Source organism: Dipodomys ordii, unplaced genomic scaffold (genome assembly GCF_000151885.1).
Source record: "Dipodomys ordii isolate 6190 unplaced genomic scaffold, Dord_2.0 Scaffold5, whole genome shotgun sequence".
Classification (NCBI taxonomy): Eukaryota; Metazoa; Chordata; class Mammalia; order Rodentia; family Heteromyidae; genus Dipodomys; species Dipodomys ordii.
The window spans coordinates 8782513-8854601 of record NW_012267221.1 but is presented as its reverse complement, the minus strand read 5'-3'; the positions used below and the strand labels follow the sequence as shown (position 1 = coordinate 8854601).

General features: G+C 39.6%; 1 protein-coding gene and 2 non-coding genes across 4 annotated transcripts in view; 1 reads left to right on the top strand and 2 right to left on the bottom strand.

The window, feature by feature from the left end:
* Gpd2 (glycerol-3-phosphate dehydrogenase 2 (mitochondrial)) overlaps positions 1 to 4112 on the bottom strand; it is a 161169-nt gene extending 157057 nt beyond the window's left edge. For both annotated transcript variants that reach the window (XM_013030067.1, XM_013030063.1), the window contains exon 1: positions 4006 to 4112. The gene's annotated coding sequence lies outside the window, so the exon portion shown is untranslated. The remainder of the gene's footprint in view (positions 1 to 4005) is intronic.
* Positions 4113 to 37201: 33089 nt separating this feature from the next.
* Positions 37202 to 37272, top strand: Trnag-gcc. Its single transcript has one exon. It is a non-coding gene; the product is annotated as a tRNA-Gly (tRNA).
* A 290-nt stretch (positions 37273 to 37562) lies between these two features.
* Positions 37563 to 37634, bottom strand: Trnaa-cgc. Its single transcript has one exon. It is a non-coding gene; the product is annotated as a tRNA-Ala (tRNA).
* Between the last annotated feature and the right edge of the window lie 34455 nt (positions 37635 to 72089).

Below are 72089 nucleotides of genomic sequence, written 5' to 3'. Positions count from 1 at the left end.
TGGAAATCAATCCCTGGTTACATATTATAGGAAGTGGTCTATTCTAAATTTGTTAGAAATGTCCTGGCTTGCAACCATGATGGCCCTAGTCTTTGTCACTGGGACTAGAATCTGGTCACTGGTCTCTCATAATTTTTGTTATTCATCCTGTCAACAATTATAAAACAAGAAAGTTTTACAAGTTTCTTATGGTGACAAACCACTTACAGTTTTTCTTCTTACCTCAAAGGTAACAAGACATAAAGGAATTATCCAAATATTTTGATGAGCAATTAAAACCTACAACTATATACTTTTCTTTCATTTCATTCAGTCCTTCCTTATCTCCCCAAATAGCAATCATGAACACAGTTGTGAAGAGTCCCAACTCTGATAACCAGTAATTTTCTCTCTCATAGTTCAGACAGAAAATGTACACCACTGACAAAACAGGACAGAGTAAAAGGCAGGCCATGTGACACAGTTTTCTAAGTGACAAGAATGAAGCGTTACAATTTTTAAGCAGTAATCCTGTCCTCATAAGAGACCTCGTGGAAAGTATTCATTCATGCACATACAGAATGGTACTAAAAGTTTCTTCATCTTCCACAGAAAAAGAAACTTCTGAAAACAACCTGGTTGTATTTGCTTTTGCATTCACTGACATAAAAAATAACAAATTTTCTCTTTTCTTTTCCGGGGTATTTATTTTTTATTGTTGAAAATACGGTTTCACTATGTAGCCTCAAATTCACAATCCTCCTTCCGCAGATTCCTGAGGTGCCAGTATTTTAGTCATGTACCAAACCCATCACGTGGTGGATATTATTGAAACTATGAACTTTTGTTGTAATCAGAAGGTCACTGTAAATAACTGTTATGGAAATATTATCTTTAATGCAAATGATATTATCTCCAACTACTTAAGCCTATGTTAAACCCTGTCTTCCACAACCACAATAGTTACAGCCAATATCCTGTTTGGCAACACATCACATTGGTTTGTCTCTACTTGTTTCATCTGTATAATCATATGTAGGACAGAGATCCATTCTGAGAAAGCCTTCATTAGGAGATCCATTGTGGAGATACCATACAGTGTACTTACTTATACAAACTAAGATGGCTTCCACCTCACTAGGTAATATAATGCTACACAACCAACTTCATATCTATGGTGCATTGTAGACCAAGATGACTTAAGGTGGCACATGACATACCTTGTTAAAATAATCATCTCGAAAGATGATAACTATTCTTTACCTAACCCTAATTACTATATGATGATACACAAGGCTACATAAACTTCATTTGAGAAACCAATGTAAACCAGGAGCTGGTATAATTTAGGTTACATGCTTGTAACTTTACTCAGGATGCTGAAATCCAAGGATCACAGCTGGGCAGAAAAGTCTCTTACCTCCAAATAACAGGGAAAATCCAGCAGTGAAGCTGGGAATCAGTGGCTCACACCTTTAATCCTAGCTATTCAGGAGGCTGACATCTGAGGCAGGAAATCCAGTGATACTCGTAGGTCCAATTAACCACCAGAAATAGAGCTATGGCTCAAGTGGTATAGTGCTAGTCTTGAGCACAAAAGCTCAAGAATAGAGCCCAGACCCTAAGTTCAAACCCCATGATCAGCGCGCGTGCACACACACACACACACACACACACACACACACACACACACACACACAATCCAGCATTGGAGGTATGGCTCAAGTTGTAAGCACCAGCCTGAAGTGAAAAGGCAAGAAAGAGATCAAGGCCCCAAAATTTAAATTCTATCACAAAACAAACAAACAAGAAAACAAAAACCAGTGTAACACACACATGATTTCCAGGGCTTTCTGAAGAGTTTCTGTACTTAGGTCAACCCTGTGAATCCAAATATTGACAACAAAAAAGAAGTTTGGGGAAACTCTAAATGAAAACATCACCAAATTCCAAAAATAAATCAAAGGAATTAAATAATAATCTGGAAATTGTTTCCTTTATTCTAATTATTGTAACTGCCACTAATCCTCCTCCATCCCATCACCTCCTCTTTCTGCGCAGCACACACACTACCAAATTAAATGGTGAAAAAGAAAAGGATAATTCATTCATTCACAACATTGTAAGAGATAAATTATATCAATGTGCACTTTGCCCAGATTTTCCCTTTAAAGTATTAAAAGAAAGGATAAGAAGGGAGAACATGAGTGTATTAAAGATTATTGCCTACCAGTGACAGTTACATACTAGCAACTTTTGTCCTATATTATTATTACACATACTTTACGCATGAAGCAATCAAAGCTTAATGAATTTAAATATTAGAGCCAAAGTCTAAGTTTCTTTTTTAGACTCAGGTAATTTGTTCCACAGTTTAGTAATTCATTTAGAAAACATTGAATCCAGCCATGGCAGCATTCATCTATAATCCCAACACTTGGAAGGCTGAAACAGGCAGGTGTTCCTGTTCCAGGCCAACTTGAGCTACATAACCAGACCCTCTGAAAGGGGGTGGCAGGAGGAGAGATAAGATATGCAGGAGAGGGTGGGTGGAAGGGAAGGAGTGTTCATTTTAAGACAGACACTACTAAATAGTGTTAAGTAGACCAAGAAGCTCTCTTCCACAAACCTTACATTCCTGAGATGGAAGACAGAAAACAAATAACCAGACAGACTGTAACAGTTTGCCCATGATGTACAATGATAATCAAATCTCTAATTATAAGATTAAATAGTTGCAAAAACTAAATAGGGGTGTAAGACTCATTGAAAACTGGTAACACTGTGTCCCTCATATTAATTAATTACTAAAGTAAGCAACTAAATCTTTCATCAAACCAGAGAGAGGGAAAAGGAAAAACTCCTATGCTAGTTAGAATTTCTTTGTAATGTAATCTGAAGGTTCAGCTCCAACCATCCAGATTCTCAACTCTCCCAAACCATTATTCACTAAGGTACAACTGTAACTTTGCGGAGTTGGATTGTTCAAATGAAGGGAGTGTGCTGACTTGACATCATGCCTCTTTCATGAGAAACGCAAGTTTCAACATCCACTCGGTAAGGTTTCTACACACTGCTCATAGTACCCACTGGGCAATGGTCTCTGGCTCACACGTGATGGCCACATGAGCGGTGGGTTTCACCCACAAGAGTGGTCAGTGAAAGTCCCAGTGTGACCATAACCAGCCATGACCCACCTTCCACATTCCAGAAAGTCACCCCACATCCCTTCTACTCGGAAGTACGCAAAACCCTGCTTTAAGCTGTTAAGATGGTGCTTAACCAACTTCCTTCCCTCACCTATTTGCATACATGGACTAGATTAGCGTTTGGCTGTTGCTATGGCTTCCTGTGTGGTTCTGCCATGTGTGATGTGTAGCTGGTGTTGCCCCAGTCTCCGATCCTTTGTGAAACTCGGTGTCTGTAAGTTCCTTTGGGACTGGTGGGGAGGGCGGCTGCAGGAGGGAACACGGCACAAGGTGGGAGATGCCCACAGACGCGGCTGCTAAGAATGGCACCTTCCTGCCAAAGCACTCGGCAAATCTATCCTAGCTGGAGAGCCGAGGCCGTGTTCAACTCCCCAGCGTACTTCGTCGCACCCCTCCGAGTTTCTCCGAGAAGCCTCCGTCCCCTTCCAGAATGGCTCCCACCCCAGCCTGGCGCGCGAGCGAAGATCCTTCACCTCCCACGAGCCACATGCACAAGCTAAAAGTTTGCATCCAGTTTCACTGGCGTCCACTTTTCGAAGTCTTCATCAAATGGATTTTGCTCTACTTCCCACCCAACTGTAATGCTCAACCCTAAACACGAACTAGTCCATCTTCGGCTGAAGACGGGGCGGGGTGGGGGGACCAAAAAACCCAACCACCTCCGAATCTCGGCCCATTTTCCCGCCACCACCTCGGCAAGACCCTAGCTCCACCGATCGCGGGGTTCAGGAAAGGACCACTCTTCTCCCCAGCCCCCCCGGGACCCCAAGGGCGAAGAAGCGGGGGTGGGGTGGGGGGGTACCCAGCAAGCACACACCTCAGCTCAATCCTCACGCGCGAGTGGACGGCGGCAGGAGCCCCAGGTTCCTCCAGCCAGGGCGCAGTGGCCTCCCCTCCCCGGAATCAGAGACTCGGCCTGGGGCTGGCGGCGAGGCGAGCCGGGTTGTCACTCGGGTCAGGCGGGGCCAGAGTAACCCGACACGCCCGGCGCGGCGCGCCCGCCCCCCGGGCGACTTCCTCCTCCCCCTCGAGTCCCTCCTCCCTCTTCCCCCCCCCCCACCTTCTCGTCCCCTCTCCCGAGGCCAGACCTGCAGGCCCGGCTGCCGCGTCCCGCCGGGAGATCTGGGGCCTGGCCAGGCTCCACCGGCCTGGAACAAGCACGCGGATGTGGAGACTGGAATTGGGGCACAAGGGTGGGGTTTGGGAGATGCTGAAAATGGGGGGGGGGGAAGGGGACTATTACAACGGTGCGGCGGACGGGCGAGCCAAACAAGGCTCGCCCCAGAAACCTAACTACGCCGGGACCCGGCGACACAGGTCCCGCCTCGTAGGGCCGCGCCAAGGCCTGCGTCCCAAGGCTGCTGTTCCGGTTTTGCGCCCCGGACTCCAGACCCTCGCCCCGCCCGCCTTGCCAGTTGGCCAGCAGATGGGAAAGCCCGGGCTGAGCTAGGCCAGAGAAGCCGGGGTGGAGGAGGCCGATTTGCTGCGCCCTCCCCCTGCGGGCTGCCCACGCCATCTGCCCGGGAGACCGTGGAGACGCTCTTCCACCTGCGTGCCGGTGACACGGGCTTACCTGGTTTTCGTCGCCCCGCCGCAGATCTGGCTTTTGCTACTCGCACCTCCCGGTAGGCCGGCGTCCCTGGGCCTAGAAACGCTTCTAGGAGGAGGATGAAGCCCCCCAGGGACCAGGCCTGCGGAACCCAAAGCCTTCACCCGGGCTCCCCACCCCACCCCACTCCCGCGCGCGCTCCCAGGGCGCGCCAGGCCTCCTGACCCCGGACTTGAATGTCAGCACGGGGACCCGCAGAGAAGACCAAGCTCAGTCACCAGGGGTTGGGATGCTGAGCATGGACTCCTAGGGCCCAGCCTCCTACAGGTGGGGGGGGGGGGAGAGGTAGAAAGCCCCAACAGCTGAACTGCAGGCTTTACCCCAAAACCGACCCTGCCCACTGAGCATGCCCAGCTAACTACAGGGGCAAGGCGAGCCTGGGGGGGGGAGCAAGAAAGGGATTCTAATGGGACCCACAACCTTAAGACTTTTTTTTTTCTTGGTAATACTAGTACTACCAAAGTCTAGGGAAATATATAGAAAATGGTCCCAACGAAGTTCAGAATAAGAGAGCCAAAAGAGTTGGAAGGAAAATAAAAGTAATTTGAAATCGCTCCTTATTAAGTCGTTGTTAGAATGTTCTTAAGCATTACAGAATTCCCACAGTTGACCCATAGGAATGTGTTCATGAACTTTCAAATGGTAATTTATAAGGCCTAAGTATAGGGTATCCAGAGAAACAACTGCTCTTAGCCTTGGGCCCGAGATAAAAAGTGAGCAGCTAAAATGACCAATCCCTAATTTTCATCCCTGAATCCACGGAATGAATCTGGCATTGGTATCTGGGAATCTTTATATAACGCTGCATAGAATAATAATCTGTGACTCACCCTGTATAAATGCAACGTGACCACTGAGCCCACTGGGGGCTCAGCCTCAGCAGCATCTGATAGAAATACAAATTCTCATCTGCACTCCAGACTCATCAACGGCAGCAGTTAAGGCTCCCAGGTTTAATAAACCTTAAGGTGAATCTGATAAAATACTAAAATTCCTCTAGGTATTCTAGTGGAGAAGAACCCTTGTAATAAACACTACTTTTTTTTTAATTTATTTAACCACAAACATTTACCTAGCAGTTAGGTTTGTTTCTCCAAAAACAAATAATCTGGTCCAATCAAGTGCCAGTCCTGTACTTGCTAATTCTCATGGGGCAGTTCAGTTCTTGGAACATGGGGACCATCTGTCATTCACCTTTGACTCTGGTGCCTATAATAGATGTTTGTTTATTGACTTGATATCAGTGCTTAGGTGAACAAAATTTGTCTTAGGATTTATTGTGATTGCTATTCACTAGCCACTAATAAGTCTTGGCCTCCTCTCACATTCTAGAGCTGACTTGGACCTGGGAGGAGGAGAGGAAAGTCAAAAGCACTGGACAATACCTCATTTGACAAAGTTGGACCCTACAGTAACAGAAGAAAGCAGAACAGTAAACATCCAAAATGATTCAGCAATAGCACACCTGAACAGCCCATAATTTACTCTGACTCCTTTTCCCAAAACCACTTGTCTCTGCTCTATACTTACCCACATTCTGTATATACATCCCATCTCAATGTATTGTCCAGCAAAAAATGAAGAAGAAATTGTTATACAGGAGCTTTTTTTCATTTCCTAGATAAAATATTGCTGACTTATAACTACTTGGCACAACTTATTGAGAACACATCCAAATTTGATTTAAAAAATTTTTAACTTTCAAAATTCAGAGTTTTATGATAGCTATACTTCAAATTCCCATAAAATCTTAGAAAATCAAAAGCTATTCTTTATTCCACAAGTATTTTCCAAAGGGAATAAAATATAAAAACACATTTCTTTTAACTGACTACATAATACTTTGAGATGTTTTTAATACTTTCTAGGAGTACAGATAGAGCTTTCTGCACCATATCTCTGCCCCTGTCTTGAAAGACTTGAAGGAGTGAAATATCCAAGAGGTGCCTACTTTCCCATATGTCAAAGCAATTTCCTATCATTATTAAAATAATTTCACAGGGAGAAGGAGCATTATTAATTTAGGATTTGATCTTCTGAGCTATTACCTTCAATCCACAAACAATATTTTTTAGGAAAAACAACACATCTTTTTGACACAGGCATTTGCTACTGCTGCTTTTTGCTCATGGAATTAAAAGCAAGTGAAAACAGGTTTATGGATAAAAAGGAAAAAATTGAGTGAAGTCAGGAAGGGAAGGTAAATGCCAAAACATTAACAGTTATTTCAACCCAGGCAGTCTTGAAGACTAAGCCCCGAGGGAAGTAAGAGCCTGAAGTGTTTCTCCTTGTCATGGGGCGCATGACTAAGCATTTGGAAAGCAGCTATGTTTACTGTCTTTCAGACTGCCAGACTCAAATATCTTAGGTGCCACTTAATCTTTTTCTGTGTGCTTAAGAAACCATCAGGGCAGGGTTTTTTTCCCCCTGACTACAATAATCTGCAAGGTTTCACCCTTCACATTTATGTCCTCTCTTACTAAAACCTAAGTTTGGCCACTGCTCATGTATGTGGCTTTTGTGGCATTATCAGGTGAATTTAAGCCATTGCCTGTAGTCCAGTGTGACAAAATGAGTGAGTTCCTCTCTTCTCAGGCCTAAAGAACAAGCCAGGCTATGGTCATCTTAAACCACCCAGTAAGGTTACTAAACCAGGACCATTTTTCCCACTTACACACTATTTCAATCACTGAAACACTGAGTTTTGCACAAAGTTTTCTTATGCCCAGATAAGGATCCCCAAAGACCACCAACAGCTGATTCCAATGCAAGTACCTCATATCCTCTGATATGATTTACTGCAGAAAAATGATAAAATAATTCTAAAAGATGATTAGTGTAACCAGTGGCGGGAACTGACCAGGTACTGGGGATTGGCTGGTTCATGGGAGATTCTTCGAAATGATTGGCTTAAGGTTGGAGCCGCAACAGTAGTCTTTCACTTGCAGGAACACCTGGAACTTTCTGTTTTCCCTGTTATCTGCTGATTAGCTGTAGTTAGTGGAATTTACCATAGAGGGTTGTTCCTGGAATTTGAGCCCAAGGGAATCAAGGGGAGTTGCTGACACATTTCCCGGACAAAATGGAATCCAAACCTAAAATTGCTCTATTTTGTTCAGGCTTCACAGTTGATTCACAAGGTAGCTGTGCATGGAGGGCAAAGACCACCGCAAGAATATAGAGTTTGGGGAAATCTATTATATGAAAAAAGCAGAATCATCTGAATCATGGAGAAAGGTGACTGCAGGTGAAGTAATCAGGTCTGCATGGCTCTTCATGAGGCATATGCTCAGAAAATAGCTGCTTCCGTATGATTTCAATTTTTGGTGCTCACGTGTCAAAATAATCCATCAGGGCTAGATACGTAACACACAGGTGTAATTCCAGTGCTGCAGAAGGTGAGGCAGGAGGATTTTGAATTTGAGGACAGGCTGAGCTGTAGTAAGACCCTATCCCCAAAAATGTCAAAAAATGTCACCTAGGAGATAGCTTCCAAGGTGCAAATGAAGTCTGTTTTAAACAAGTTCCAGAGAAGTAATCTAGCAGTGATTATCATGCTAAACAGTAGTGCTGTCTACAGTAGAAATAGTGGAGGACTAACAATGTATTGCTCAGTTGTATGCTGAGTTATTAGTGATGTGTGTGTGTGTGTGTGTGTGTGTGTGTGTGTGTGTGTGTGTGTGTGTAAGTTCATCTGTCACCAAAGCTCATAACATATTTTATGGAACATTAGTATATAAATGTCATTAGATACCTCACATTTATTTTATAAATTTTGAAACCAAGACTTAAAGCTATTCAGTGATATATTCAGGGTTACAGATAATCATAGAACCAAGACTAAAAAGAGGAACTGCTTGGAATAAAGAACTGGAGTGAGTTACAAATGTGTCCTCTTAATATGGTTCTCTAGCCTACAAGAACCTTGATATCCTCATGGGTGGTAGATGCTACAGCAAATATTCACAAGGTACTTACGTTATGCTAGGCAATAGTTTTATTTTCCTTTTTTCTTACTGTAGCCCAGGCTGGACTCAAATCCCTCTTTGCAAAGTGCATGTAACCTTTAAACATAAGAATAGCTGGAGATTTTTACTTTGGATTGGGTTTGGCAGATATAAGAATCTGCCAAGGGCGGGGAAGGTGGCTCAGTGATAGAGCACTTGCCTTGCATGCTTGAGGCCCTGATTCCTCAGCACCACATAACAGGAGGAAAAAAAGCTGGAAGTGGTGCTGTGGCTCAAGTGGTAGAGTGCTAGCCTTGAGCTGAAGAGCTGAGGGACAGTACCCAGGCCGAGTTCAGGCCCTACGACTGGACACCCCTCCCCCCCCAAAAAAAAAGAATCTGTCGAATGATACAAACTGTCAAGTAACATGCCCAAGGTAACACATAGCCAAAGTGGAATGGAATGTTCTGATAAATGTAAAACACCTGGCAAGTAACTAGTTGCTCCATTCTGTAACCTACAGAGATCCTTACTCTTGGCCAGGTACCCTGCCAAGACTGTCCTAATCCATGAATGTTCACACCTTCTTTTTCCATATGTCCTTTACTTTTCGTGCATTTTAAGTCATTAGAGGAATTAAGAAGTAGTGTACACTCTTACAATCTTATACATTGTTAATAGTAGTTGAAGTATTTAGAACCTAAACTAAACAAAGAAAGCTGGATACTAGGGGTTCACACTTGTAATCCTAGCTACTCAGAAGACTGAGATTGTAGAATTACAGTCCCAAACTAGCCGTGGCAGGAAAGTCTATAAGACTCTTTCTCCAGTTAACCACTTTTAAAAAGCTGGAAATGGAGTTGTGGCTCAAGTGATAGAATACTAACCTTTAGCAAAAAATCTAAGAGAGCATTCAGATCTTAAATTCACACCCCAAGACAAAAAAAGCTAAGAGAGCATTCAGATCCTAAATTCACACCCCAAGACAAGCACACACACACACACACACACACACACACACACACCAAAGACTACAAGTTTACAACTTACACAATAGTAATATAGAAATTCTAGCAGATTAAATCTGGGCATGGTGGCACGTGTCTGTGATCTCAGCATTCAAGAGGCTAAGGTAGGTGGATCCTGACTTTGAGGTACTGGGATAGAGAGCAAGAACCTGCCTCAAAAAAAAAAAAAAATCACAACAAAACTAATCGAGATTAACAATGCTAAAAGATTAACAATGCTATCCAAGAAAATCTTAAATCCTTGGACGGATTGTTCCCCTTACTTGAGGACTTTAGGATTAGAACAGCTCAGTCAGTCAATCTCCACTTACTTGTTACATGAATTCATAACAGAAGAGTTATAGACATCTAAAAATATCTAGCAGAGAATCTCCCCAAGTCAATGAGTCTCAAAGAGTCAGGATCAAGAATGAGGTGAAAAATATATGATCCTTGAAAAGATGAAATAAAAATACCAAATATATTTTTAAATGGGTACTTTAGGTTTTATTCTTACTTCATAAGAATCTGGGAAAGTATTCTTAAAATAAATGTTTAAAGCATCAATATAAAGTGGCACCAAGAAACTCACTTAGATTTAAAGGTCTTGAGGGTAAAGGAAATGAGTTCTCCTTTCCCAGACCAACATCCACTTTGTTCAGAGGTCAGAGCAGCACTGAAAACAAGCTTTTGCAAATGGTGATGGTGTAAACTGAATCATGTTGTCTCTGGAACAGAGCCTCTTATTTAATAACAGCAGGAAGGTCGAGGGTAAACTCATGCAGAGAGCATGAATAAGTATTAGGCTCTGATGTGGGAGCTCAAACCTTAGGTTCAGAGAAAAGTTACCATCCACATGTAGTAACTGAGAAGTAACTGAGCCCAGAGCAAGCGGCCCAAAAAACAGGAGATTTATTCACTTCGGTGCTGGACTGCCTGTTATCTAACCTGGAGATTGTTTAAGTGTCAGCTATGAATGCTTAAACTTAACCATTGATTGTAATGTATAAAGTGATTTTAAAAAATAATAAGTGGGAAAAGCAAAACTAGAGAGACAACAGTTGTGGACAGGATTTATAAATAAAGTTTTTGTCATTTATAGTTAGCTTTATAATTTATGATTAGTTTTAAAATGGGGATGTTGTATCTTAATTCATCTGCCTTAGATCATATAAGGAATTGATCTAATTTCTGCAGGCCAAGAGAGAGGAAGGCAGTTTACACACAGTGAGGAGGAGCCAACATGTAATGCATGCCCGTTCTCTCAGTAAAATACCTTGGCCTACAAACCACATCCTTTATTCCTCTTCTATTAGAAAAATCATTCAGAGTTTACCCAGGAAAGACAGAAGCCTAGAGAAACTCTGTTCTTCATCCTTTGTTCTATTGTCATTGGGTTTCAAATTGAAGTTCATTTTATGGAAGGGCTAAGAAGAGGAGAATTTAATGGGAAAATATGCAACTTAATGGAAAATTCTCCAGACCACACTAAATAATAATCCTGCTCTGGCCAAGTTTCGGAGATGAAACAATTGACTCTATGATAAGAAGATAAAGCTGGTGTCCTAGCAAGTTTAGAGAAATGTATATTCTAACATTCAGCAATACAGTTCTATCAAACTGGTCCTCTTGCATTCGTGAAATGGAGCCAAAGTTCTACTTCAAGGTGACTGACGCTGAGCCACTGGAGTCCATCTCACAATGTGTTTTAATTGAATCTCAGTTTGAAATAAAAATGAATACAAGGGCTGGGAAGGTGGCTCAGTGGTAGAGCGCTTGCCTTGCATGCCTGAGGCCCTGGGTTCGATTCCTCAGCACCACATAAGCAAAAAGAAAAAAGCCAGAAGTGGCGATGTGGCTCAAGTGGTAGAGTGCTAGCCTTGAGCTGAAGAGCTGAGGGACAGCGCCCAGGCCCAGAGTTCAGGCCCCACGACCCGACCCCCCCAAAAAAAAATGAATACAAAAAGTACTTAGGCCAGATGCCAGTGGCTCATGCCTGTAATCCTTTTTGCCAATTAATCACCAGGAAACTGGAGGTGGTGCTGTGGCTCAAAGTGATAGAGTGCGAGCCTTGAGCAGAAAAGCTCAGGGACTGCACCCAGGTCCTGAGTTCAAGCTCCATGATTGACAAAAAAAGAAAAAGAAAACAAAAGGATACTTAGGGGACTGATATGGTTTAGATATGGTTTTCCCCCCAAGGTATTGGTAGCTTAGTCTCACAGGTATTATTGTGAGTGAGTGCAGTTTCAAGGGTAGCATTTAACTTGAGATCTTTTGCTCAATCTAGGATGTATTTTCCAAAGGAGTGAAGATATTTCTCCTGGGATCTTCGTTAGTTCTGAAGATGAGGCTCATTAAAATCCCGAGCCTGACGCCACAGATGTGACCTCTCTCATAAGCAGTACTATCATCATCCACCGAGCAGTGACACAGTTACTATGTGGCCCTCACTATGACTGCACCAGGCTATTTGGACTCAGAGCATTTAAAACAATGAGCGAAAGTAAACTCTTGTTTGTAAAATTTTCTTGCAGCGTGTGTCATTATAGAAAAGAAACATGGATTACACCAGTTGGGAGGCTGTGGCAGGAGGATGGTGAGTTGAAGATTGTATACAAGTTCCCTGCTTGTTCCATGAGCAAGACCTCATCTCCAAACATAAAGTAAAACAAACAACAGGAGGAGGGTACCAAAAAGGAAGCAAGGAAAGAGGAAGGAAGGAAGGAAGGAAGGAAGGAAGGAAGGAAGGAAGGAAGGAGAGAGGGAGGGAGGGAGAAGAATTGGGAAATTCAAGTATAGACTGAGTAAAGCCAGAATTTGGAGCTGCAAATGATTTTTTTTCAGTGTAATATGATTATTGCCATTCTATAGCAGACAGTAATTAATTGTGGTTTTTTTGTTGTTATTGTTGTTTTTCTTGTTCTTTTTCCAGTCCTAGGGCTTGAACTCATAGCCTGGACACTGTACCTGAGCTTCTTTTGCTCAAGGCTAGCTCTCTACCACTTGAGCCACAGCACCACTTCTGGCCTTTTAGTTTATGTGATACTGAGGAATCGAACCCAGGGCTTCATGCATGCTAGGCAAGCATGCTAACACTAAGCCACATTCCCCACTGATGGTTCTTGGTTTTAGAAAAGAATGAGAAAACACTTAGGGTTGTAGTAACATAGCCACTTTCAGATGGTTCGTTGAAAACATACGTGTGCCCATATTCATATGTAACATTATAATAAATGACAAAACATTAATTGTTGTTGATCTACACATAGCTGGAAACACATTTGCTTTTCTAATTTATATTCAGCTTTAACATTTTCATCAGCAGAATTTTTAGCACACATGGAAGGACCAGCATCTGGAAAGCTCTTGTCCACTGTGCCGTGGGACAATTAGTGTTAATAATAGTGTTAATAGCTTCTCTGAATTCAAAATACACTGGAGATATGGAAATTTTAGATAGAATACTTTCTTTTGCCTTTAAGAAACTATTAGTAGCCAAAGCTTTAAAAGCAACAAAGCCACCAAAAGTGGCACTTCTGCCCCAAGTCTCGTAGCATGCACTTGGGTGCAGAAGCTGATCTTTAGGCTTGGAATTTTCCCTCTATGATTCCACTCTTTCTTCCGTCCCTGTTCCCTATGCTTTAGCTCTCTGATGTTTTGTCCTTGTCCTTTTCCTTTCTCAAAACAGTATCTGGCCAATTTTCTCTGTCTCTCTTTGTGTCTCTGTTTTTCTCTCTCTTGTCCCATCTGGCCTCTGCCACTTTTCCGTGTCGTTGAGCAGTTGGAAGATAATATGAAAACTAATCAAACTATGGGTTTATCTGAGTATCAGATGAGTTCAACTGGAAACTTTCATAACTATCCCAGAGCACTAAACATTATCCTAATGATCTAAAATAGTTAATAAACCTCCCCATTTAAGATTATTAAACTGCAACATCTGTGTTTTCAGGAAGCATGTCTACAATGTGTAATATTTGCAAAACATTTACAACAGCTTTTAGTTATATCTCACACCCTATGATAGGTTTATAGGGTTTTTCCTTATTTAATGGCTGAAAACACTAGGCATGGAATTCTAGACCTAACTTGCCCCATTCGTGGGATAAGGTATTAGGTGAAGGCAAGCTTCCTGGATGACAGGCTGCTGTTTATCCTACTGTGCCAGGTTCTCTCCAGCCCTTGTTTGCTTTATTAGCTAATTACTAGGCTGCATATTCAACCCAAGATCCACCTATATTAAGGGCTATTTACTAGCTAAAATCAATACCCTTTCGATTAGCCACCTGGCGTGGCTTTTGGTAACTAAGCATTCTTTGGGCTTCACTGCTTTTACTCCATTGGGGAGATGAGAAAATGCTTTGTTTTGATTTTTTACACTTGGTGGCGACTGCTTTTAGCAGTAGGGAATAAAGGGCAATAGAGACAAGCTCTGCTGTAGCAGAGCCTGGGGACAAACACATAATATTTACTGCACAAAAAGAGAGTCTACATAATACTGGATACTGAGAGTATATAACAAGCAACCTTGTACTTCAAGTTCTTTTCCGCATTAATTCAGTAATGTGAGGGTGGGAGCCAAAGGACAAACCTGTGGCATTTAAGACACCTTCACCAACGTTTCAGAAAATGTAATGAGGAAAAATGAGACCTAAATGATCTATTAATATTTTTCTAGTTATCCTCTTCTGCTTATCTATCAATTTCTACCTCTTTTCTAAGGTATAAATGACCTTCTGGGAGGTTGCACCAAGAAAGATTTAAGCAGCCCGAAGTATGATCAATAGATGCTAAATGAAATAAAATTAGTTTTGGCTTTATATCTCATGACAGTTTTTATTGACCAGTCTTTTAAGTTGTAAAATTATGCAGCAAAAACTAAAAGCAAAGAGGAGAACTCATGGGGCATTACCAGTTGGTATTTTAAGAAATAACAAAATTGGTAGACTTCCTTACTGAGTTAATGCTTTGTTCTGTTATTCTTTTATAGAAGTCTAGCTAGTGAATGTTTGTTAGGATGGCAAATGTTTCATTAAATAATTGTATGGATAGGCATGATCTTGGAATTTTAGGACAAAAGTCTTAGCTCTGGGAGTCTCATCTGATTAAGCTTGACCAATCATCCCAATATGCCAATTATAGAAATGAGTAGTGAAAAAAAGAGAAAAGAGTTTCATTTAACTTGGCCTCAGGAAGAAGAAAGAAGGTAAACATAAACACCTTGCTCCAAGATGTGGTCCCATTTGTTGATTGATCTTTATCTCATGATTACTCAGAAGCTGAGTCAGGAAAAGAAAGCCCTTGTTGCCTATGGGTAGATTCAGCTTTCCTCCCAAGATGTTTATCCAGCTCTTCAGTCCTTCTGGAATCCAAAATGGCTTCAGGAAGGGAAAGGTTAAAACCAAAATGTTGCAAAATACAGGCAAAGATGCCTAGTGTTTTGTCTGCTTTCAGTTACTCTTTGGACATTCACAAACAAGCATAGTAACTAACAGTGCTTATGGAAAAAGCAGTTTCTAAATATTCTCTTATATGATGAGATTTGAACAAATGGTGTGTGTGGCGTGGGGGGGGCATACACTCTGGATCAAGTGATATTTTAGCTTTCTCTATTACAAATATATTTAGGGAAAAGGTTTTAAATTCGTTAGATGCTCATAATATAATGTAGAGGAAGCTCTGGGGGATTCTTTGAACCCAGCAGTTCTGCCTGAGCTACTCAAAAGCAAACCAACTTTATTCATTTAATTACAGCTCCCCCAATAAAAACAAATACAACCAGATTGTAGACTAAGCTTCCTTTCTCCTAAGTGTAAGTTTATCCACATTTTTTTTCACTGAAACTTATTCTTGTTGATGATAAGAAGGATAATTATGAGTTGAAAAATTATTTTAAATAAAAAGGTTTTATGTTGGTAATCCCATCACTGGGTGGAAGGCTTGCGAGTTCCAGGCCCACCAGGAATAGAGGAAACCTTGCCTCAAAATGAATGAATGAACAAATGGATTGCAAAAGGCTTTTCAAAGGGGGCTGAGATCAGAAAATTGCAATTCAAAGGCAGCAGAGTCCAAGACAATTAACCACCAAAAAGCCATAGTGGAGTGAGTACTATCTTGAGTGGAAAAAGCTCTAAGACAGTGCCTAGGTCTCAGGATGTGGGGAGAGAAGAGAGACAGAGACAGAGAGAGAGAGGAGATTTATCAGTAAGGAGGCTTTTTCTTTTAATCACCAATTGTAAATTTAAAGCCAACACTAATCTCAACAACTGGAAAGCCCACTGGAATACCAAATATTTTCTCTTTGGAACTAGGAAGGAATGCTATTGCAATACTTCATTTAAATTGATTAAGATAATAGATATGGTAGAGGCACATTACAAGGTTCAGGTAAAATGAGGAAGTCAGTCAAGACCCAGAAAGGGATCAGATAAAACAGAGAGGGCTCAATCCAGTCCCATCCAAGTGAAATTTAAACTATGATGCAACAAAGAGGTCCAAAAATGTGTTCTACAAAACAGGGATTATCTAATCAAAAGTAGCCTAATCAAAAACATAACTCCACCCCTAACCCTATCTGCATTCTGCTGTGCCATTAGGGCCTTCTGTGTCTCTCTTGTGTCTGAGTCCTAATAAATATGTGTTTCTCCTATTCTCCTGTCTTGGTAAATTCTTTTGCCTCATCTATTTGGATCTCAAATCCAAATATCCAGGACAATAGAAACTTGGAAATTTCTTTCCTGCCACTGTATACTTCACAATACATTGTCTCTCAAACTTGTGAAATTTGAATGTCCCTTAACAGTTGTGTAACTTTTGTTATTAGTGTAATACTGTGTGTGTGTGTGTGTATTTATGTGTGTGCCTGACAATACTGAGGCTTCACCACAAGGCTTCACACTCTTGCTTGCCTTTTTCCACTCAAGACTGGCCTCTGCCATTTGAGTCACAACTCTATTTCTGGCTTTTTGGTGATCAGTTGGAGATAAGAATCTCATGGGAATTTTCTGCTCTGGCTCTCTTCAAATTGCAATCCTCAGACCTCAGACTTTGGATTACAGACATAAGCTACCAGCACCAGCCTGGTAATGTTTTTTTTTTTCTTCAAACCAGCTTTGTAAAAGAAAAACTAACTTCTTGCAAAGTAATAATTCCCACACATTATAATTTGCTATGAACAATCAAGTTTGAAAATGTTTATATGCTATGATAAATTGATCTCATGAGCCAACAGTGTTTGAAAAATCTTAGCAAAATAGGTGCTCAATATATAATTGGTATACATATATATTTATATAACTTTTTTGTTATTGGTGTAACATTGTGTGTGTGTGTGTGTGTGTGTGTTTATGTGTGTGCCTTCCAATACTGAGGCTTAAAAACGAGATCTCATATACTTGCTTGCCTTTTTTCACTCAAAACTGGCCACTGCCACTTGATTTTCAACTCTTATTTCTGGCTTTTTGCTGGTTAATTGGAGAGAAGAGTCTCATGGGATATATGGAAATTTCCCCTCTGCCTTCCAAAGTTTCACAGCTATAACCTACATTAAATAAGAGAAAAGATAAACAAATTTACCACGGACACAGCAGCCATTAACTCAACATTGCTCAAAAACATTTATGACCCTTTTTATATAGAAAGGGCAACGAGGGGTATATAGGTAACTTTGAGGGACCATGAATGATTATTTAAAATAAATAGCATGCAAACATTTCTAGGAATTTGTATGAGCACAAGGCTCAGGCATTACGGTATCCTAATACCTGATGTCATCCAAGTGTTGCTACAGTAAGGGGACAGGTCTTTTCAACAAGATCTCACTATGATAGCCAGACTGGCGTTGAACTCCTCACCCTTCTGTTGTAGTCTCTGAATTAATTCAGTCTCTGAATTAAATTCAAATTATAAGATGTACTCACACATTAAGCCTCTCAAACTTCTTTTCTGAGAACAAGATTGCAGAGTCAGCATGCAAGTCAATAGTGTGGTTTTGCCCTGCAGTCATAATGAAGTAAGCCTCTCCCTAGGCGTGTCAAAGATACAAGCAAGGAAAGGTTGGGAGGACCTTTATACAGAGCCTGTCTTCAAGGTCTTTTACTTCCTTTTAGATCCAATTGCTCAGTGTACAAAGAAAATAAAAACATGCCATATTTTGGTAAAAGTGCCATTCCCTGAGTCTCAATAGCTGCCTATTTAGAAATCTGATTACAAAAGATACAAACAGAAAAGGAGAAGGTAAAGTTCTTCAGAAAAGATGCATGTATTTTAAAAATACAGATGCAGGCCAGGCATGGTGATGCATACCTGTAGTTCCAGCACTTGGGAGACAGGAGGATCAAAAGTTGAATGCTGGCTCTGACTAAAAAGTATGACTCTCTCTCAAGAAAAAAATAACCTCCTGTTAGCTGCATAATCTTGAACAACATGTTTTTTTGAAAGATGGAGGTTGCTGGTTGAGAGACAAAATATCTTACGCTATCATAGTCCCTTTGATAGGCATTTTCTTTCAACCTATGTGTCCAACCTAACATTCTTAGGACTCTTAAGTAGAACTCTTGACAGATATCTGGCTTCCGTCAATCCTAAAGCCAAGAATATAATATTATATATATATATATATATATATATATATATATATAATATCTAAAATCTGCAGGGAAGATTTCCCACTTTACTATAATCTGCCATAATGTCCCACAAGAATGTATATGGTAAACACTGATATGTGATTGTCCTTAAGCTATCACTATAGAAGTTTATACACCTCTACCACAGTAGAACACCTTCAGGCCACCTTGCATGTACTAACGAAAACCATTGTCTTCACTGGACAATATGGCACATGTCTACAACCTCAGCAGTCAAGAGGCTGAGTCAAAAAGATTGACGGTTTGAGGCCAGCTGGTATCTAGTAAGACCTCCTAGAAAGAGTCTCTGTGCTTGTTTCTTCTCAGCAAGATAAAATCTACTGCAATCTATTTATTCCCTACCCTCTATATGGGTCTGCTTCGTGTGTGTGTGTGTGTGTGTGTGTGTGTGTGTGTGTGTGTGTGTGTCCTGATTAGTGCTGGAGTTTGAACCCAGGGCCCAGTAGTCCCCAACAGTCCCCAACTGTCCCTGAGATTTTTTTGCATAGGGCTAGTGCTCTACCATATGTGTCATAGCTCCACTTTCCTTCTGGGCTTTCCTGCTTTGCCTGACTTAAAACCTCAGCCTCCTGAGTAGCTAGCTAGGATTGCAGTTGTGAACCACCAATGCCCAGATGGTTGGCTTGTACTTTCTATGTAATACTGATAAAATTAAAAATGATTTGCAAGACAAGATATCATGACAGGAATAAGTGAAGGATTGGAGTCGGATGTTAAGCACTTGGATAAAGAGGGGGAAATTAACTCATGTTTCAGTGAGATTCCTTATGTCACCTACATACATAGACACAGATAGGGTTCAATATTACCCACCCTCCATCATTCTCTTTATATTGTACAGAGACTTTTTTTGCCTGTGTTGTTCCCTAATGTATCATCAGGGACTAGAATAGTGAGACATTAAAGCCCTCAATGAAATGCCTAACAGATGACTAATGAATGAAAAGCAGTTCGAATCACATTTACTGCTTGTTCTTTCTGTAGTTACACATAGCACACATTGTCCTTATCTTATCTAAAAGACAGAGGGAACGGCAGCACATTAACTCATCATAATATAATTTCACAATTTACTTAGTATGCAGTCTTCATGCCCTCATTTAACAGTATATATCAAAGGCCAATTCATCCTGAGACTGTCATTGTTATTGAGAATGTATGTGGAAAATTGATATCTTCTATTTTTAGTGTACAAATGGCATTGATACCATAGCCATTTAACACATTAAGTTCTCACTAAAGTAATGTTAGTGCTAAGCAACCTTTGAAAAAACTTTAAGTACTCATCCACTTTGAACATAAAAAGTTGATTCCTTTTTTAAATAAAGTTCACCAATAATATGATACATTTAAAACCCGTAAAATGTCACAAAGCTACAGGGCTAGAAAGTAGCTTGAGATCACTTAGTTCATACCTTTTCCATTAAACATGTGAACACATAAGCTATTCAAGATCCTGGGATTGAAACACATTGAAATATATCTGTAAAATTATTATGAATACTTTCAGATAATAGACCTATGATTTAAATTTTAATGTGAATATCTGACCTCACATTGATCCTCTCTTCTTGTGCTTCAGCTGCAATTATCACAATTGTTGCGCCTAACTTTCAATTTATAACAAAACTGGAAGAACAAGAAAAACAGGTTGGTAGTCAATTTGTATGTGTATTTAACAATGATCTTGTTTTGAAGCATCAGTTCTAAAAGCAATTTCACTTCGAATACCCAAATGAAAGTACACTGATGACATCCGTTCTCTGCTAATTGTATTACAATTTTTAACTGTAGAAGCAAGAATGACATTAAGACCTTATCCTTCATTATGAGGAAAATCAAACTCTGTCCTCAAGAGATTTGTGCATTTGCATCAGTTCTTTTTCATTTAATATTAAAATTGTTTAAGCTGAAATGATTAAATCTTTAAACAAACTGAATTAAATTGAATAGTTTCTTCAGATTCACTAATTGTATTTATTGAGCACATAAGTCATTTACTCATATTTCACACACATAGAACAAATTTAAAAAATTATAACTAAATAAGTTGTTCTTTAGTAGGAAAGGGCTACTAGGGATTGAACCTAAGGCTTTATACCTTCCAAGAAAAATTCTACCAGTTGAGCTAAACCTCCAACCATTAAAAATCTTTCCTTTGAGTCCCAGTTTTACCCCTTTAAAATACTACCTTTATTTCTGAAGCCTTAATCCCTTCTCTAGGAAAACAGGAAAAGGCTACCTATCACTCTGATTTGTGCCAAAACAGAATGCTTGAAACAATGCTTTGTTTCTATAAATATATTAGAAACATAAAGGGCCAGTATGGTTACTGCCTCTGTTAACTCAGCTATCTACTAACATAACCTACAAAAGAAGACACAATGCCTGGTGTCAGTGGCTCATACCTGTAATCCTAGCTACTCAAGAGGCTGAGATCTGATGATCCCTGTTTGAAGCCAGCCAGGACAGGAAACTCCATGACACTCTTATTTCCAATGAACTACCTAAAAAAGCCCAAAGCCCGAAATGATACTGTGGCTCAAGTGGTAGAACACTCCCCGTGAGCAAAAGAAGCTTAGGGACAGCACCCAGGCCCAGAAAGAAAGAAAGAGAGAAAGAGAGAAAGAAAGAAAGAAAGAAAGAAAGAAAGAAAGAAAGAAAGAAAGAAAGAAAGAAAGAAAGAAAGAAAGAAAGAAAGAAAGAAAGGAAGGAAGGAAAGAAAGAAAGAAAGAAAGAAAGAAAGAAAGAAAGAAAGAAAGAAAGAAAGAAAGAAAGAAAGAAAGAAAGGAAGGAAGGAAGGAAGATAGGAAGGAAGGAAGGGAGGGAGGGAAGGAGGGAGGGAGGGAAAGAAAAAGAAAGAAAGGAAGGAAGGGAGGAAGGGAGGGAAGGAAAGAAAAAGAAAGGAAGGAAGGAAGGAAGGTAAAGAAAGAAAGAAGCAGGCACAATGGTTATAAAATACTGAGGAAATATTTTCCAGTTTTGCAAGCTCAGTATTCTGATACTATGTAAGTGAGTCCACCCCTCCCCCCAGCTTCATATTTACTTACCTTTGCACAATATTGCTCATCATTATACTGATTATAAACAGGCTTTACAATACTGTTCTGGTTTTCTTTTACTATCTTAACAGTCAACATTTATTGAATTAAGCTTATTAGATGCTGGATTCTGAGAAGGAAGGAACTTTACATGCATTGTCCCATTTTAATTCTCATACCCTATGTGATAAATGCAATTATATGCCCATTATACCAAGGAGAAATCTAAGACAAAGAAGACAAATAACCTTGTCTAAGATTACAGAGTGATAGATGGAGAAAGAATTTGAACCTTGGAAGCTCATTTAGATACTTTACTCTTAGCCAAAACAACATACCACAAGTTATGCATGCATCTTGAACGGCTGACATCTCCTACTGAAGCTCCTAATAGAAGCTTTGTGTCATTACAATGTTCTCAACTGCACTCAGGATCTTCAACCAAGCCAAGAGCATGACTTAATATCTGAATGCATTTGATGTTTCTGAATGAGCATGATATTCCTAAAGTCCAACAATAATTCTAAAGATAAGAAAATAACTCGACAATGTTTGACGCATTTAAAATCCTATGCTGAGCCAGTCACCAGTGGCTCATATCTATAATCCTAGCTACTCAGGAGTCTGAGATCTGAGGATCCAGCTTGAAAGCTAGCCTGTGAAGGAAAGTCCATGACTCTTCTCTCCAATTAATCACCAAAAAACCAGAAGTGGAGCTGTGGTTCTAGTGGAAGACTGCTAGACTTGAGCCCTGACTTTTAGGAACCATGATCAGACCCTGAGTTCAAGCCACATGACCTGCATAAAAAATAAAATAAAATCATATGTTTATGATATATATTTGTTACATAATACAGTATCAGAATGTATTATTTTTAAATTTTAATACACTAATGAACAGGTTTAATACACTAGCAAACAGGTTGAATGACCCATAAGGTCACAGTAGAAGATATCTGAAGAATTAGATATCTCCCAGCTACTTGGTGCTAAAGGAAAAACTGCTAGAAATTTTTTCCTTGCTGCATTGCATAATATGTAGAACTTACATAAATAGGAAGTTGTACAAATCAAGGAGAGTAAATCTGATATGGAGCATAGATCAATTCTGAAGAATTTGACTTGTGGAGTAATCATTTTAATACTCTACTTCTTGGAAGATTTTTAGCAAGCAGCTTAAGCCCTTGTTTTCTTATATGTTAACTAGACATGTTCTAGTTTGTGATAATTATTTTGCTATTAGTTCAAGTTGAGCAGTCTAATTTTTTTAATCAGCCCTATATGTAGCTTTGCTTAGCTAACATTTTAACCATTTAATTTGCTTTACCGTCATTCTTAATTTCTTAATTCACTACATAAAATTAGTCTTAAAAAACTAGAAGCCTTTGCATTGTGGGAGAAAGCATTTGAGTGGGGATGCACAGCACTGTGGGAAGAAGCAATTGAACAGGAGTTTGAGGCACTATGGGGACAAGAAGTGAGTGTCCTCCCATCCTCCTGAGTGCTAGGATGACAGGTGTGAGCCACAGGTGCCTGGCACCTGACTGGAGGCCTTCAGGCAAACTTGGGAAAGGAGGAGCTGCAGCGTAGGCCGGTGAAGGGACCAGGCCAAGGTGACACAGCAGCAGTTCAAGGGCATGCTGGGCCTTACCACCACCCCTCAGGTTGCATGCACGTGTGAATGAATGAATGAATGAATGAGGCAGATCAGAAGCATGTGCACTTAGACTGATTTCCAGCTTCTGGTAGCTGGATGTCTTTTCTTCTCTCATGTCTGCACAAGAAGGAGGACCCACTATGTACCAGCTGTGTGTGACCTGGGCAAGCAACTGAAGAACCACTCTGATCCTTCTCAAATGAGAGGGACCAAGCAAAGCTGGGGAAGAAAAGCTGAGTCCAGCTCCAACAGGGAGCTTGACCACCAATCTACTGTGACTCAACATGGTGATTTCAGAGAACCCAGCACACTGACATTCTTCTTCATGGCTGAAGAATTCTAGAAGATTCTAGATCTCTCCCACCGCCGGCCCCCCCCCCCGATTTCTGGAAGATTCAGGAATTTTTTTTTTAAAGAATTCTGGAAGATTCTAGGATGTCTCAGATTCTAGCCCACTCAAGTCTGGGTGGTTGCATTTCCTCCTGGCATCTCTGCCTGGCTACTATGTGCGTATTCTTCCAGCTAACCTGGACAACCAGAACTGCTCCCCGGTGACCATACACCATGTTCTAGCAAAGACATATTGGTCTAAAACCTTCCAAAAAAAGGTAAAAAACTAATAAAATGGAAATAATTTATCTCTATTAGATAATCAGCAAATTGACCGAGTGGAATATTCCTTTCACCAGTGCAATATCCTGTTTTTACGTAAATATTGTATATCTGTATAGTAGAGGAAAAGGGAAAAGGGAAGAGGTCTCTAAGTAACTAAAAGCAACATTAGCCTTTTAAGCATAAAATCAAGATAAGGTAGTCATGAATGTTGAGGAAAGCAAAGCAAAGTCAAATGGTATATAACAGTACTCTGCAGTAAATGAATGAATAAGAACATTAAAAAAGGAGAGAGACAGCTTTGTTAATAATTCAACCAAAATGAAACTTTGAAATCTCTATCAGGATACCTTGTACATCATCCACACCTCAGCATAGAGATGTTTCATACCTGATGGAAAGGACCAAGGTATTTATAAACAACTTAAACAGATTCCATAATCTTTCAGAAAAGGCACAAAATTGTATAAAGCCTTGCCTTGACCTTACTTTCTAGGCACCTAATCTGGGGCTTTGAGAGCAGAGCTGAAGAGATCCTACAAATTTTTTAGTTATGGGAGACAGATACACCAAAGTAAACAATTTGGCCAAGAGCAAGTCCAGGATCCACGGGGAAGAAAAGACAACAGAATACACATAAGAAGAGTCAGAACGTAAGCACAGAAACACAATAGTGTCTTAGCATTAGTTTACCAGCTTCTATTGGTCTGGTTAGGCTGAAGCACAGGAAAAGCAGATCTCACTCTTAACAAAGTCCTAAATGTAGACAACTTCTCAAATTTAAACACTGAAATTTGATTGGTATTAGGAAGTCAGGCCTTTCTAAGATAAATAAATTGAAGGTGGCACCCTTGTGAATGGAATTATTGTGCTTATAAATAGGATTCCAGAGTATCCTTCCCTCTCTCTCTGCCAGGTGAAGGTATAAGAAGTCAGAAGTACCCAACTGAGAAGAGGCTGTCCATGATGGCACCTTGATTGCCCACTTTCAGGCTGCAGAGCTGAGAAATAAATTTAGGTTCTTTACAAGCCACTCTATCCATGGTACTTAATGATAAAAATACTCACTGACTTGTTCAGTAACTTACCATGAATGTGCCTTAGTTGTGAACAAACAGGTGTTCAAAAGAGACTTCTTTCTAGATAGGGAGGTTTTCCCTGCTGTTTCTCATACACCATATATTCCAAGTGGGACTTGGGAACAAGTGTGAACTGATTTTAGAAATCAGGACAATAAAAGAAACAAAGTTGAATAAAAATAAGAAAAATAACTCAGGACAATCTCTGAAGCAAAGAACAAAAAAACCTACAATCAACTAACTTTAGCAATACTATTAAGGTGTGTCTAGGAAGGGGTTAAGCATATTTAGTCTCAACTGAAGAGGTACACCTTAGTACAACCAGTCCAAGGGGGGGAGATCATGGCCCAGACGTTGGACTCTGTCCAGTTTCTCTATCAGGGATATGTATCTCTTATGCAAATGGAAATAATATTTTTTAAATTGATGCTATTGAATTTACAACGATATCCCCATGCTGTATGTAAACACAGTGAGTTTCATCCAAATTCATTATAGGAAAGTCTGACTTCCCTTATATTTGATCAAAAGAAGAAGAAAAAAAGTACTTGTTAGGTATAGACAATAATACTAGTCCAAGAAATGATAGTTTGAATTAGGAACCAAATGACTGTGGTTCTCATTTGATCTTCACATGATTCAGAGGCATTGCTTTTGGTCGGTTTGTTTCTTTTTGCTTTACTGACAAGTCAACTTAGGTCATCATACATAGTAGGCAAGTACTCTTCTGCTGAACTACTTCCTCAGCCTGGGGTGGTTTTATTCAGATGTACCAAGAAGAAAACTTCTGAGCTTACAAAATTGAGAGCCACACCTTGAGATGTAGAAATCACCCAGGAAAATGCTAGGTGACTACTCTTGGGAAACATCTAACCTGACTTTGACCTACCTCCATCAAATGTCATATTCATGACAAATCATAACCCACTGAATTAAATCTATTCAGATAATTGGCCTTTTTAAAGTGAATTGTACTACTATGTATTTGTTACAAAGGTCATACATGCAGAAACTTTTTTGTAAATGTGAATAACTAAAAGCCCATATTTAAACTTGTCTTTAGTAACAAGTAACAGCTTTTAGGTCCTTAATATGATCTAAAAATTCTTCTCAATGCTTATGTGTATATAACTTTCTTTATTTCACAAATCATCCACCTGCCACAGTGTCCACAGCTCGTAAATGGCAATGTGTACTTAGCCACAAACACTCTGTTCCTAAAAAGGACACCAGAGAGAGTATCCTTCATTTTCTTTCTGCCAGGTGAGGATACAAGAAGTCAGAAGTATGCAACTAAGAAGAGGCCTCTTGCCGGGCGCCTGTGGCTCACGCCTGTAATCCTAGCTACTCAAGAGGAGATCTGAGGATCGCAGTTCAAAGTCAGCCCGGGCAGGAAAGTCCGTGAAACTCTTATCTCCAATAAACCACCAGGAAACTCAAAGTGCCAGCTGTAGCTCAAGTGGTAGAGCACTCACCTTGAGCTGAAGAGCTGAGAGACAGTGCTCAGGCTCAAAGTTCAAGCCCCATGACTGACCAAAAAAAAAAACAAAAAAGAGGCCTCTTTTCTTACCCTTATGATTAGATACATTGTGTTTCTTGCAAAAGTGTGATTTTGCAAGATTTTATGAGAATGAGCCCTTGTTTGCTCCATATACAAAAATTAGGAAAGTCTTTAGAAATCAAGGTCTAGCCATGAGTTAGACTTCTTGTGCTAGACTTCTTACTGCTTCTATACCCTTTCAGTTGACGCAAATAAGGGGAAATATTCTTAATCATGATTTTGTAAGGATCACTTCCAGTTTGAATTCAGTAGTCCAGAGTTCTTTCTTATATTTCGCCAATGTGGGTTTTTCTGCCTTGGTGCTAGAGATAAGGACCCACATGCTAAATACGCTCTGCCTATGTGCTACATTCACAACCCCAATGCCATCTAGTTTCTCTTTCTTTCCAGAGTGACAGACTGAACAGCACATTTATATATTACCCATTTTCTTTATCCTATAGTACTTATAAAATAATTTCAAAATCACTATACCAATTTACTAATGATATGTCTGTCATGTGACATTTAAGACTTACTTATAATTTTTTTTCCAGAAAACATCACTAAATAGTCAAAGTACTGTACTGTGTTCAAATGTTACTTGAGGCAATACTTTTCCTTTTCTTTTCCTTCTGGCAGTAGAGCGGTTTCTTGTTCAAACTACAATTTACTGGACTGGTATTATTTTATATACATAACTAGTGTTTTCTTTTTCTTCTTATGGTCAGATTATAAGGCAAGTCAGGCTTTCATAATGGATTTGGATGAATCTGACTGTGTTTACATACAATGGTTCAAAAACTGAGGGCCTTCCACACAACAGACAAAGGTCTCATATCTAAAATATACCTGGAACTAAAAAAATTAAATCCCCCAACAACAAATCCTTAAAGAAACAACTGCCCAATAAATAAGTGGGCTCAAGACTTAAAGAGAAAGTTCTTTGAAGAGGAAAAAAGGATGGCCAATAGACACATGAAGAAATGCTCAACCTCACTAGCCATAAAAGAAATGCAAATCAAAACAACATTGAGATACCACCTCACCCCAGTTAGAATGGCTAGAATCAAGAACTCTAATAACAACAGATGCTGGAGGGGATGTGGACTGAAGGGAACCCTACTGCATTGTTGGTGTAAACTTGTTTAACCACTTTGGAGGTTCCTCAAAAGACCACATAGAGCTCCCCTATGACCCAGCAATCTCACTTTTGGGCATTTACCCAAACTATCACAAACAAGACATACTAAAGCCACCAGCACAACTATGTTTATTGCAGCATTATTTACCATTGCTAAGATATGGAACCAACTCAGAGGCCCCTCAGTAGATGAATGAATCAAGAAAATGTAGTATATATATATACAATGGAATTCTATGCCTTCATCAGAAAGAATGACATTGCCCCATTTGTTAGGAAATGGAAAGACTTGGAAAAAATTATATTAAGTGAAGTAAGCCAGGCCCAAAGAAACATAGGTCTGATGGTTTCCCTTATTTGCAATAACTAGTATATATCTGAGACAAGCAGAAAAGGTTAGATAAATTGATGTTAGGTGAAATGAACCCCAAGATAAGTATTCAAATGTTTTATTCTTTCATGCGATTGTTTCTAACATATTTATAAGATGATCTTCTATGTTGCTTTCTATGTCCCTCTACCACGGTATAACCCCTGTTTTCACTGTATTTGATGTTGGTATAATTTGTGGAGGGGAAGGGAAAAATCAAATCATTTAAATAGGGATACAGGTGGACCCATTATGTCAAAAAATGAACTTTACAACTTTGGCAGAGTTGGGGGGGGGGGAGGTTGATGGGAAGGGATGGGAAAGGGAAACAAAGTAGGAGGCAACAATGCTTGATAAGAAATGTATTCATTACCTTTCTCATGTAATTGTCACCCTCCTCTGTACGGCATTTTCACAATAAAAACAAAAAATAAAAAAACCAAAACTCAGGGCCTTGAACTTGCCAAGTAAGTGTTCTACCAATTGAACCATATCCCTGTTGATTTTGTTTTTGTTTTTGTTTTTGTTTTACTAAGGGTCATCCTCAGATCACAGTCCTCTACAGATGCTCCTGATACAGCTGGGATAACAATGTATAACACCTATACCTGGTTTATTTGTTGCTGTAGAGTGTTGCTAATTTTGCATCAGCTGGCCTTGAACCTGGATCCTCTCAGTCTTGGTCTCTTGAGTATCTGGGATCACAGTGTGAGCCACTACTCCTGACCCAAGTTAATTCTTTTCTGCATATGGGTTATACATTAATATATTATCGAGTTCTGTTATTTCTATTATACTCAAGACTTAGAGCTTGTTTTCTGTGTCACTTTTTTTTATTAAACTTTATCATCTTAATGTTTTTAAGTGGTTAAAAAATAAAAAGGCAAACATATAAGTTTACAATGATATTTGCAGAATTGATGGTGAAAAATATATTTAATTCCCTCTTTAAGCTTTCATATCCTGCCTCTTCTGTGTTATACTTAGGACTGTAATCCTTCATGACCACTATTACAATTAAGGCTTCTACACCTAAAATAACAGAAATATAAACATGTCAGTTATTTCTAGAAAGGGAAAAACTACTTTTAATCTGTTTAATTTTATTTATCTATTCTATGGTGCTAGTGAATGGAAAGTCTATATTTTTAAAGATTTTCTATTACCATACATTAGTTATGCACGAGGGAAATTTCATTGTGACATTTACATACATGTATACAATGTATATGCTGAATGGGTGTATAGAAAAGCAAGCTAACAAAGAAACTGTGGGACAAAGAGAACCAATGCAATAGAGATAGTCACTAGATACTATGTTGGAAATGAACTTTACAACTTGGGGTGAGGAGAGTCTGGAGGAGGGAAAGCAGGAGAAAATGAGGGATGGGTAAATGAGCGAGGGGGTAACACTGCTTGAAAAGAATTGTACTCATTATATTACTTATGTAACTGTAACTCCTCTGTATATTACCTTTACAATAAAAGAAAAGAAAAACAGAAAAGTCAACTAAACACAAAAACTATTAATGGAAGTGAACTTTATGATCTGGATCTGAGACATGGGGAAGGGAAGAATAGTACAATGGACAGTTTACTATTGATTTTATACATTTGTATTTTTTGTTTACATTTTTATAGTATGGATGTATTACTTTTGTGTGTATGTGTGTGCCAGTTTGGGGGCTTGAACTCAGGTCCTGAGCACTGTCCCTTAGCTTTTTGTTCAAGGCCTCAGCTCCATATTTTTTTTAAAAGGAATTAATTGGAGATAAAAGAATCTCATGGATTTTCCTGCCCAGGCTGGATTTGATATGCAATCCTCAGATTTCAACCTTCTGAGTAGCTAGGATTATAAGAGAGAGCTACTGGCACCCAGGTCTATTTTCTTCTGTTGAGGGAATTCATTTACTTGGGATTGCATTAATCACAATTGTATAATCACAATAATCAATTATGACAATAACTTGTCAAGTTATTATCTTAGGCTGCAGTCCATCTATTATTTTGCCATCTATTTATTCACTTTTAGCCTTATATTTTTATTCCATTTCCTTTGCTTCTCTAAAAGCCATCACTTTATCATGTGTAACATCCTTTTGTTTAGATGTATTATCTTACAATGAATGTCTTATTCTACATGAATAATTTTGAACTTTTTTGCTCAAGGCTAGCACTTTACCATTTGAGCCTCAACTCTACTTCTAACTTTTTTGGTGGTTAATTGGAGAGAAAAATCTAATGGACTTTCTAGCCTAGGCTGGTTTCAAAACCATGCTTTTTAGATCTCAGTCTCCTTAATAGATAGGATTACAGCTGTGACCCAGTTGTGTCCACCTAAAGTGGGGTGTTCTTAAACTTGTTTTTCTTGTTATAACATTTATGAACTCTAATGAGGAAATACCTTGTCCACTCAAATCTACTCTTTCTCACCTTGCCAAGACCTCTTACCATGACATGTTGTCATCATTATTTTTTGGGGTGAGGGGGTCGGTCGTGCAGTTTGAACTCTGGATCTGAGCACTGTCCCTGTGCTCTTCAGCTCAAGGCTAGTGCTCTGCCATTTGAGCCACAGCACCACTTCTGGTTTTTCTGGTGGCTTATTGGAGATAAGAGTCTCCTAGACTTTCCTGCCCACGTTGGCTTTGAACCATACCCAGCCTCCTGGGTAGCTAAGATTACATGCTGTCATCATATTCAAACTTTTCCTACAATCTCAAACTTGTCTTATTTCAAAGCAATCTAAACACACATATTTTCTTTTTTTTATTTTTAAAATCTATTTTAATTCAGACTGAACAAACAAGCAGAAAACTGAGAAAGCTAACAGCATTAGCAGACACAGATGTACCAGATGTAAAATAATGGGTTATTAACAGAACTATTTACATGCATATTTACAAGCAACCTAAACACACATATTTTCTTAATGCTGATAAAAAATTTATCTTGGTGCTCTAGAACAATACTTCATCTTACATCTCCAAACTAGAGAAAAGAAATGACTTATCTAACCTTAAAGGGATTTTGGGACTAGAACCAGAACTACTGTTGTACAGAGATAAAGGAAACTGTCTGGAGGAGAAAGCAACACGAGCAAAACTATCATCATAAAGAGTACCAGTATCCAGAGTTTGGGACAACAGCAAGAATGTATGGCTGCCATAGTACAATGTTAGTTGGATGTAGGAGTCTGGAGAATCTAGCCACGCCTGGCCACAGAACTTGGAGCACCCAGATAAGAACAAATGCAAAGCCATGTGTTCCAAGATTAAGAGTCACAACGTTGTACTCTTCACATAATGAAGATCTCAAGGAATTTATCTATGTATTTTATTTATCTCCATATATTTAGTGTTTTATATGTTAAAATAGACATTTAAGAATGCCTAATTTTGCCAAGCACCAGTGGCTCACCCCTGTAACCCTAGCTACTCAGGAGGCTGAGATCTCAGGATCACAATTCAAAGCCAGCCCAGGCAAAGAAAGTCTGTGAGACTGTTATCTCCAATTAACGACCAGAAAACTGGGGAAATGGTGCTGTGGCTCAAATGGTAGAGTGCTTGCCTTGAGCTGAAGAGCTCAGGGACATGCACCCAGGCCCAGAGTTCAAGCCACAGGACCAACAAAAAAAAAGAAAATAAAAAATCAAGAGTGCGGGGGCTGGGAAGGTGGCTCAGTGGTAGAGCGCTTGCCTTGCATGCATGAGGCCCTGGGTTCGATTCCTCAGTACCACATAAGCAAAAAGAAAAAAAAGCTAGAAGAGGCGCTGTGGCTCAAATAGTAGAGCGCCTGCCTTGAGCTGAAGAGATGAGGGACAGCGCCCAGGCCCAGAGTTCAGGCCCCACGACTGGGACCCAAAAAATAAAAAAATTAAAAAAAAAATAAAGAGTGCTTAATTTTAACAGTAATTACCATTTTAAAAGAAACTCGTATTTACAACCAATTTTATAGGAAGCGTATAACGCGTTCTTAAAATTAAAATAGAGTCAGTGAAGAGACAAAAAAGAATTACAACTTGGTGACAACAGAATTAAGGCCCACATTTTCATGAAGGCCACTCTGGATCTGACAAACTTTAAAAATGTGGTTGGACATACAGTCCACAAAGTTTACAAGGGAAAGATTAGTATGATGAAAGTAATGTCAAGAATTAGATTTCTTGGGGAGTAATTAATTTTGCCTTGTGAATCAACATTAAAAAGCTCTCACCTTCTGCCTTAGAAATTCTAATTCTAGGAATTCATCCTGTGGATGTTATCAAACATGGAAAAACTGCCTTCATACAAAGCATCTGCCACAGTATCAGTCATTTCACATCATAGTATCAGAAACAACTTAAACATCCTTGGCTGGCTTAGATAACTCCATTGAAGGGAGTTTCCTGCTGTCTTTATGCATCCTAGGATTGCAGCTGTATTCTGCATATTTATGCCTTGATTCCATTCCTTCAGAAATTTAACTTTAAGGTACTACTAGAACCCCTGGTAGAGGGGTTTGAACTCAGGACCTCCCACTCAGCTGGTGGCTAGCAAGATACTGCTCCAGCCCTGCCTCCATCCCTTCATTTCATGTGCTCTTAAAAGAAAAACTTTCCTAGATGTATTTTTCTGGAGAAAAAAAAAAAAGAGATTGTAGTTACAACTATAAGAGACCATTTTTTGATTAAAAATACAATGAAATATCAGAATCCACATAAATATATCTGTGGGAAGAGGGGAGTAGGGAGGGCTAAGTGGGAGAAAATGAGGGAGGGTTAACAGTGTTTAAAAAGAAATGGGCTGGGAAGGTGGTTCAGTGGTAGGGCGCTTGCCTTGCACGCATGAGGCCCTGGGTTCAATTCCTCAGCACCACATAAGCAAAAAGAAAAAAAAGCTAGAAGAGGCGCTGTGGCTCAAATAGTAGAGCGCCTGCCTTGAGCTGAAGAGATGAGGGACAGCGCCCAGGCCCAGAGTTCAGACCCCACGACCGGACCCAAAAAAAAAGAAGAAGAAAAAAGGAATGGACTCATTACCTTCCTTACATAACTGTAAACTCCCCCTCCCCTGTTCATCACCCTTACAATTAAAAAATAAACATAAATAAATATGTGGCTAGGTAAAGGAGGAGAGTGAATGGGCTTGAATATGGTAGGAGTACTTTACATGCATGTTTGAAAATAGAACAACGAGAACTGCTCTAATTGTTTTCAGAAGGAAAAGGGTGAAGAAGGGAAAGAGAAGAGGTGAGGTTGAGGGATACATTGTATGTATGTTTGAAAATATTACAATGAAGCCCTCCTTGTATAGCTAATGTATACTAATAATGTATATAAATAAGCACATATATAGAGAGAGGAACACAAAAAGCATAATAGTGGTTGCCTTTAGAAAAGAAAGCAGGAACTAGTGGGAGGTGGGATGAAGTAGTCCAGGCTGATCTTGAACTTGTGATCCTCTTAAACTAGTGATGCTCTTGTGCTGCCTGCTCAAGTACTAAGATTGTACAGCATGCCACCAGGTTGAGCCTCAAGACATACTCTCATATATTGCTTTGATTTTGAGCCGTAAGCATGAGTTATACACATGAAAGGAAATGTAAAAAATGTGAGATGAAAAAAGATGAAATGAAAGGGAAAAAACAAAGGAGGAGGCTACAATGCTTGATAAGAAATGTACTCATTATCTTGCCCATGTAATTGTAACCCCTGTTTACAGTATTTTCACAATTAAAAAAAAGAATACACTCAACAATAAAATTCTATTCTCTCTGGTTTTTCATATGCCAAAAAAAAAAAGATGATATGACTTAGGAAAAGGAGGGCCATTTGGAAGAGGCAAAAGTCACTTCTGCCAAGATGATGGTAGCCACGTTCACACCACACTACACTTCTTCTATCCTCAGGACTTTACATGACAGGAATGCATTCAATTTTAGAATTAGAAAGAAAAGAATGATTGAATTTTCAAGAGTTAAGGAAGAAGACGTAAAGACAGGAAAGGAAGAAGGAACAGAGATAGGAAGGAGAGTTAAGGAAATGTAAGGGCTCTCAGATAATGGGAGGAGTTCACTGATCATGTAGTGAGTTTGGCCTGAGTAGGAAAGCAAACTCCAGTGCCATCTGAGAGAAGACTTCGACTTGTTGACTAATTAGACATGCTTGAGGACTACGCGAGGTGAGCAGATGATTTTGCAATGACAGCTTTCCAGGAAAAATTGCTACATTCTCAACATCTGCATGCATCTGAGAATTATACCTGGGTTCTTCATTTCCATGCCTTGATTTTAATCCCTAGGAAAGTAGGCCTTAGGGTACTACTTGTGATTCTAAAATGGAATAAGTAATGATTTAATTCCCAGCCAGTAAAGGGCAATCCAAATGACAGGCTCCACCATTTCCCCAGGGCTAGCTTGTAACCTGGGACAGAAATAAGCTGTGTGTATTAAATCAATACAATCACTCACAAGTTAAAAAATAAAGGGGGAAGGGAAGCCTTGCTTTGGTGACTATGTAGTACATGAACTATTTTTTTCTAAGTTTTAGCAAGGATTTATTTTAGTAGTTTAGGGAGAAATGGAAATGATTCTGCTCCCCGGGCAAGAAACGGGAGGGAGTTAAAGCCTCCTGATTCTGTCTCTTAATGGCTTACATTCTTTGACTAGAAGCCTTTCGACATTTGTAAGGTGTTGCATTTGGTGTCATGAGCGACTGGACCACTGAGGTAGCACAGCAGCCTTGGCTGTGTGTAACTAGCTTCATGACACTGCTTTTTTTCTCTCCACTAGTCCCAGTGGGAACAGTTCTGTGAGCCCTGTTCTGTGAGTGCCCTGTCCTGTGTGTGCCCTGAAGATCCTGGTGGCCATCCATGTGATAGTCCCACAATAGCATGAGCAGATCTGCTCTAGATAATCACCACCCTCCCCTTCTCAAGAGCCTCTTTTCTCAATGATCTGCCCACTTGCATTAGTGCATGATTACTTCTCTCAGTTACTCCTATTTACATAAACCATTTCTAGTAATTCCTTTCTTAAATAGACCCAAGTCTCTCCCACCCCCCTTGTCTCCCCCCTCCCCCCTTCACGCATACTCTCCTACTTTGAATCTTTGGTCGTATGTAACAAAATGACCCATACCTAATCAATGGTGTAGAAGGAGAAATTCTCAGATGCCATGTTTCTGCCCGGCCTTCAATGTCTCTCAGGATGTTTGGGCAGCCCCAAGCATTCTACTCTTATATGGCAGTGTTAACAAGGAAGAAAGAAGGGCGGAAGTGATCTTCTTGCCATTGTTGTCATCAGTCACAGACATGCCTTGGCTGACTGTAGTTCTGCTTATTAAACCCATCCTAGATTATCCAAAATTGGATAACTGGCTTAGGACACCATATTTGTCCCTAGGCATAGGTACACATGAGCAGACTTTCAGCAAAACAGAAAATAAAATGGCTTTTGAACAGGTTACTTTAGTAGGCAAACAATTGTTGTGGGTTGGTTTTTAAAACAACAACAAAAACTAAATGGATCTGAGATCATTTAGTTAAGGGGTTTTCAACATTTTGTTTTACTTAATTTTAGTATTAGGGATTGGAACCAGAGCCTGGCCTATTACTGAGTGATAGCCTTAGCCTCAAATTAGTTAGCTTGTTTAAAACTTCTGGCTTGTAACCTAATAACCAAATACAAATAAATAAATTTTTTAAATGAGTTGGTAAAATTGAGAGGCCAGGGCAAAGAAGGTATGGCCTGACCAGTCACTGGCCTGTTAGCTTCCCTGGAAAGTTAGATCCGTTCATAATGGTTTGTTTGTCTAAAGATCTTAATGAGTTTTATTTTCAATTCTAAAACCAGGCAACATTTTGTTCCATAAAATAGAATGAGTGTTCCTGAATGGTGTCTTGAAACCACATTATTCTTCATTTTTCTCATCATAAGAACAAACTAGTCCTACAGGTGAAATGATTTGGACTTATTCTTTCACTAGTTAGGACTGTAGTTTAGATTTTCTGATTGCCTTTTTTTTTTGGAGGGGGGGGCGGAGGTCATGGGGCTTATGCTGTCCCTCAGCTCTTCAAGGTGACTGCTCTATCACTTGAACCACAGCACCACTTCTGGTTTTCTGAGTGGTTTATTGGAGATAAGAGTCTCAGGGACTTTCCTGTCCGGGCTGGCTTTGAACCGAGATCCTCAGTTCTCAGCCTCCTGAGTAGCTAGGGTTACAGGCATGAGCCACCAGTGCCTGGCACTTCTGTGTCTTTTACACTTTATTACAAGCCTAGGAGTCTTTAGAAACAAATTTTAATATAGAATCCTGAAATCACTTCAATTGCTTTTTATGATTATTCTCTAATTCCACAGTGCTATTCTTAATATATACAACCTAAGATACAACACATGACTTCAAGGGCAAATACAGAATGATTTATTCTGCTGTACTCACAACAGGAAAGTGGCTAACACACTGACCTAATATTACATATGTTCCAATCTTGACTCTGAGAGCTTCAGTTTCATTTGTTTGCTTGAGATAATTTTCCACACTTGAAGCCCATATACAGCATGCTTACCTAGCTTGGCATGTATATCTGCTAGATGCCAGTTGTTATTTTGTCTCCTTTTCCCCAGACTGCTCTTTAGCCAAAGACCTTGGACAATTGTTGGACATTTTCCTCTCAGAAGTGAAGGAAGGCAGGTACCTTAATCCACGGACATTTATTTTATGTGTCTATTTCCATGAATTAATTCCCCCTCCTTTTACGTTATTGGTATTTGTTGCATCGTTGGCGATTTCACTTTTCCTGGGAACACTAAAGGGAAAGACTCAAACTCATAATATTTGATTTGGAAGTGGTTGGGGATCAAGGGTTCCACATGAAATCTGAAACAGTTAATTCAGGCCACTTGGCTATGATAATGCTTCAAATTTCTCAGTGCAGCTCCTATATGATAGGTCCAATATATCCCTGAAGTTTACATTTGTAACTTTTTTTCCTTTCTTTTCCTGGTGCTGGGGATTGGAACTCGGAGCCTTGCAGAGTCTAGGCAAACTCTTCTCTTCCCTAGCCCTTATTTTTAATCTTAAACGAATTTACACATGTATTTATTATAGTAGTTTAAAAAAAATAGTAAAAGAAACGAAATGGATTTTAGGATAGGCTAGGACATTGCCTAAGCCTACCAGGCATCAAAGCTCTCGTTTGCTTCTCAGATTTCAGAAGAATATCATGAAGTTCAACAGAAGGTAGCATAATTAATTTTTTTTAAGTTTCAAGATTTCCCCATAATTTTGTAATCAATAATTAAGAAATCACTGTCTTTTTACACACTCGTGGTTCTTAGAGCCATCTTCTAGGGCGATATCCTAAAGCTCAGTTACTGTCTCCGCATTGGTGGTTCAGTGGTAGAATTCTCGCCTGCCACGCGGGAGGCCCGGGTTCGATTCCCGGCCAATGCAAGGTTGTGTTTTTCTTTCATTCTGCGCTCTTTACCAAAGGTTTTGGTTTGGGTTTTTGTTTTTCTGCCCTCATTATCTTCGAAAATTCAGTATTTCCAAACAAACATGGGCTTTAGGGAGAGAAGGAAAAGAAAAGAGCTTCTCGTTTCACTTTCACTTCAAGCAATCGAAAGGGTTCTCGCTTTGCATGTTGCCATTTTCCTTCTTTCTTTCTTGATGGTTTTTGGACATCCTAACGTGATGGGAGTGAAAAGGGAGCGGGGGTCTAAAACAAAAAACCGACGGCTGGCTGGAGATGCCGGGGATTGAACCCGGGACCTCACACATGCGAAGCGCGCGCTCTACCACTGAGCTACATCCCCCAGCCGACTTACACCGCCCTGTTATTCCTACTTATTGAGTGGCTTTACCGCTGGCCAGCGAGATGAAAAATGTACTTTCATTTCGATGGGTGTTTCTGAAGTGTGGTTTTTGTTTTGGTTTTTTTCCCTATCTCTGCAGATGTTGCTTTCTTTATATTAAAGATTCAATGCGACGAACGAGCCAACTTCCTGCGCTCGCGTTCGGCCTGCGGCCTCCGGGACTCCGGCTCGCAGGACGCTCGGGGTGGGCGGGGACAGAGGCGGGTGGGGGCGGGGCTTCCCGAACAGCCCGGCCCGGGCCCGGCTGGCGCACTGACTGCGCAGGCGCCGAAGAGCCTTGTGGCCTGGAGGGGCACCGGCGATTCCCACTCCATTCCAGACCCGGACCTTGACCCCTCGACTCCTGTCGGGGTATCAGGCGCGCGCCCTGTGTGCGGGCACCTGCGCGGGACCCCGCGGACCCCCGGGTTCCGAGCCGGTGGAGCTCCCTTCGCACACCGAAAAGCTCACGGATGCGTGCGCACCGTGTTCCCACCGCCGTAGGCTGGTGTGTTCTTCGCTGGCGTGGGTCTCCGGCCGGAAGACCAGCACCCTGCCACCCTCTTTCCAGTTTAACTGGGTGGGAATCGCCGGTGATACGATCTGGGAGGAGAGTTTGCCCGGAGCGGATTCTCACTGTGTTTGATCTTTAGGCCTCGGGGCTACCAGACTGCTGGCGGATTCCTGTAGCCCAGTTAATCACCTCTTCACGTCTCCTTAACCTCCAATCACACCCAGACCCTAAGTTAAAGACTCTTGAGTTTAAAAACCCCGAGTCCGATTCCCTAAGAGACTGAGTCTTGAGTTGGTCAGGGACTGAGAGGATGAGCTAACCTTTGACCCTGTGAAATGAAGTCTGTTAGACCACTCAGGGCAGTTAAAGCTGGCTGGGGAGGGAGGGGGTAGAAGCCTCAGACACCTTGGTAACAGTGGAGATCTCCATTGCTAGCTGGATCCTTGTCACTGTCAGGCCTTTCTGAGGTTGACCAGTGAAGGCCTAAAGATGTTCCCTTTCAGCTAGTAGAGCACACCATCCCCCACCCCACTGCTCGCTCCCGCCCCCCCCCCCGAAAAAGAAAAGAAAAAGAAAAATAGCCTGCCCAGAGCCAGAGCAGAAAGCAGAAATTTCAAAATCACTACGATAAACCGTCTGTGTCATAATAAAATTCTAGATTAAAAAGAAATAAATGACTGCTTTCTTATAGTAATTTAAACAAATAAAAGCTAGTAATCAGATTTTGATTTTAGCTAGGACAAGTCACATAATACAGAATGTCAAAAAAAATCAGTGGATAACTATTAAAGAGGTCGGCTTTAAGCCTGAGAACGCTCTGGCTTTCCTTCTCAAGGTACAATAATATGAACTTCAACTGATTCCAAACTGGAAATTGAGGACAGTCATTTTTCCACCCCTAGGCTTCAATCATACTACCCAGTTAACGGGGAAGGAAGCCGTTTTTCTTCTGGAGACTAACTTCTAAGGTCTCTTTAGGATTTCCTTCCTCAACTCTATGGTTTGTTTCTTCATCGCCTGGGACTTTCCTTTCAGTGGCTTTCTTCTGAGCCAATTAAGTCCTGAGCTAAGTCCAAAGATGGGTTCCTTTTAAATCCTCATTCCTCCATTTCCACAAACTGAGATCTATCTATGTCACCTGGTAAGGAAAATGAGGTGTAATTCCAAAAACAACAGAAGTGAAGTTATGTCAGTATTCTGATTTAGTCCAAAAAAGGGCTCAAACTTAATGGGTGTTTTCACTACCAAAGATTAAAGGAAAGACAAAACACAGGGCACATTGTTAGATTACAGTTCTCAGGAGAACTCCTAGGATCACATTTATTCTGTATGCAAATAAAAGTGCCCCAAGGTGTTCAAAGACTCAGAAAGGCTGACCACATGTCCCAAATTTATGCAAGCTTAAAAAGTTTAGCTTGATCTACTATGTTCCCCACATCCCTATTCCCCATCTAGATCACACCCTCTCTCTCTCCTCCCTCTCCCTCCCTCCCTCTCCCCCTTCTTCCTTCCTCCCCCCCCCCTCCACACACACACACACACACACACACACACACACACACACCATTCACAAAGACCTACCTCTGGTCCCCTTTTGAAGCAGGTGACATTTATCTCTGACACTGTTTTCCTGTATGTTGCTTCCGTTCTTGGCACTTGTGATTCAGCAGGTGTTGAGTATTCTTTCCTCAGAGCTGGCTACAAATTAAGGTGTTATTTCCCAGTTGAAGCAGTGGTTTTTTACTCCTTTTTACACATTAGAACCGCTGGGAGAACTCTTGGAATGTGGACATTTATTTGAGCCCAACCCAGACCAGTTAAATTTTCTGGAGGTGGGACCAGGAATAAGTTTTGTTTTGTTTTTTGTTTTTTTAAGAACACATTTAAGCCAGACACCGGTGGCTCACACCTTTAATCCTAGCTACTCAGGCCCTGATACAAGCCCAGGACTGGCCAAAAACTAAAAAAAAATCAATAAAGATTCCATATATAATGTGATGATTACCATAATCAAATTAAAATATCTATTGCAGTAGTCCTAGAATTCGATCCCCAGAGCTTGTTCATATAACTGAAAATTTGTGCTCACTGATCACCATCTCTCCATTTTCCCATATCCGTATCTGTAAAAGTCCATCATGCAGATTAAACTGAGAGCCATTGCTTGCAAGTGGGTTCCATGTCAATAAGAGATGCCTCTTTCTAGACTTGTGGTTCTCAATCTTAACTGTGCACATTAGGAACATTTAGAAATATATTTTTTAAAAACTCTAATGCATGGATCATATCCCCAGTGCACTGATTTAATGGGCCTGGCATTGGAATGGCCTAGGCATGGAATGTTTGAAAGACTTCCAGAGAAGAGAATCGCTGAACTCAAGTGCATACTTTCTCAAGTTCTTCACTTGGTGTGCGAACAGCAAGGCTGCCATAATTCTGAAAGTGGAAGGCTCATTGCCCAGAGCCACCACACTCAGGCATCAGTGTTGCTGGAGGATGAAAGAAGCTGACTCATTCCAAGTTCTCCTCCCTAATTTCTTTCAAGTAAAATGGAAGTGGTGGAGGCAGGTGTTCAAGTGCTAACAACAAGCATTTCCTATCCTTGTATTTTGTCTCCCCCACCCCATATTGGTTATATATGATTGGAGGCCTTAACTGAGGGTGACCCTGCTTATTTCCTGGCAGCTATACAGGCTCAAGAAATTGCTAGAAGATAGGTAGGAGGAGTATGATCTGTACTTGGCACCTGGGAAAGCCTAGTGCTTGTAGTTTCCTGGATGAAAAAAGGACTGGATTGTTTTGCTTAATACCTAAAGGAACAAGTAGCTTTGCAGAATACGTTATTTTGCTCCTCAGGCTCAAAACTATTAGTAATTCTTCATCACCACAGTTAATTATTATTAATAATAACCTGAGGGCAAAGAAAGCTACTGATTATATTTAATTCAAAAAAGTTAATAAACATTACTCCTTTCAATAAGTTTCCTAAAGTGAAAAATTACACTGATCATAATTTGCATTTAGAATTAGAAGTATTTATTTAATAGTAAGTTACTGGAAGAGTTGCAAATTCTGTAATTTAGCTTTTGATTACCATCATTAAAGCAAAAGCAAGGATTTTGCAGTAGTGGGCTTTGATCTCAGGAATTCCATCTTGTGCTCTACCAGGATTTGATTCCTTAGTACTACATAAACAGAAAAAGCCAGAAGTGGCTCTATGGCTCAAGTGGTTGCATGCTAACCTTGAACAATAGAAGCTCAGGGACAGTGCCCAGGCAAGCCCCAGGACTGGCACACACATACACACACACACACACACATACACACACACCTATTAATGGTCTGTTAAAGGAAAGGTGCTTTAAGATTGGAAGAAAAACAATAGTTATCTTTATGGGATATGAAAAAACTTTCCAGATTTAGACAGTCTGCTTAACCAGGGGCTCCTGCAGTCTTGTAGCACTGGTCCATCTCCAACAGCTGGAAGTTGTATACATATTGTCTATAGCAGATTCTGATGAAATCTTATTTTGAAAGCTAGCTATTCTATGTCAATTCTTCCATAGCACTAAGTTCTGAGCAGGTGTATAAACCATGCCAACTTACAGTTTCATGTGGGTGATTGGTAAAGGGAAAATGTGCTTCCAGGATTCTACCATTGTGATGAAGATATTAACAACAACAAAAGCTGGATTGTGTGATGAAAACCATGTTGTTGTGACAAGAATGCATGGTATGGAAGTTCTAACTTGATAATAAAACATGTATGGCATTGACATGTGACACTGATATATGATTACTCATATGGGTTGTTATATAGAGACATGAAAAAGTAAAAAAAAGTTTGTACCATAGTGAGAAAGTAAGGGATGAAGGTCAGTGAATGAGGAAGCAAAGGAGCAAATCATTGGAAGAGAGTAGACTGCTACAAAGAAGGCTCCAAGAGCCATGATCAGGGATAGGGAATCCTAATTACACCTAGGTTACTAAACTAAGTCCTGCGGAGCACAGTGATAAATCTTAATAGATCATGGCAAATTCTGTAAAGGAACTTTGCATGAAGTGGTAAAGGAAGAAACAAATACTCAAGAACATTGTAACTTGCCTGAATTTATACATATAAAGTTGAAATGGTATATCCTTAAGGTTATATGATTAGTGTATGTATTTAGAAATATTTCCTAAGTTTTTGCTAAACACTACTACTGGTCTCAATATTTCTTCTCCTATCTATGATAATGTATCTCCTGACTTTCAGCTTGTGGCCACACTTGGAGAGAAAGAAGCATGTCTTCCCTTAATGACAAGCTTTCCTAGAAATTGATCATCATTTTCCCTTCATCCTATTTTCAGTCTTAGGGATAGCTCAAAGTAAGGCTTACAGCTTGAGGAGAAAGCCACATCTGAGCCATGTGAAAGCAGCTTGAATCCTAAATAGCTATGGAGTCATCATGCCTATACTGAGCTGTCTATATCCAGACTCAATGGGAGAGAAAGCCGCTTCACACTTAAGCAGCTTTATTTGGGATCTGTATTTCCCATAAAAGCACATCAGTTCTCATTCACAAAAGGAATGCTTTGCGTGGTTCTCTCTGGGACAAAAGTAGGCATATAATCATATTGCTCCTGTGATTTTAACAGACATGTCTCTCATCACACCACCCCAGGAAATACTTTTACTCTATGTTTCTTCATTCACAACAACAAAGAAAAGAATCAATTTAAATGTATGTTGATGGATAAGGACTTCTAGGAACTGTAACATACATATATAATGAAGAGCGAGAGAAATTACTATCCATTGTTATAACACAGATGAACCTGAAAAGCATTATGTGAAGTAAAGTAAACCAAGCACAGAAGGACAAATAAAGCACAATTTCACTTCCATGTGGAATCCTAAAAAGTTGAATTCATAGAAGCAGTTGATGAAGTGGTGGATTTTAGCAGCTGTGTCCATGTGGTGAAAGGAAGAAATTTTGGTTAGAATAAAACATTTCAGGATGAATGAATTCTGATGACCTCTCGGTAAGTATAATTATTAATATGCTGTATACTTGACTATGTGTAAGAAAAAAAGACACCTTATATTTTGTCATGAGAAGCATGTATGTTTTAAATAATAGGTATGTCAATTCACTGATCATTGTGTGTGTGTGTGTGTGTGTGTGTGTGTGTGTATGTACTGGTACTGGTACATGAACTCAGAGCCTGGGAGCTGTCCCTCAGATTATTTTTGCTCAAGGTTAATACTCTGTTACTTGAGCTGAGCTCTAGTTCTAGGGGTTTGGTTTCTCTTTGGAGATTATCATCTTATGGACATCTCTTCCCTGGGCTGGCTTTGAATGGCAATCCTCAGATCTCAACATTCTGAGTAGCTAGGATTACAAGCATGGCCACCAGCAATGAAACAGGAATGTCTTGATGAGAAACTGTATCAATTTTATAATACCAGGGGCGATGGCCCTAGGCATTGCCAATGTTGCCAACAAGGTTGAATACAGACAAGCTAATGGGAAGCCAGAGATTTTACTTTTCCATAATTCTAGGTTATAGAACTTTGTTGCGGGGCTGGGAAGGTGGCTCAGTCGTAGAGTGCTTGTCTTGCATGTATAAGGAAGGCCCTGGGTTCAATTCCTCAGCACCACATAAGCAGAAAAAACTGAAAGTGGCACTGTGGCTCAAGTGGTAGGGCGCTAGCCTTGAGCTGAAGAGCTGAGGAACAGAGCCCAGACCAGAGTTCAGGCCACATGACTGACAAAAAAAAAAAAAAAGAATTTTATTGCTTCCTTATCTCTAAAAGCAATAAAAAGGCAATTGCATTATACTGAAATATTCTTTCTCAGTATCTCCTGTACTATTCTACCTATTTGCAAGTGTCTAGATGCAAATGAAGAGGTGATTACCATGGCCTTGTTTCTGCATTCCAAAGTTATACTTCCTTTGTTCACTTCTAATTTCAAGCTTCTTGTCATTATAAAACAAATTCTTCGAAAGTGGGAAACAGGTTATAAATGTTGACTGGTATCCAAAATATTCATATTTGTCACTCTGTAATTATTCTGAAGTTTATTTATCCAATAAACAAAAATTGACTATATAGGATACTTGAATGAAGAGCACATGGTATCATGTAGCATATGCTTTCAAGAAATGTAAGCTATGGAAGGAGGATTTGTAAAGCCTATAAATAATTGCAATGAGAAGAGTTATGTAACAGAAGACAAAAGTAAATACTATACCACAGAAAGTGGTTTCAACAGCTTAAAGTACATGTCTGGTTGATCTTGATCAGAAAACAGTGTTAGATCAGGATGAAGTATTGTCTTGGTGGTAGCTGGAAATCAGGGGATCAATATCAACGTTGGTTTTATTTTATTTTGTAATTTTTATGGAATTTATTTATAAAAACTTTAATTAAATAGTTGTACAAAATTAAATTCAACATGTCAGTCTCTTGTTACTCATTTTGAAAATAAATGCTACTTAAATATTCTCCATTTAGCATACCAAAAGGCAGAAACAACAGCAAAGATGCCATTGAACTTCATAACATTAAATACTGTGTGGAATCCCAGGGAAAAAATGTCAGTTCTGCAAAATTACATATATATGTGATGGATATATAATTATATATAATATCTATCTACTTTAAGAATGCTGTACAAATTTACTAATGTAAAACATTTATAATGCCAATCTACTACAGACTGGTTGACATAGTAAATATTGTTACTTGGGCTTCTGAGAGGAGGTGCTGTGTAAGGTAAGTAAAACCAGTGCTCTGGCTTGAACAAGATGGTAGGATGTCATTTCATGAAGCAGCCAACAGTAGGAGAGTGAGGTATTCTGTTAGTGCCATTTTGTTTTTCTTATTTGTTAATTATTATTTTATCAAGGAAACTATTCTTTAGACTACCTAATCATGTTTCATAGTTCAGGAGTACAGGTCAAGGACAAATATAAAGGGAATTCAAACCAGAGAAATTATTTACTTTCCCAGATCACCTTGCACTCTGAAAAACAACAGGCTTCTTCATCTCCTTCAAACCAGATTTCATAGAAATCTGCATATGCTTTATTACTGCAAGCTCCAGAGTGACAAGAAATGCTCCAGCAGTGTAAAGATACAGACATTTGGTCAGAAGATCCTGAATCTGAACTGCTATCAATATACTGGAAATCAAGCTGGTCACTGCCTTAACACCAACATCCTTCCTGGCTGCTAGAGAAATGGACAACCATCCAGTAACCTGGTTAATTTGGGGGTTTCTATGGTCCAGGCTGTTCTCAAGTTTGTGATATTCCTGCCTCAGCCTCCTGAATGCTGGAATTATAGGCATGCACCACCACACTTTGTTGAGAGTTCGTTTTATAGATGCTCATTAATTCCATTTTCACTTATACAATTTGGAATGCATTCCTATCTTCCACAGGCGTGCATAGGTAGATGGTTGTTAGTAGAGAGTTGTTTTTGAAGATATGAAAAGAGGACACACACACACACACACATAAACAGAGTGATAGATAAGAATATTTAGGGAGAAGTAGAGACAAGATACAAAGTAACTGAAGAGATGGTTGTTAGTACCTCGTGCCTATAATTTTAGCTACGTGGGAGAATGAGATTGGGCAGATTGTGGTTCCAGACCAATTTGGGCAAAAGCTAACTAAGGGAAAATAGAGTTGGAGGCATGGATTCATGATAAAACACCTGTATTGTGAGTGTGAGGCTCTGATTTCAAACTCCAGTAATCACTGCCCCTAAGAAAACAGGGCCAAGGGGTTGGGACGGTAGCTCAGTGGTAGAGTGTTTGCTTTGTATGCATGAGGTCCTGGGTTCGATTCCTCAGCATCACATAAGCACAAAAAGCCATAAGTGGTGATGTGGCTCAAGTGGTAGAGCACTCACCTTGAGCTGAAGAGCTAAGGGACGGTGCCCAGGCCTAGAGTTAAGGCCCTACAAGAAAGAAAAGGAGAAAGAAAGAAAGAATAATGAAAGGAAGGAAGGAAAGAAAGAGAAAACAGGGCTGAAGGTCTAGCTTTGAATAATGATCACATTTAAAGGTTAAGATAGGAGGATGAGAAGGAGGAATATTCATGAAGATAGGCAGATAATCAGGAGACATTTTCAGAGACTCGGGGGGGGGGGGAAAGAAGGCTCACAGGGCGGAGTTGAGTGATAGAAATATCGCTCTATGGAAGTGTGTTTGCCAGGCACAAATAAGGTGCTAAGTTTGATCCCTAGCATTAGGGGAGAAAATACCAAGAGAGGTTAAGTTTGAAAAGACTGGCACTTGGGGCTGGGAAGGTGGCTCAGTGGTAGAGCGCTTGCCTTGCATGCATGAGGCCCTGGGTTCAATTCCTCAGCACCACATAAGCAAAAAGAAAAAAGCCGGAAGTGGCACTATGGCTCAAGTGGTAGAGCCCTAGCCTTGAGCTGAAGAGCTGAGGGACAGTGCCCAGGCCCAGAGTTCAGGCCCCATGACCGGACCCAAAAAAAAAAAAAAAAAAGAAAAGACTGGCACCTGAGAAGTTAGGTGAGATGCTCAGGATTTAACATTTCTTTTAGGTTTAGGAAAATGAAGATCACTGATACCTTTAATAACAGTTATTTCACTACAAATTGAATGTTAATTCTCTTAATAAATGCTATTAAATTTATAGTGATTCTTTCTGGGAAGTTTTCATGTCTTTCTTTTATTGAAAAAGCTATTTCATGCTCTTTACCTTTTAATACCTACCTTAAAGAAGCAATTTCTTTTAAAGCAAACTCATCTGGATACTAGTGAGATCTAAGAAATTAAGGAAAGACAGAAGACACAAATACCTTTAAAGCACCAGAAGGTTTACAAATAGACAAGATTCACATTCTTCTTTTCCTGGTCCCCCAAAGATTACATTTATTCATTTCTTTAATGATGAGGTGTCTACTGGGCACCTACCAGTAGGTAGGCACTCTACTTGGAGCTAGTAATAAGGCATTGTCAAAGTTAGGGTTGGCCCTGCCCTGGCTCTGATTGAAGTTCAGGAAGTTGGCAGCCAGTTATAAAGGACTCACCAATAATGTGAGAGGTGTTGTAGTAGAAGAATACAGGAGTTGCATGGGAGCACACAGAAGGAACATTCCATTCGCATCTAGCGGATCTGGGATGTTTCAGAGGAACGTCTAGTAGGAGCAGCAGTTAGCTCTTGAGGATGAATATGAAGAAGGAGAGTAAAGAAAAGCATGTTAAACAGAAGGAACAAATAGACAGTGATCCATAATCCAAGAAGACAATAATGGCTTTATGAAGACAATTACGCTGTAATTTTGTGTGCAGTTGTGGGAATATGCACCATCTATGAAAAGGAAGAGCTGAAGGTGGAAAAGAAGGCTACATCTACTTATGCAGAGCCTTGTAAATGCAAGAGGTCATAGAGAGCTGAGGGAATCACATAGGGTTCTTTGGAGAAAATCAAAATGATTTTTAGGAAAAAAATCATCCTGGTTATAGTTTACAGGGCATATGGGGAGGAGACCCAAGTGGAAGCTAGGAGATCACTGGGGCTTGTTGCCATCCAACAAGAGTCTGACATAGGTAAGTGATGCTTACCTAAAGTTCTGTTGTCCAATATTATTAATATAGGAACTTATGCTGTGTGTGTGTGTGTGTGTGTGTGTGTGCACCAGTCCTGGAGCTTGAACATAGGGTCTGAGTGCTATCCCTGCATATGCTTTTTTGTTCAGGTCTAACATTTTGCCATTTGAGCCACAGATACATTTCTAGCTTTTTGGTGGTTAATTGGAGATGAGAGTCTCACAGACTTTCCTGCCTGAACTGGCTTCGAACCTCGATCCTTAGACCTCAGCTCCTTAGCAACTAGGATTACAAGCATGAGCCACCAGCATCTAGTTGGTAGTTAGGCCTCTCGAAATATCACCAATCCAAAGTGAAGATGCAAACTATCTCATTAATAGATTTCTATAATGAGCTGCATCTGAAATAACAATATTATTGATATTTGATTTAAGTAAAAATGAAATAAAAATTTAAATGGATTTTTCTTTTTACTTTTTGGTGGCTCCCAGAAAATTTAAAACTTTTACATATTTTCACATTATATTTCTATTGGGTAGCACAGATTTGGAAACTTTACATTGGAGAGAGACAAAAGCATATAGATAAAGCAATACTGAGGAGTTGAATTTGACAAAATTTGAATATCAGTTGCATAGAAAATAAGAAAGAGGGGCTGGGAAGGTGGCTCAGTGGTTAAAGCGCTTGCCTTGCATGCCTGAGGCCCTGGGTTCGATTCCTCAGCACCACATAAGCAAAAAGAAAAAAAAGCCGGAAGTGGCGCTGTGGCTCAAGTGGTAGAGCGCTAGCCTTGAGCTGAAGAGCTGAGGGACAGTGCCCAGGTCCAGAGTTCAAGCCCCACGACCGGACCCCAAAAAAAAAAAAAAAAAAAAAGAAAGAAAGAGGAAGGAGTGAATGATGACGTCTAATTTAGCAAGCAAATGAAAAACTAGTAGATTAAGGAAATGCTGGGGATTAAAAAGTGGAGGTTTGTTCTATTTTATTTTAAAATAGAAGAGAAGTCAATATTTTTTAATGATCTAAGAAGACTTCAGAGAGGGAGACAAGGAAAGAGTGTAAGAAGTAGCTCAAGTGTCTACTGGAAAGAGAAGAAACTCATTCACACCCTATCACAGCAGGAAAAAAAGAAGGAGCACATAGGTTCTGTGTTCTGGGTAATTTTAGAGATTTAGAGTCAGCCAAATAAGGACATTTGCCTGAAAAAACATACAAAGTTCTATTTGTCAAGGGGAAAGGGGAATGAGGAGAGAGGGAAGGGGAAGAAACAGAGGGAAGGGAAGGGAAAAGAAAGAAAATAGAAAGACTATCTAACTGGCCTCAATTCCAATTTATGTATTTAAAGATTTGAAGTGGAAAATCTCTAAAGAGCTCCAAGGAATTCTGAGCAGCACATCAAAGGAGGAAACAGAGAGGAGGAGGAGGACAGTGAGTTAAGCAAAGAAGAATAGGCTGGTCAAATTGCCTGGGAGAGATCCTGTTAGGTGGCCATGGGAAAAGACAATAGGTCCAGGAAATGTGAGACTGATAAGGGTATTACTGTAGAGAAAAACATAGAACCTAAACTTTCCCCCTTATCCTCCAGGATCAAACCAGGGTCTTATGAATGGCAAGTAGTCTACTACTAAGCACTGAGCTACATCCCTTGACAGTTTTTATTTTTGGTTATAGTTGAATTTGTACTTATACTGTTGCAATGCCTTGTCACATCAACATTTTTTTCTCTTTTTACTCTTAAAGGTTTTTTTTTTTTGTCTTTTTTCAGAGTCTTGCATTTTCACCCCATTCCCATCTACATCTACAGTATCAAGAACCATAGGTACACATCACCACACCTGGCTTATTTGTTCAAATGGGGTCCAGATGATATTCTGTTTTGGCTGGCTTTTTTTTGGGGGGGGTCTGGTCGTGGGGCCTGAACTCTGGGCCTGGGCGCTGTCCCTCAGCTCTTCAGCTCAAGGCTAGTGCTCTACCACTTGAGCCACAGCACCACTTCCGGCTTTTTTTTCTTTTTTTCTTATGTGGTGCTGATAAATCGAACCCAGGGCCTCATGCATGCAAGGCAAGCACTCTACCACTGAACCACCTTCCCAGCCCCCTTTTGGCTAGCTTTGAACTTCAGTTTTCCTGTTGTCTGCCTCCTGAGTAGCTTGGTGATTACAGGTGTGAGCCCATAACCATCCCTCCGCCCAACCCTTGGTTTTTGAGACAGAGTCTCACTGTATAGCTCTGGCTGGCCTTGAACTCACCATATATCCCAGGCTGGCCTCTAATTCAGAAGTAATAGGATAATAGGTATATGCCACTATGCTGGACTAGAATGTAAAAATGAGATGGGATGACCAGATACAGGGAAATTTCCTTATGGTCAAGTCAGAGAGCCATGGTCAGTGCAATATTGAGATTAAATATTTTAACTGGTCGCTGGGGCACATTTATAGTCCTAGCTACTCAGGAGACTGAGATCTAACTATTATGGTTCAAAGCCAGCCTGGGCAAGAACATCCATGAAAGTCTTATCTCCAGTCAACCTCCTGAAAAACTGCAAATGGTGCTGTGGCTCAAAGTGATAGATCCCTAGCCATGAGCCAAAAGCTGAAGGATAGCACTCAGGCCCTGAGTTCAAGCCAGTCCCACAACAGAGAAAAAGAAAGAAAAAGAACAAATATTCAAAGATGGAAGAGTTCAGGGTGACAACAAGTTCTTGAGAGTTGATGCCCCACACAGAGGAAACATGAAGGCTAATAATGATGAGAAAACCAAGGGGTCATGAAGCGTGAGACACGACCTTTGGATATCACTTACAGCCTTGAACATGTGTGACCCTGGGTTTGAGCCCCAGCTTTGTGCAAAAATCCAAAAGGACAAGAAGTCATCCTGAATCATCCACAGGGAAGAGAGGATTGGGCAGAACAGGCAGTGAGGAGGCAGTTGATGAGAGGGCATTATGATCATCTGTGTGCTGTAATTCATGTTAGAATGTTACTTCATCCTTCACTCAACAAGCCCAAAGAGACATGTTTATCTTCCCTCTCAACACATACAGATTCATTCCTCACCACTCACACATATGAGTCTGAGATTTGGGACAAATAGTTCAAGGAATTTTAAGAAAAATGAATTAAATTGTGCATTTTCTTTTTGTGTTGCAGATTAAAAAAAAAGATGTTCACTTTTTTAGCATCGTTAAGAAAGAACTTGGAAAGTGTGTTCGCACAATAGCTTCTAAAGGTTAGGTTGGCACATGCTGAAGTAGCATTTTAAAGTTAGAGTTTTATAGTGAAAAGACTGCTGAACCAGGAGTCCAGAAGACCTAGTTTGCAGTCTGATTGACCAATTATCATTTAGTGTTTGGGGAAAGATGTTTAACCTGCTGTATCCCACTTTTCCTTCTGTAGGAGATGGGTGGTTTGTACAGCTCTCAAAACATTCCAAGGTCTTTGGAGGGGTTGAGTAAGAGGTTCAGTAAGAACATGCTCAGAAATTTCCTGCAGCCTGTGAAATGATCAGATAAACTATTGCTTGAGGGGACTCAGTTTGGCTCTGGTGAAAGTTTTGGTTGTTATTCCTTGTTTGATAACACTGGTTTGAACTTAGAGCCTTATGCTTGCTAGGCAGGTACTCTACCACTTGAAACTGCCAGCCCTTCCAGTGAAGATTGCTTTTTAAAACATATTATTTTATTTTCTGAACTTCAGAAGATTATACAAGGGAGTTCCAATTTAACATGTTCACCTAAGGGTCCATGCTTCTTGATCAGAGGCACCCTTCCACCGTTCTCTCCAATTCTATATGTTGCCTTTTCCCACACACATTTCCCATTTCCCACTTCCTTTATCATATATGCACATTAAGTATTCTGACTGTATTTGTCTCCTGGTACCTTTTTCTATTCTTTTTTTTTGCAAATCCTGGGGCTTGAACTCAGGGCCTGGGTGCTGTCCTTGAGCATTTACATCTCCACTTTCAACTTTTGGTGACTAATTGTAGATAGACTTTCTTGGGCTGAAAAGTTGGCTCAGTGGTAGAGTGATTGCCTCTACATGCATGAGGCCCTGGGTTCAATTCCTCAGCACCACATAAGCAGAAAAGGTCAGAATGGTGCTGTGACTCAAGTGATAGAGTGCTAGTCTTGAGCTGAAGAGCTGAGGGACAGCACCCAGGCCCAGAGTTCAGCCCCCATGACTGAACAAAAAAAAAGAGAGAGAGACTTTCTTGCCTAGGGTGGCTTTGGACTTCAGTCTTCAGATCTTAGCCTCCTGAGTGGTTAGGATTAACGGAGTGAACCATTGTCACCCTTTTTCATTCATCCAGTACATCAGTCTAACACACCTCCTTATGTCTTGTTTCAACTTCCTGATATTCATTTAGTTAAATTGTTTGTTAATTATTTGAAAGGTTTGTGATATGGAGTTTCACTCCTGGATATACTATAGTCAACTCAATTGTGTACATAAGCATATGCCCTTATATGTGTTTACATGGGAGGTTGTATTTTGGGTTTAAGATCTACATGTAAAAGAAAAGATGGGGCCTTGTTTTTTTGGGCTTGGCTTACTAATCAAGATTTCTTGATTGTAGTCCCTATTTTACTAATAATTCATAAAGATTTTGAATTTGAGGGCTAGGAAGTTGGCTCAGTGGTAGAGTGCTTGCCTTGCATGCATGAGGCCCTGGGTTCGATTCCTCAGCACCACATACGCAGAAAAAAGCCAGAAGTGGCACTGTGGCTCAAGTGGTAGAGCGTTAGCCTTGAGCTAAAGAGCTGAGGGACAGCACCCAGGCCCAGATTTCAGCCCCACGACCGGACCCCCCCCAAAAAAGATTTAGAATTTGATTAAATTATAGTTTCTATAGGTAGGTATTTATTCATTATTGTGAATGCGTGTAGAATTTCTTTTATTTGTCTTTTATATGTTTTAAATATGTATTGCTGCTGTATTAAAAAAGAACTTTTTTGTATGTAGATTTTGTGTCATGCTTCTTCGCAGAATGTGGGGTCTAAAAGTCTAGTGGAATCTTTTGGGACTTTATTTTCTGCAAATAGGGATAATTTGACTTCTTTTCCTATCTCCTTTATTTATTTCTTTTGCCTTATTCTCTGCCTAAGAATACAATACTATATTGAATAAGAGTGGTGATAGTGGACACTCTTGTCTTGTTCATATTTTAGAGAAATTGCTTTTATGTTTTTGCCATTCATTATAGTATAGGCCTGCCATACATAGCCTTGTTTATGTTCAGGTCAGAAATTTCTATTCCTACTGTATTCTGGACTTCTCATGCAGGTGCTCTTGTGTTATATACTTTAAATGAGTGAATTGTATAGTGTGTGGATACTATTTCACCAATTTTTAATTTAAAAATATCAATGTGTGTAGAGTCTACACACAAAAATAATTTCAACATTCTTGGTTAATAAAGAAATATTACCCTAGTTAGACTGGCCATTATTAAGAAAACAACCAGCCAATGCTTGCAAGGAAGCCTAGGAAAAGGGAACTCTTAATCTCTGCTGTTGGGATTGCAAATTGGGTGGCTCACTGTGGAAATTGATAAGGAGGCTCCTCAAAAAGTAAAAAATAGAACTCCCATATGATCTAGCCTTACCATTGCTGGGTGTATACTTCAAAGAATTGTCAGATTCATATAGAGATACTTGTATTCTCATGTTTACAGTTACCCTATTCACAATAGACAAATTAGCCTAGGTAACCATCAAATAGTTAAAGAAAATGTGGTATATGTACACAGTAGAGTTGGACTCAGCCACTAAGAAGAATAAAATTGTTATTTCTTTTTGAAAATGAACTTTCAGGTTAAGTGAAACAAACTAGTCTGACAAAAACAATTGTCCCATGTTTCTTCTCCTTTGTGAAAATTAGGGGAAAAGAAAACAACTAAAATCAAAGTTGTGAAAACAGAGGTGAAATCCTAAAGACAGAGAGAGGGTCTGGGAGAAGTGGGAAAAAAAGGGAAAAGAGAAGCCACAGGGGAAGAAGAGAAGGTAACAGAGGGTGAATATATTTTAATTGTATTGTCATATTGGAAATGACATAATGAAACTCTTCATTTTGTACAACTAATGAAACTACCATATTTAAAATTTGGATCTACTGGATTAAATAACATTTTGGGAACATGATGGGAGAGGTGAGATTAATCAGATTCATGTAGACATATGAAACCCCTGATTCCTTGAAAATTGTTTTATAGAGGCTGAGGTTGCTTTGTGGTCAACTCCTTACCCCTATACCAAGAATGAAGGTAGATAGAAGACAAATGATTGCGTGAACCATGCTCATCTGCCTTCCATGACTAGTCACCTGCTGCTGGACAGATTTCCTCTACTTCCCAGGAAAGATCAGGGGACATTGTGGAGAAGATACCATAGCTGCTCTGAGGCATGTGGTGAGCCATGCCCTCAGCTTTCTAGCCTGTGGATCAGAAAGGGTTACTAAGTGGAAAGAATGGTGATTAAGCTAATCAGGAGGTTCTGCAGCTCCTCCTACGGCTTATTTTCTAATTTGAAGGTCTTTCTCTCTTCTAAAGAATTCAGGATCAAAAAAAAAAAAAGAATTCAGGATCAATGCAGCTTCCTACTATCGCTGGACAGAGCGTGTCTTTCAATAGCTTATTGACATTTCAGTTTGTCTGCTTCCCGAACTCCATTGTTGACTCAGGTTTATCTGTTTAATTAGAGAAGAAAAAGACTGTTCAACAAAAACACTTAATTGTTCCCGTAAAGGGGAAAGGTGTGAGTTAGTAAGAATGGAGGTTTCTAGGCTGCTCCTTTAGGTGTTTTGCAAAATGGTTTTCCTTTAGTGAGGGGGATAAAAATGTAAAGTAGAGAGCACATTGGGGAAATTAAGCAAATTTCTGCTCTTCTTCCCACAGTGCTTCTTATTTAATTTTCAGTGTTGTAAATTTCTCAAGCACTGTATTTAATATAGATATGAGTGTTCTGGAGGAGAGGTTGCCTAATAGGTGCACATGCGCGTGCACACGTGTGTGTGTGTGTGTGTGTGTGCGCGCACACACACACATCCCATCTAATTCTCTTCTTTCACTTCTCTTAGCACTTATCAGTACTTTAGATAAATCATATCAGTAATAATTTGAGTTTGAGCTGTGTGAGGTGATACATAGTTGTAATCCCACTAGTTAAGAGGGTGAGGTTAGGAGAATCATGAGTTCAAGCTCAGCATGGGCTACACAGTGAGTTCCAGCCCACTTGGCTGTAAAGCAAGAGCCTGTCTCAAAAACCTCCCAAATATTAATAATTAAAAGTACTTGAGTTTGATTATGAGGATAAAAAAAACCCCAGCTACAGCTATTCCCACAGTTTTTGTTTTTTAGATAACTCATTCTGTGGCCTAAATTGCTTAAGTCAAACTCACAGTCTGCCTTAGCCTTCAAGGCAAATGCCACTGCTCTTAGCTTTCCCATAAACTCATCTACCTACCTACCTACCTACCTACCTACCTACCTACCTACCTATCTATCTATCTATCTATCTATCTATCTATCTATCTATCTATCTATCTATCTATCTATCTATGGCTCAGGGTTCTATCCCTGAGCCTCTCTGTACTCAAGACTAGCACTCTACCACTTGTGCCACAGGACCACTTCTAGCCTTTTCTGTTTATGTGGTACTGAGGAATCAAACCCAGTGCTTCATGCACGCTAGGAAAGCACTCTACTACTAAGCCACATTCCCAGCCCCTCCCATAAACTCTTAAAGAGCATTTAGACCAGTCTATCTTCCCTTTTAAGGATGAGAAAACTAAGATGCCCAGAGTTTGTAACTGAACTAGGTCACATTTTCCCCACTTTTTTTTTCTTTCTGTCCTGGAGCTTGGACCCAGGGCTTGAGCATTGTCCCTGAGCTTCTTTTTCTCAAGGCTAGTGCTCTACAACAGCACCAATTCCGGCTTTTTCTGTGTATGTGGTACTGAGGAATGGAACCCAGGGCTTCATACATGCAGGGCAAGTACGCTACCACTAAGCCACATTCCCAGACCTTTCCCACCTTCTTCAATGTAGGTGGTAGCAGCTGTAGAGGACATTATCTTAAATTAAAGGTTAGTTCTTAGTTATGATGTTCAGGGTAAGGCTCTAAATCTCTGATAAAATAAGTTATAACTTCTATTAGCAAATAGCATATTTTCTAAATCATGATGTTAAAGAAAGGAGAATTAAAGTCTTATTTGAAAATTAGTTACTTTCCATGCTGTTGAAATAAAAGCATAACTTTCATTCAAATTCTAAATCTAACATGAAATAGATTGCAACACTGCATGTAGCCAGCAAGAATCAAAGGAGAATCCTTAAATACCTCCTACCATGGAACTCTTTCTTTATGATGCAAGTTGAAACTTAACAAGATGTAAACTTTTAAGGCAGTAAAATTAAGTAAAAATTTAAGGCAATGCATGTACATCTATTTGTATTGCCTTGAATAAATAAATAAAGTAAATAAGTAAAATAAATAAAATGTTGTGTCCTGTTACCTTATTTATTGATTGTTGGTGTTGGGTTTGAACTCAGGGTCTTGACACTTTGCCAGTTGAGCCATGCTACCCTACAAGTTCTTTTGACTCTGTCTTATTTTTCATATAGAATTATCACTTTTGCCCTGATTTGGCCTGAGTATCCTACCTCTACTTCCCAAGTATCTGGGATTACAGGATATTCTACCATTTCTAGCCTTATTTTATTTGATATTTTGTATTTGTTTTTGTTCTCTTTTTATTCTGATTATGAAGATTAGCAGTCTTTGAACTCATGATATTACTGCTTCAGCCTCCTGGGTGATGTGATTAAAGTTCTGGAGGATATAATTCCTGGCTTAAAATCAATACCGTATGATTTCCTGAAAACTTCTTCCCCCCCTATATCTCAGAGATTGGAATCAGGGCCTTGCATATTTAGACACATGGTCTACCACTAAACCATACATCGTCAGCCACTGAAAGTTTTATATATGTATAATTTAAATATTTATTGTATATTTATTTAATTAAGCAATTGTACAAAAGAGTTTCAATTTAACATGTCAATGTACGAATACAAGGCATCTTGATCAATGTCACCTCTTCTAATTTTCCCCCATTTATCTGAGACCTATCTATCCCCTTCAGTTACCTGATTCCACTTTCATATATATGTACATAAATATTATGATGAATTCATCCACCATTCTTTTCTCTATTTGTCTGTCCCTACCCCTTGTAACCTTTCCCACGACAAAACATGTTTTCTGCTTCCTGGTTTTCATTTTGTTAAACTGTAAGTCTGTTGTTGCAAGGAGTTACACTATTGCAATCTCCATTGACATATACCAATCTTTACTCAATTTGTTTGTGTATGTATTCATATGGTTCTGTATATGCCTTTAGATATGTTGGTAATTTAGATCTAATTTTCGTATATGAGAGGAAGCTTGAGCCTTTGGTCTCGTGACACCAGCCACTGCAAGTTATATCTTAAAGTTGGTTCTCTTGTTCTCAGTATATAAACATTGTCACTTTAGTATAAAGTGATTTCAGATTATGAATGCTTTCCAAACCACAGAGAGCGCTGTCTGGGAACATTGTACAAGCCATTGCTAATATTGCCACATACCAATGACCTTGTGGGCGAAAACTTGTGACCCCCACAGCATTTCCCTTGTTTGTGTGTCGTGAAGCAGCTCCTAGTTCCAGGAAATACTTTGTCATCACAACATGAAAATTTTTTGGTTGCTATCCATCACATCACAAACTTAACACTCAGTGTTCCCAGTCAGTCTTTCCAGGGACCCAATTCACCTCTTTCTGTGTGGGTTTCCATGCTGACACTTAGAAAAACAACGATCCCACAGCTCATAAAGCTCTTTCTCTATGTTCTGTACTAATTTTAATATTGACTTTCTTCTAAAAGCTCCAAAACATTTTTAAGGACTTCTCCCCCTGTTTTTGCAAGATAGTTTCCAAGCTTGTATTTTTTAAGAGCTTCCAATTTTTTTTTCTTAACATATGTTGCACGAAGTCTGTCCTATTAACAGAACCCAGGCCTCTTCCAAATAGCATAAAAATCCAGAAATTTAGCCTTTCCGAGAGCATTTCTAGGTTGCACAATTAATTTAAGCTTTGCATTTAGCTCAAATCACCTTGTTTAGATTAGTCCCCCCACCCATGTCTCTTATCCATAACCATCAAAAATTTTTTTAGTTCAAATCCATTTCTGGAACTCTCAGCTTGGTGTGTATAACTGGTGTGGTGTGGACACGTTTCTTTGTGTTTGTGAGGACAGAAAAAGACTTTTTAAATGAACGCTGCTGTATAACATTTTATTCTAACAGCTTTTGAGCAGCCCTCCTTGGCTTCCCCTCCCACTCAGGAAACTCTAAAATCATAGGATTTGATAAATATGTAAGCAAATGAAGGAAATTTAGGAGGCGTTACCATGTGTGATTAAGCACTTAGATGCCGGAGCCATACTGCCTGGGACTGGATCTTAATTCTGCTACTTCCTTCCTGGGCACCCTTGAGAAAGACATTATTCTCTCATGCCTCAGTTTCAAAACAGGAACAATAAGAGGTAAATGGAGACTAAATAGTAAATACATACAAATTATCTTAAACATTGCCTAGTATACAGGAGCTATTTCTTCATGACTGCATTAAATCACCCATCAGGATTTTTAAGTACCACAGGACTTGAGTGTTACCCACATGAGATTTCTAAAACACAGGAGAATTTGGGAAGGAATTTGAGATTATTGTTGTAAGTAACCATTATTGGCTAGAATTATTTACTTGGTTTTGCTGTTTATTTATTACCTTAAAATTTTTACATCTTGCTTTGAGTTTCAACTTGCATCCTAAAGAAGTAATTCTATAGTAGGTGGTATTTTAGGGTTCTCCTGTGTTTCTTGCTGGCTATATGCAGTGTTGCAATCCATTTCATGATAGATTGAACATTTAAATGAAAGGTTTTTCAGATGATTTTGGCTAATGTAAATCAGTGATCCCGGAATCTACCATGAAAACAGTACTGGAAAATTCTGGAAATGTTTGTGGGATATAATGTGGAGGATGACAAGAATGTTGCTCCTACTCACCAGAAATACCATTCATAAATTCTAATCAGGTCTTTCATAGGCTTGTGACAGGATCCCAAGCTGAAACAAATACCCAGAGTTCAATTCAGGATGATAAATTCTTTATTTACCTTGGTTTCAGTTAGGCTAATGTCTCAAGTCTCAATCCTAACTACTCAGGAGGCTAAGACATAGAAGATTGGGATTGAAGGCCTGCCTAAAGAGAAAGGCTAACATTCTATCTCCAAAATAACCAGCAACATGTTGGACTAGAAGCATGGCTCAGATGATAGTGCACCAGTTGTGGATAAGAAAGCTAAGCAAGACTGAAGCCCTGAGTTCAAGCCCTGGTACTGATGAAGGCTTCCTCATTGGTATGACAGGAAGCTTTTGTCTGCTTAGTGGAAGGGAAAGTTGTATTCTAGAGCCCCTAGAGAGAGAGAGAGAGAGAGAGTGTGTTGCTAGCTTAGAAAACAGGTTCTTGTGCATGATAGACAAGCAATCTATCTCTTTATTATCTTTTGATGGGTATCAATATTTTGCTCAGGCTGCCTCAAACTAGTGATCCTCCTGCATCTGCCTCCTGAGCACCTAGTGTTACAATTATTTACCATTATAGCCAATTCTTGGGCATTTTATTTATGGTAATACTGTGTTTTGACTCAGGGCCTCATGCTTGCTAAACAGGTTCTCTACCACTGAGCTATACCTCTTACTGCCTCTTTTATGGGACACCTAAACCACTAGTAAAAAAAGCTACTCTTCTGATCTAATTAGCTCCCAGTATCTCCTCCTTCTAATACATCATGTGCACAACATTTAGGCCATCGCATATGCACACACTACGCTGATGAAAGAAGTCCAAAGGAAAAGCTAGATTTGGTGGTTCAGTATCTGCTTGGCAAGCAAAAAGCCCTGAGTTCAGTGCACAATACTGTAAAAAAAAGTGTAGAAAGAGTTGGCTTAACAATTTGAAAAGTTGTGAGACATGCTGGAAGAATTATTACAGCTTTTACCCTCCTTCTATAAGAGAGCTACACACAGAAGTATAGTGGTCATTTTTATTGCTAAGAAGCTTGAGTTATGAGTTTCCACATCTTTAAAATTCAGATTGATTACCTGAGTCATTTTTTTAATTGGGAAAGACTAATAAACCATCTAGTGGTAGATATTATCTGTCATCTAAGACAAATGAATGTTTGTTTGTTAATTATGCTTAAAATACAAGTATAAATAACTTTACCACAACTGCATGAAATAATATTTAATGCATGCTGAAAGAACTGGTATCTTGATGATCTTCCCTTTCCTCCCTTCATCTCTTCTTCTTTTTCTCCAATCTTTTCTTCCTTCTTCCTTCCTTTTTCCTTCCTTCCTTCCTTCCTTCCTTCCTTCCTTCCTTCCTTCCTTCTTTCCTTTCTCCTATTATTGCTTTATACATTTGTGTTTTCCTAGTGTTAACACTTGGCTAGAGCCAGCATGAATACCAATACTCAGGAGACTGAGACAGGAAGCTCAAGAGTTCGAGGCCAGTCTATTCTACCTAGGAAGAATCTGTGTCAAATAACAACATTAACAACAAAAGTAAACAGAAAAGCTTGACTAGGTATTTCCTTATAGTGAAGAAAAGGATGCAAATAGAATAAAATTCCATTTTTCTGTGAATGGCTGAAAGCACCTTCATGTATAGATGCCATGCCAGAAGCAAGAAAAGTTATATTTGATTCAAGAGGACTTCAGTAAAGCTTGGAAACGCAGCATGCCTTCCTCTCTCTACCTCTCTCCTTCTCTCCTTTTCTCCCTCCCTCCCTCCTTCTCCCTCCTTTTCCCTCCCTCCCTTCCCCTTCCTTCCTCCCTCCTTCCTTCCTTCCTTCCTTCCTTCCTTCCTTCCTTCCTTCCTTCCTTCCTTCCTTCCTCCCTTCCTTCCTTCCTTCCTTCTCTCTTTTTCTCTTTCTCTTTTAATAAGGTAATGATGTCTGATTCTTTAGCTCATGCTGGCCTCAAAGTCAAAATCTTTCTGCCTTGACATCCCAAACGCTAGGATTACAGGTATGTGCTACCATGTAGCTCAAGAAATGCAAGGTTTTTTTTGTTTTTTGTTTTTTTTTTAGAACAGGTACTAGGATACAGAACCATTCTCCTGAAAGGAATAGTTTATTTCCATTGGCTTAGGTCCTTTTGCCTGTATCCCCCCAGAAATTACCTTCTAGTTGCACAATCTGCTTCCTATTTGCAAATCAGGCTATTCCCACCTCTTGGTGGATCCATGAACCATTTCCCTTTTTTTTTTCTTTCATGAATCACTTCTTCTAGCCCCGAGTTCTGATAACCAAACATTGCTTCCTTCTGTTACTGCCTTGTTAAATTCTTTTCCATCTATTGATATCTTCAGATGGTTCAGAAGAATCATCCGGACCAAACACAAGATCACATTTTCAGAGTTTTGTCTTGGAAGGTAGGGGTTAATTTAATGTAGTTGAAAATAACTCAATAATTTTTATCAGAATATTCTTTGAAGGAAAAGAATTAGATTGCATTTTGAAAATAAATTCATTTTTTGGCAGTACTAAGGTTTGAACTCAGGGCCTCATGCTTGGCATTCTACCACTTCTGTCACCACTCCAGTCCTAGATTCAATAATTTTTGTGCATTTGTGAAGTAATACATGGTGGTCAAGGTCACTAAAGAAGTTATTTCTGCCAGCAGGGCGCTGGTGGCTCACGCCTGTAATCCTAGCTACTCAGGAGGCTGAGATCTGAGGATTGCGGTTCAAAGCCAGCCCAGACAGTAAAGTCTATGAAACTCTTATCTCCGATAAACCCCCAGAAAACTGGAAGTGGTGCTGTAGCTCAAGCGGCAGAGTGCTAGCCTTGAACTGAAAGAGCTGAGAGACAGAGAGCCCAGGCCCAGAGTTCAAGCCCCAAGACCGATTAAAAAAAAAAAAGTTATTTCAGAGTTGGAACAGGCAGGTTTTTTCCCCCTGCTTTAATGACAGCCTCAAAAGGTACAAGAATATGATCATATAAGATGATGTTAAGTGAAATGAACCCCAAGATAGGGACACAAGTGTTTTTTTTCCTTCTTGCTATTGTTTGTTTCTAACATATTTATAATGTATCATGTGATTTTTTTGTTTCTTTGTATGTTCCTCCCACACAGTACAACCCCTGTTTTCACTGTATTTGATGTCAGTGCTCTGCATCTTGTATATACGCGTCTTTAATTCGGGGAGGGGAAGGGAAATAACAAAATGCTGAAATAAGGATACAGGTTGACCCATTGTAACAATGAAATGTACAAAACACTATGTTGAAAATCAATTTTACAACCTGGGAGGGGGGTAGTTGTGGAGGTGGGCAGGAAGGGATGGTAGGGGGAAAACAAAGGAGGAGGCAACAATGCTCAATAAGAAATGTACTCATGTTCATGTAACTGTAACCCCGCTGTACAGTGTTTTTACAATAAAAAACATACCCCTCCCCCCAAAAAAGAATGTGCTACCTTGCTTCCATATCACCTTTATGGAATAGCTCCTTGCTAACCTCTGGCAGTCTCTTCTCTGGCTGCTCTAAATGCATAGAATGCCCAGCTGCATCATTTGCAATTCTCTGCTGTTCTACACACGTGGAGAAGTATCTCCGCCTTTCAACCTTTCTGAACTTTGTTTCAAACTTTTTTACCTGATCATCTTCTATTTGAATTCAAGACTCAACCATAAACATGATCTCTGTGAGACCCCAGGAGTATGTTGGCAAGCTCACTGTGCCAGATTCTTGCCTGTGGAAACACCATCCCCTTTTCTAACCTTTCAAGCAGAGCCATCAGAAATCAGACAAGGGTCTCCAATTCTTACAAAGACAATTTTGGGAGTTCTCATGGTAACCAGTTTGTAGCCAATAAGATATAAAGAAAAGTCAGTTACAGAATTATAAGGAAAAGTGTTCTCCTCTTTCTAAGAGAACATTACAGAAAATGAAACTCATATGTCCACAACCTCTCCTGCTTCCTGTATTTGAACCATTTTTCCCCCTGAGACAAGCTCTTCCTGTATAGTGAGAGAGTAGTACCCCAAATTGGCCTCAAACTCTTACCTGAGCCTTCTGAGTGCTGGGATTATAGGTATATGCCACTGTAAGTGGCAGTGGACACTCATTTGGAAGTGCAAATGAGCTGAAACATTGTTGTGCTGGAGTTCACATTTGACTGTGATGGAGAGACCAAGCAGATTGTAAAGATGTCAGCTTAGATGCCATTGAGTTAATCAAAGCCACTGTTCTCTGGGTTCTAGTGGCTCATATCTGTAACCCTAGCTACTCAGGAAGCTGAGATTCTAGGGATAATGGAATGAAGCCAGCTTGGACAGGAACGTCCATGAGACTCATCTTCAAGTAACCATCAAAAAGCCAAAAGGAGAGCTGACTCAAGTGCTAGAGCATTAACCCTAAGCAAAAATGTTCTGGGCCAGTGCCCACTCCCTGTGTTCAAGTCCGAGAACAGGCAGGCATGCTGTCTGTCTGTCTCTCATTATGTAGCCCAGGTTATTCCCCAACAGTCATATTGTCTCAGTCTCTCAAGTGCTAAGATTATGTCCACTCCCTCTTAAATTTGTGACTTTTCTCCTCATTTGCCCATTGTCTTAAACCTCCTCCTTTCTTAAACACACACACACACACACACACCACAACCAAAACATTAGTAATGGTAGCAGCACTAGCTGCAAAAAAGACCTTCACCTCATCTGATATCCTCCAACAAAGGTCTCTAGAGTCTCAGCTTAAATGTCTTCACAGAGGAGACTTTTGTGTCCACCCAGTAACTCTTTGAGAAGTCCTTTGACAAGAAGTCTCTTCATTGTACTTGTCGCTCTCTCTCATGTACACATGTTGATGCTTGTTGGCTGTTTTTCAATTCCCTGTCATGTTATATAGCTCTGGGAAAGCTAATATAATTTTTCTTCTCTCCTCTTTGATCTTGGCCCATGAGCAGCCATAGAAGGAAGGCCTTCAAGAATAATCTTTGAGTGCTTAAATGAATGAGTTAGTTCATTTTTTTTTCTTCTACTGCAGACCATAGGACTCTCAAGGGCAAGAACTTTGTCTTGATGTCTTATATGTCTCTCTATGAGTGTTCAAGAATCACTTGTTGCAGGAGTGAATGAATCACTGCTATAAATGAGCAATAACCTAAAGATAAAAGTTATTAACATGATGTTCTACTTTTAAAATTGGCGTTGGCATTTTTACTTTAAAAAATCAAAATGATTTCCTTAAGGGTTCTACTAATTCCTTCTAAACTAGTGCTAATTTGTGTAACTTATGCATATGCATCAAAATTAATTTTTCTAACTTTAACTAAGGCTTATAAATAAATAAGTATACATATATGTATGTAGATCGATAGCTATATATACACCTACCCACACATATATAAAACATATGTTAGTCCTGTTCTAAGGCTCTGCCAAAGTTTCTTGGTAAGACTTGCCAACTGCAATCATGTGACAGGATGACAGTTCTCTTCTCTGGGAGAAGTCCAGACTTCCAATGTCTGGGACAGAAATAAGATAGACCAAGAAACATAGATAACTGATGATAGATGATTTTTTTTGGCTCCTATAATGTGAAACTTGGTTGTCTTATTGGGAGACTATGAAAATCATTAGACCAAAAAGTTATTTTTATTTCTCCTCCACTGAAAGAAACTTTTCCTCCTGTATTTCTGTGTTCAAGCATATTGCAAAAGCAATTTGCCTGGTCAATATGAATTTGTACTACATTCTATCATTCAATTATAGCATGAGATCTTTTTGCCAGTGTAGTTGCCATATTTTTATTGGCATGGTTAGTATATGTCCAAATATACCTAATTATAGATGCTTTCCTCTTTCCTGTTTCCAATAATATGGTACTGCTCAAGACTGAAGATGTTTTCCCTCTCAAGCAGAACTGACTCTGAGGAGATGACAGGGACCCTTCAGTGATTACATTTATGTATTCTCAAGAGGCAACAGGCATAGTTTCAGCTGCAAGAATAAAAGAAGCAACTAATAGTAGTGTGTGTGTGTGTGTGTGTGTGTGTGTGTGAAAGTTGGAACACTGTCGTTCTATGGAATTAAAGATTGTTCTTAACTACTCGTGATTTATAGCCAGCCAGAATTTAGGGCAAGTATAGTTCATTTTATTTTGTTTTTGTTTGTTTGTTTGTTTCTGAGACAGGGCTTCCCTATATAACCCAGACTGAACTTGAACTGACAGACCTCTTTCCTCAGCTTCCCAAGTTCTATGATTCTAGGTGTCCACTCCTGCATTCAGCAGGAGTATAGTTCTTGCTCCTTCATCATTTGCTCCTTAATAATATATCAAGAATCGAAGTGAGTTAGAGAAGGAAGGGTTTGCCCACACGGTACAGACTGATAGTGTTATAGTCATGAATTCAATAACTTGGAAAGACAATGAAATCAGGATATGTGTGTATAGATGTAATTGACCAAACGATCTATAGGTTAAGGGACAGTGGTCAGAAAATGATATGCTTCAACCGAGGATTTGGAGATAATGGACTTGTGGATGATTACCATCATAGGAGTAGGTGGCTGAGGGTGAATGAGGAATAATATCATCCTAGGAAGGACTCTCAGTTTCCTGATCATCCAAGGCTATGTCTTATCCAAATGGGTGCTAAAGTCAGTAAGGAAGTCAATGAGGGGGAATAACGAAGACCATGAGCCAGGTGCTAAAAGCTATTGAAAAGTAGAGGCAAGTGAGTATGAGATGACAACATGGAGGGGTAAGTAAATATGAAGTCTGATGATATAAATCTCCACAGAGCTGGGAGTTGGAAGGATAAAATGAATAGATCTCAAAGTAGGACATGAGAACAAGACAGGCCTATAGTTAGGTAGGATGCATAAGAGACAGTGTCCACTGCCCACAGCTGCAAAGGACATGTTTTCAAAAAGGCCCAGACAGGTTTTATCAAGAATAAGAAAGCAGAGGGAACAGAGTTGAAGTTGAGGATGCAGACAAATTTGCCATTGATGGACTGATAGATAGCTCTAGATGGCTGAGTGCAAGGTGAGATGAAAGGGCAGTTGAGGGAGATGATGAGATCAGAACAAGGATAACTACTTGGAAAGACGTCAGCTAACAGTAGATGTCTTAATCTTGGAAGCCCACATGGCCTCTGTCAAAACGAATCAACTCTGTTTTGCTTTTGTTTTAGTGTGGAATTGATATGCAAAGAAATGAATACAGTTAGGTTCGGATACAATGTTCTTTACAAAACCAGGTAATGGGCAGAACTTACAGCATGAGGGATACGCACAGCTGAGAGGAAAGAGGTCTTGTGGTGATGGTGAGATTAGAAAACAGAAATGTGATTCCGAATGAGAGAGTTTGGAAGAAGGTAGACAGTGTATGATGGAAGATGTAGAGAACCAAGCCTCTGCTGCGGAGGTTAGGGATGAGAGGAGACACTGCCAGATACAGAACTGCTGAGATGTGGGACAGGGAACTGCAGTTTGGATGAGAGTATCTGTTTTTTCATGGTTCCAGTGTAATACAGGGTGGTAAGCAGAGATTTGAAGGCTCAGGAACACTTCTTGTCCAGAATGCTTAGCATCATTTGCTTGTTTGTTTGTTACAAACTTTTCTTTTGTCACTGTGGGGCTTGAACTCAGGGCCTGGGTGCTGTGCTTGAGTTCTTTTGCTTAAGGTTAGCACTCTACCACTTTGAGCCACAGCTCCACTTCTGGTTTTTGAGTGATTCATTGGAGATCAGAGACTCATAGGGTTTTCTGTCCCAGCCGGGTTCAAACCATGATCCTCAGCTCTCTACCTCCTGTGTAGCTACGATCATGGATATGAGCCACCCAGCGCCAACCTGTTTTGGTTTTTGTTGTTGCTTTTTAAACAAAGTCTCTCTTCATGGAGAGACACTAGAGTGATCATTTTGCATGCAGAAACTAATTCACCTTCAACAGTAACCCTATGAAGTAGGTACCATTATCCCACCTGAAAGAGAAGTAAATCATGCTAGCAGTAACAAATGAAAGAGGTATATTTCAAAAGTAGGTCTGCTTGACTGCAAAGCTCTTGATTTGAACCACTATCTCATTATGCATCAGAAACACACATTTAATGCTGTGTAGAATCAATAAGTAAAAGCTAGTTGTTGTTAGGATATGGATTTTTGCCACTCTTGACAGACAGAATGTGTGACATTTCAACTGTTGGCAATAGGTCTTCAAGAGTTCTTCCTAAAGATGCAAATCTGTACTTCTATAAGGATGACATATTTTAAAAATAAACATTTTTAGGCTCTTATCATGCATGTCCTTGCAAAACCTTAAAGAAAGGGGACACATAGCAGGTGTGTTTTGATATGGCTTAGGAGTAACATATATGGCTTAGGGAGAGGTAAAATAGGTAGTGAGCACTGCTCCTAGGACACAGGCAGCAGAAGGAAACCGCTATCTGTGGTAGGAAGTCCTAAATGGGGACAAGATGGAACAATGTAGAATACAATATTTTATAAATCTCATTTTGTATAAGGCCAATATGACTGCTCCCCAAAACATTCAGTGGTACACCATAAGCAAGTGTGATCAAATTGTATGAGTCAAAAATATAATAGCTGTTTTAAGCAATGACAGAGATAAAAAAAAATTCTATTGACCAATGACTTAGAACCAAGGAAGTATTATTTTCCTCCTTTACCTTTATTTGCACTGTCATTCTGTACACCATGTCATATATTACCCATGATCTCCTGCAACATAATTCCGCATAACATTATGTCCAGAACAGAGATGATGTTAATAGAATCAATTGCTAATTAGCTCTGTTGCTCCTTTTCATTTGCAATCATATCTTTAAGTTAGTATAATACTTGTCGATGTATGATTCACTCACAAATCTTAACTGCAATTTTAGTTAAGTGCTCAGTTTTCATCACCGTAATGCTAACAATTATAAGGATGATGATGATTATAATAATAATGATATAAATGTGAGTGGTTTTAGGGTTAGTGATGTGAGTCTAAAAATGATAACTTCATGATCTGCGTTTATCCCACATCAATAATTTCGCAAGAAATTTGCCCAATTTACAAATCAAAAATAGATTTTTCTGTCAGCAAAGTAAGATAGGTCTTGTATCTGAAAATCAAGCACAGCTTGTACATCATCATTAACCATAAAGGCTCTGAAATCAGAACTTAGCTGCCAATTTTGTTGATGATGCATAAGACAAAATCGAGTACAGCTGGCTCTTCTGTCCTAGGCTAGCTCTGCAGTACTGACATTAGTGAAAAATCTGTTTGTTTTTTGTTTCAAGAAATTAAATAGCTATGACTAAAATGAAGCAGAGGGAACAGATATATCTGGGTAATAACCAGGTGCCATTTTTATTTTTAAGTGTGTATTTTTTTTCTTGCATATTCATTGGCGTACTATTTTGCCACTTGAATTTGGCCAGTGGTAATGGATGACCTCAAAAAGCACATATAAAGCCTCTCTAACAAAGACTAGTTCAAGTGGTTATAATTTAAAATCCATCATAAATGAAGATAATTTCCTCAATGATTGTATTTCTTCTCATCTTTTAATAGAGTTTAGGTAAACTTTTATTATTTTTTCTTCTTTTTATTTTCTTGGTGCAAGGTTTGAACTCAGGGCCTCATGACTGCCTGACTAGAGTTCTAGCACTGGTGCCTCTAGCCCTGGTTTTGTGAAATTAAAGATGGAGTCTAGCAGGTTTTTCTGCCTGAGCTGGTCTTGAACCATCATTCAGCTACTCAGCCTCCTGAGTAGCTAGGATTATGGGTCCACATAGTTGAGAGAATTTTAAAAAAAGAAAAATTAAATTAATAGCATCAAACTACATGTTTAAAAATCAACTAGAAGTTTAATGAATCAACAAGATTCATTTATTTTTCCCCTCTACCAAGAATTAATTTGCTGACCCAGATAGAGTTATTAAAAAGAGATGGACACATACATTAACCATCAGCATTTAAGAAATTCTTGTAAAAAATAAATCTTGAAGACCTTTTCTCTTTAATATTTTTTCTTGGCATATGTTGGTTGTACAAGGAGGGTTTATTGTGTTCATTTCCATTATACATACAAGGCAACTCATCAACCTCACACCCTTTATCAGTCTCCCTTTTCCCCCTTCCTCTTTTAAAAACAAGGTCAACAGGTTTCATTGTTTTATTTTCACACATGCATATAAAGTACTTGGACTCCATTCACTCTCATTCATCTTCTGCATTAACCCTCTCCTGCTGATTCCTATCCCCTAACAAACTCTATTTTACTGTATACTAATTTTACAAAGGAGTTTCATCATGTTCTTTTGTATGTGGATATATTATGAATCAAAACATTTCCCTCTATTGATGTTTTTAAAGATATAAAATGATGAGAGAGATATGAGAAATAATAACAGCATGCTTTTGAAAATCAGAAAACAGAGCTGGGCACCTGTCTCTCTCACCTGTAATTTTTTTTTTTTTTTTGGCCGGTCATGGGGCCTGAACTCTGGGCCTGGGCACTGTCTCTCAGCTCTTCAGCTGAAGGCTAGTGCTCTATCACTTGAGCCACAACACTACTTCCAGCCTTTTCTGCTTATGTTGAGGAAACGAACCCAGGGCCTCATGAATGCTAGGCAAGCACTCAACCACTGAGCCACCTTCCCAGGCCCTCACCTGTAATCTTAACTACTCAGGAGACTGAGACCTGAGGACTGAAATTCAAAAACAGACAGGGAAAACAAATCCAAGAAACTATTGTTTCAAAGCAAAAAATCTGGAAGTAGAGATGTGGTTCAAGCAGTAGACTGTTATCCTTGAGTGGAAAAAAAAAAAGAAAAAAAAGAAAAACAAGCAGGACCACAGTTCATGCCCATGGGCAAGATTGACTCACCTTACAGTACACTGATATTTCTGGATGGAGAGAGGCTAAGGACCAGATTATCCTAGTGAAAACACACCCTCATCCCTTTCCCCACACTCTTCTAGGACACTGACAGCCAGAATGATAAGTGGACTTTTCTATGATAACCTGACCAGTTCAACCAAATGAACATGAAAATATTATTAACAAATATGCTTAACAAACCATTTTCCCAGGTCACTTTCCAGATAAGTTCAGTGTCTCTAATCCCTACATATATTTTGAACTCCAACTCACATTTTTTTTTCTCATTCTTAAGCATGAGCAAAAAATTAGTGTAGTGGTATGGTAGCTCAGTAGCAAAATGTGGGTTCAAGGCCCAGCACACACACACACACACACACACACACACACACACACACACACAAATCAAGGATGACAAGAAATCTGAAGACAAAATCTATCATGGAAAACTGACACCAAAATAAACACAACTTGAAGAAATAGGTAACACACATAAACAAATTAATACATTCATATATTCATATACACATATGTGCTAAGAAAATTAAGAAAATGGAGGCTGAAAAGATGGCTCAGTGGTAGAGTGCTTGCCTTGCATACATGAGGCCCTGGGTTTGATTCCTCAGTACCACATAAGCAGAAAAAAATGGAAGTGGCGCTGTGGCTCAATTGACAGAGCACTAGCCTTCAGCTGAAGAGCTGAGGGACAGCGCCCAGGCCCAGAGTTCCGGCTCCATGACCAGCAAAAAAAAAAAAAAAGAATCTCACATACTTTCCTGTCCAGAGCTGGCCACTGACCAAATGAACATGAAAAAAAGAAAATGTATTACAGATTTGAAAAAGTAAAAAAAAAAAAAACCCAAAAACCTTGAAAAGGAATATTTAAGTTCAAGAGAATTCTTTAACTGTACATATAACAGTAAATAAAAATATATAACATACACTGGTATTCATAGCAGCATGATTTACAACTACCAAATGTAGAAGAAACCTGTGAATCAACAAAAGTGTGAATAAGTAAATTGTGGTCCAGATATATAGAGAAATATTGTTTGGCCTTAAAAAAAATAAGCAAATAGTGGTATTTGCTGTGCTATGGATGAATCTTGAAAGCATTCCACTAATACAAATACAGAGGGACAAATATTGCAGAATTTCTGTATTTGAGGTAGTAAAACCCACAGACGGCAACTTATAGTCTTGGTTGTCAAGAGTGTGGAAGCAGGGACTGGAAATGTGGCTCAGTGGTAGAGTGCTTGCATGCATGAAGCCCTGTGCTCAATTCCTCAGTACCACATGAACAGAAAAGGCCAGAAGTGGCACTGTGGCTCAAGTGGTAGAGTGCTAACCTTGAGAAGAATAAGCTCAGGGACAGTGCCCAGGCCCTGAGTTTAAGTCCCAGGACTGGGGGAGGGAGGGGGCAGGGTTGATCACTGGGTACAGAGTTTCACTATGCAAACATACAAAGATCAGAGATAGTGATGGTTACACATGAGATGAATGTATTTAATGACCCTGAATCATTTATCTAAAATTGGTTAAAATGTCAAATTTCATTTTGTCACATCGAAAATAAAATTAAAGTCTGACATTGGTGGTTTATGCCTATAATCCTAGCTACTCAGAAGGCTGAGATCTGAGGACCTTTGTTCAAAGCCAGCCTAGGCAATAAAGTCTCTGAGACTCTTATCTCCACTAAACATCAACAACAACAAAAACTGTATGTGGAGCTGTGGCTCAAGTGATAGAGCACTAGCCTTGAGCACAAAAGCTCAAGGGATAGCACCCAAGCCTAGAGTTCAAGCCTCAGGACCAGCAAGAAAAAATTAAAAAAAGAAATGAAATAAATGAATAACATCTAACGTATAGAAGAACATAAAGTGAAAAATAAAATTGAGTTTTCCTAGTGGCTGCCCCAATATAAAATGAGATAGAAACAAAAGGATTAAAACAAGGAGGTCCTGGTGCTGGTGGCTCATACCTGTAATCCTCTCACCTGTAATCAAGCCCCAGGATGGGCACCAGAGAGAGAGAGAGAGAGGGAGGGAGGAGAGAGAGACATAGGACAAGTCCAAGAAACTATCATTATTTTAAAAGGTACTAGAAGGAGATTAAAAATAAAAGGATATATAGACTAGGAAACCACTGGAAATGTTTTTAGTACATTGGCAATGAAGATGACACGAAAGTTTCCAAAGGAAAAAAAATGGAGTCAGAAATGACAACGCTATTGGGTTTAACCATAAGGCTGGAGAAATACTTATATGTTTCTGCAATGAAATATTTCCACCTAGAATCTATTTTGAGACTGTT